Below are 72,089 nucleotides of genomic sequence, written 5' to 3'. Positions count from 1 at the left end.
CACAGCGGGGTGCAAAAGTAATGAATGGTGCAATAATTAACAAGTTCCAGTGCAAATCATACTAGGATTGACAATAGAAGCCAAAGACAATGGAGATTTAACTGTATGTACAACCTGAATCTTAAAAATGTAACAGGATATATATATATATATATATATATATATATACATATATATACAATGGGGGAAATAAGTATTGAACGCATTAACTGTTTTGTCATTACATTTATTTCCAAAGATGCAATTCATGTGACATTTCTTCCAGACACTGGTATTAACTCAAATAATCCACACATGAAAAGAAATCACAACATTCAAATCCATAAATAGTGATTATGTGGAATTAAGTGCAATAACACAGGAAAAAAGTATTGAACACACTATCTGAGACTCGTTTAATACTTTGTGGAGAAGCCTTTGTTTACAATGACTGCTTCCAGACGCTTGTTGTATGTATGAACTAATCGCCCACACTGCTCAGGTGTGATTTTTGCCCATTCCTCCGCACAGATTGTCTTCAAATCCTGAATATTCTTTGGTGCCCTCTGGTGAACCCTTATCTTTAGTTCTTTCCACAAATGTTCGATCGGATTTAAGTCAGGTGATTGACTGGGCCATTCTAACACATTGATTTTCTTTTTTTTAAACCATTCGAGAGTCCACTTTGCCGTGTGCTTCGGATCGTTGTCCTGTTGAAAGGTCCAGCCCCGTCTCATCTTCATCATCCTGGTGGATGGCAGGAGGTTCATCTCAAGAATTTGCCGATAGATGTTTCCATTCATTGCTCCTTCAATTATATGAAGTCTGCCACGAGATGAGAAACAACCCCATGCCATGATGTTTCCACCACCAAACTTCACTGTTGGTATAGTGTTATTTGGGTGATGTGCAGTGCCATTTCTCCTCCAAACATGGTGTGTAGTATGACAGCCAAAAAGTTCAATTTTGGTCTCATCTGACCAGACAACATTCTCCCAGTATTCCACAGGCTTATCCAGATGCTGTTTAGCAAACTTGAGACGAGCTTCAACATGCCTTTTTTTGAGGAACGGAGTCTTGCGGGCTGAGCGTCCATAGAGGCCATGGCGGTGGAGTGCATTGCCTATCGTTTTCTCTGTAACACTTGTACCTGCTGCCTCCATGTCTTGCTGGAGTGCTTTCCGGGTGGTCCTTGGCTCTTTGAGAACTCTTTGAGACCATCTTTCTGACTCCCTGGTCAGAAATCTTGCGAGGAGCTCCTGTGCGCGGCCTGTTGATGATAAGGTGATGCTTCTTCCATTTGCAGATAATGGCCCCAACGGTGCTTAATGGAATACTCAGATTCTTTGAGATAAGTCTGTAACCAGTTCCATTCTGATGCTGAGCAACAATCAGGCTGCGAAGGTCTTGAGAGAGCTCCTTGCTTTTACCCATCATGAGATGTGTCTTGTTTGACTACTTGGTGAAAAAAACAACCTGTTTATAGGGCCATCAATTAGCACTAACCCAGCTGATGTTGGTTTGCACTTATAGGAAGTACAAAGACTAATTACTTTCAGGTGTGAGATGGTATGGTGCCTTTCCTTGACAAACTATACAGCTTTCCCATGGTGTGTTCAATACTTTTTTCCTGTGTTATTGCACTTGATTCCACATAATCACTATTTATGGATTTGAATGTTGTGATTTCTTTTCATGTGTGGATTATTTGAGTTAATACCAGTGTCTGGAAGAAATGTCACATGAATTGCATCTTTGGAAATAAATGTAATGACAAAACAGTTAATGCGTTCAATACTTATTTCCCCCATTGTATATATATATATATATATATATATATATGTAAGAGCCACTGTAACATATTCAGTTCGGTGCTTGTTGCATCGTTTAGGTATTGGATTGATCTTATAGTTTAAATGAACATGCAAGTGTGGAGGCAATATTTTATGTTAATCTGGTGTCCTGCCTCTAGCAATCAGCTTGATTCTCTACAGATTGCTGCTGCCTGCGAGGCCCGCAGAGGGGCAGGCTGAAAGCTTATTTGTTAAGGTGCTGGATTGGAGGAGGAGTTCAGTTGAAAAAAGTTTTTGACCGTGCAGCACAAGCGTGGAAAGAGAGCTTACCTTAAGGTGATTGTGGATTCAGACAAGGGAATATTTTGGATCTGGTAGTGGACCAGAAACATTTTGATTTTTTGTAAAGCCTTAAGTTGTTCGTTTTTGTTCTGAATAAATCTTCTATTAAGCTCAATCTTCTCATCTGGATTTTTGGAAGCACGCGTCTAAAAACACGACCCCCTCCCTCTATGTGGCCGTAAACAAGATTTTGGAAACCTTAGAGAACGGCCACAACATTCGTCAAAAACTTTCAACGTGGAGGAACTACTGGAGAGTAAAGCTGCAACCGGACCTGACTAATTAATGGGATTACCTGACTGCGTGCGTGGGCGTTCAGGTGCCGCTGCAGAAAGGAAGAAACAAGGACTTGGACTGAAGCAACAAAAGTACGTCAGCTGTAAGGTAAAGCCACGCTGCCAACTATTGGAGTAGCTCGGCGGGTTGCTGTTTAAGATCCGGACATTATCCCCGTGCGTTGTTTACAGAAAGTGGTGTCATGGAGGATGATATGGAGAAAGCCGTTGTTACGGTCAAACACAAAGAAGCGTCTGCAGCTGAGAAGCTACAGCAGTTTATCAATGCAAGGAGAGGAAAATTAAGGATGCTGACTGCAAAATCAAATGAGATGGAAAAGTTAATGAACAATGCTTCTAACTTGGAAGGAGTGAAGTCAAGGATGAAAGTTTTCAAGGCAACCTTGGAAGATTTCAAAGAATGTAACACCACAGTTTTGATGTATCTTCATGAAGATGAGCATGCAGCAGACCAAGATGGATGGTTTAAGCCAAAATTGGATGCATTTGAAAGCTTTATGAGGAAAGCTTACACATGGATTAAGGACACTGAAAGTGGTGAAGAAGCTCTACCAGTGTGTGATGATGAGGTAACTCCCATGGACAGCGTGTCAATGGTAACTCAGTCTAGTAAATCTAGTGGATCCAGGAGCAGCAGCAGCCGCAGCAGAACGTCGTCTACATCATCTGCACGCCGTAGACAGGAGGCAAAGCTAGCAGCTCTGGAGGCCAAGGCAGCTGCGCTCGAACAAAAACATGCTTTGGAGTTGAAAGAGGCGCAACTTAAAGCAGAGAAAGAGCAACTGGATGTGAAGACAGCTATGGCAGTGGCAAAGGCTAAAGTAAAAGTCTATGAAGACCAAGTGGCCCAGGAAACAGGCGATGCAATGAATGAGTATGTGGATGCTGCAGCCCGACGGAGACTTATCCAAGGATTTGGTGGAATATAAAATGGTTGTGCATCTTTTCGGTGCCACCTCATCTGCTAGCTGTGCTAACTTCGCGCTCAGGAGAACAGCAGAAGAAAATAGAAGTGGAGCCTCACCTCAAGCAGTTGAAACAGTTCTGAAAAACTTCTACGTGGATGACTGTTTAAAGTCAGTGAACAGCGACACTGATGCCATCGCCTTGAGTAAAGAGCTCGTGACCCTGTGTGCCTCAGGAGGCTTTCGTCTAACAAAATGGACAAGTAACAGCAGAGCCTTCCTGAGTGTTATCCCAGATGGTGAAAAGGCCAAAGACATTAAAGATCTGGACCTGGTCAAAGATGCTCTCCCCATAGAAAGAGCGCTGGGTGTGCTGTGGTGCATAGAATCGGACTGTTTTAAATTCAGAGTGAACGTAAGCAGGAAAGCAGTCACCAGAAGGGGAGTTCTATCGGTGGTGAGCTCCATATATGATCCACTGGGTTTTTTGGCTCCAGTGGTGCTCCCTGCAAAGATCTTTCTGCAGAAAATGTGCAAAGAAAAGCTAACGTGGGACGAGGAAATTCCGAACAGGCTGGTGCAGCATTGGACTAATTGGATCAGTCAACTGCCTCAGCTCTCCAACTTCAAGGTGAAGAGATGTATCAAACCGGAAGGATTTAGAGTCATTGCAACTGCACAGCTTCACCACTTCGCCGATGCTAGTGAGGTTGGTTATGGAACAGTGTCATTCCTGAAACTAACAAACAATGAAGGACAGGTGCACTGTGCTTTCATGATGGGGAAGTCAAGAGTGGCTCCCTTGAAGCAAACCACTATTCCCCGCTTGGAGCTGACAGCGGCAGTTGTAGCTGTCAATATGGACAGAATGCTGAGAGAAGAGCTCCAGCTTGAATTGAAAGACTCAAAGTTTTGGACTGACAGCACCGCTGTATTGAAGTATCTCCGCAATGAGTCTCTACGTCTGAAAACCTTCGTGGCAAACAGAGTTGCAGCGATCAAAGAAGCTACAAGGGTGGAGCAATGGTGTCACATCAACACATCTGAGAACCCAGCTGATTGTGCTTCTCGTGGGCTCACTGTGGATCAGTTCATGGTCAAGCAGTACTGGCTCGAAGGGCCATCAGTTTTGAAGAATCCAGACAGCCACCTGGCAACACAACATAACTATATGAACCTCACCGAGGATGATCAAGAGGTCAAGAAAACAGTTGTCATGAGCTTTACTGTGAACACAGGTGCTGATGCAGTGAGCAAAGTAATGCACTACTATTCCAGCTGGCATCGTTTGAAGAGAGCTGTCGCGTGGTTGCTCAGGCTAAGACAAGTGCTGCTTTTGTTAAGCAGACAGCGGCAAATGTTGAAGGCTGCAACGCCACCCCTGGATGCTGTCACCAGCGAGCGAGTGCCTGATGTGGCAAAGGCACCACTAACGCTTGAGGACTTAAACAGAGCAGAAAAGGAGATCATTCGTTATTGTCAACGCCTACGGTTCCAAGCAGAGATCTCCACGCTGGAAAAGGGGGAACAGTCGGTGAAAAGAAGCAGCTCAATTCAGAAACTGGATCCAATGCTGATAGAAGGTATCCTGAGAGTAGGAGGTCGTCTCACCAAATGCGTCATGCCAGAAGAATCGAAGCACCCCATAATCATGCCATGTGATGTACATCCCACAACTCTGCTTCTGCGGGACATTCATGAGAAGGTTGGACATCTAGGGAGAAACTACACCCTTGCCCGTTTACGCCAAAGATTCTGGGTTCCTGCAGCTAACTCAGCAGTAAGAAAGATCTTGTCAAGATGTGTCACATGTAAAAAGATCCAAGCGAAACCTCATGGACAAAAAATGGCAGACTTGCCAGTGGACAGACTGCAACCAGATAACCCGCCATTTACCAGTGTTGGTGTGGACTATTTCGGGCCCATAGAGGTCAAAAGAGGTCGCAGTATGGTTAAAAGATACGGTGTGCTGTTCACATGCTTGACGACTCGCGCCGTACACATCGAGGTCGCCCACAGTCTCGACACTGACTCCTGCCTCAATGCAATAAGACGGTTCGTGTGCAGAAGAGGCCAAGTTTCCATCATGAGGTCGGATAATAGCACAAACCTGGTTGGTGCAGAAAAGGAGCTGCGGATAGCCATGCAGCAATGGAATCAAGTCAAAATCCATGACATGCTGGCTCAAAAAGACATCCAGTGGATTTTCAGCCCACCTGCTGGACCTCATTTTGGAGGAGTGTGGGAACTACAGGTGAGATCTGTGAAAAAGGTCTTAAAGTCAGTGTTGCAAGAACAAACATTAGACGACGAGGGGCTACAGACTCTGTTATGTGAGGTGGAAGCCATTCTCAGCGGCCGACCATTGACCACATCATCTGATGAGCCCAGTGACCTTGAGGCCTTAACTCCAAATCACCTGCTCCTGCTAAAGAAACAACCAATGCTGCCCCCAGGACTGTTTGGTAAAGACGACTGCTACACACGACGCAGATGGAAGCAAATTCAGTATCTTGCTGACTTGTTCTGGAAGAGGTGGGTGCGTGAGTACCTCCCCAGCTTGCAGGAACGACAAAAATGGACTCAATTCAAGCAAAACCTAGTACCAGGACAAGTCGTGATGGTCGTGGATGACAACACCCCGCAAAGTTCATGGTTGCTGGGAAAGGTCATACAATCCATGTCAGACGCCAAAGGACTGGTCCGTAGAGTGCTGATAAAGACTCCTTTCAGCACCCTGGAAAGGCCCGTGGACAAGCTTTGCCTTGTGTGTGACATGGACGTTTAAAATTCTTTTTTTTGTTGTGCTGAGATTGCATTAGAAAGCACATAGTTCTATTAGAGTTATGCTTAGATTGTTTACGTTTGTTTTGGCTCTTCTTAAGCTATAAGTTTTTTGTTAATTATAAGTCCTCCTGCCTTATAATTAGGGGCCGGAATTGTAAGAGCCACTGTAACATATTCAGTTCGGTGCTTGTTGCATCGTTTAGGTATTGGATTGATCTTATAGTTTAAATGAACATGCAAGTGTGGAGGCAATATTTTATGTTAATCTGGTGTCCTGCCTCTAGCAATCAGCTTGATTCTCCACAGGTTGCTGCTGCCTGCGAGGCCCGCAGAGGGGCAGGCTGAAAGCTTATTTGTTAAGGTGCTGGATTGGAGGAGGAGTTCAGTTGAAAAAGTTTTTGACCGTGCAGCACAAGCGTGGAAAGAGAGCTTACCTTAAGGTGATTGTGGATTCAGACAAGGGAATATTTTGGATCTGGTAGTGGACCAGAAACATTTTGATTTTTTGTAAAGCCTTAAGTTGTTCGTTTTTGTTCTGAATAAATCTTCTATTAAGCTCAATCTTCTCATCTGGATTTTTGGAAGCACGCGTCTAAAAACACGACCCCCTCCCTCTATGTGGCCGTAAACAAGATTTTGGAAACCTTAGAGAACGGCCACAACAATATATATATATATATATATATATATATATATATATATATATATATATATATATATATATATTTATATATATACAATATGCAATATATGATGCAATATATACCTATACAGTACGATATATAATATGTACAATATGCTTTAGCAGAGTGACTGGATGCAGCAGAGTGAATGGATGATAAAGTGTCGCTGAATTTCTTAAAGGGGGGGTGCAGGATATTATAATGTCCAGGATTATTGCTCATATTCTACACAGTAGAACTGTACAGTCTGACAGCGGTGGGGATGAGAGGCCTGTGGTAGCTCCTTCCTGCTCTGAGGGTCTCAGTCTCCTCTGAAGGAGCTGCTGAGCTGCTCTACCGTCCGGTCAGTGGCTGAGAGCTGCTGTCCATCATGATGATACTGGAATGATAACTGTCTCACTGTAGGCCTCAAATACAAACTGATCAAGCTGATCATGAGTTATTGCAATCTTGCCACTGTAGGTGTAATGCAGTAGCCTCATGTGTTTTTATAGTCTGTAATAGGTATAACTGTGGCAAAATGCTGTTATATATGCGTTTTTGACCCCCAAAAAACCAGTTTCTTTCAGCTGCCCGCAAGAGGTGTTCCTTATCTCAATCTCTGGGAGTTGGCAACCCTAGGGGAGCCATCTTCACCGTGTGACGTGAACGTGGGAAAACAGAGCGTCTTCACGGTGGGAGGGGCTGCCTCTCTGAGCAGCACAAACAGAGCATAGCTCAGATACGCAGCACGAAGGAAAATAACGCTTTGGGGTGTTTTTGGTGAGAACATAACTATATAACAAGGTTAAAACATACAAAAAGTGAATTTTGCATGATACAGCCCCTTGAATAGAATATTCTGCAGCCTAACACCTCCGGGGCTCCGTAAAAAACATATGACATGTTTTTATTCATAAATACCCCAAAATTGGGCACTAGCTGTAGTTGACACTTCAGCATGACCACTGTAACAGGTCACCGCTCGCCACTGCCTTATATCGAATTCATCTGTACCTGAGGGTTTTACTTTCATTGATTTTAAGACACTCTCTACAGTAGATACAGTCACTCTGTCAAAAATGAATGTACAAAATTCATTTTCTATAATTTTTTTTTGATAGTTGTATATCCTAAATAAGTTTTTGTCTTTGAATTCTTATTTCTCAAGCGTTGTACTTTGTTTTTATAATAATCACCTGAATAATTAGCAATATCAACTGCTTTAGTCAAAAACAAATTATCCACTTCCAAAAATGATGGAAGTGATTTTCAGTTTCTTTTAGTTAATTCATTCACCGTATTCCATGTTTTACTACCATTTGATTTTACGTCCTTGAATTTGTTCTCTTTCATAGCATTCGTTTCGATGTCTCACTATGGGATACGCCCCCAGCGTATGCCTCAGAAGCATTTATCTCACTACGCCAATCCTGATTGGCTGGTGATCGCGACGCCCACCGAGGGTGGAGCCACCTACCCTTTAAGTAGCCTGCGTCATCTGCGCAGCGTCACTCAAGCACCTCTTCTCGCTTCGTGTAGCATATCTCTATCCTCAGTGACAGCTAGCTTAACTGTTCACAGACGGAGCTATCTCTGCTCCATCGCCGAGCGCTAGCTGCCACACTTCGCGACCCTCCAGCCTTCACCATAGCCTGGAGAGTCCTTACCTGACCACACCACGGGACGGTGGACGCGGTTTAGCACACCAGCTAACTCCGTCCTTCTGAATTAGCACACCAGCTAATTTCGCGGCGCCTCAGGTTAGCTTCCAGCTAACCACGATGGACGCCCACGCTTCTCACACCAGAGGAGATGGAGACTCCGGGGCCCGGGCCTGCGCCTGCGGCAATAAGATATCGAGCCGCGACTCACACCAGGTCTGCTCGTTTTGCCTCGGGCTGCAACACGCCCGGCAGGCTATCGAGGCCCCAGGCTCCTGCGAGCATTGCGCCCGCTTCACCGCCAAGAGTCTCCGACGACGCCTAGCACGCCAAGCTAGCTCGTCCGGTCAGGACCCCTTCATTCCTGCGGGTGACACACCTGTCACCAGCGGGGAGAAGGAAGGTGACGATGCGGTTGTCGGCCCGCGCGCTAGCGGCAGCTGGGGCTCCCAGCTGGACCTAGCCGCCCCGACTCCGCTCGCGGAAGACGTTTTGGAGTTGGACTATGAGGATGACTACGAGACAATCTCGGAGCTCCTCATATCCGAGGAGGAGAGTGAGGACGATGTCCTCATTCCCTCCGCTCAGCTTGCCGCTCAGCCCGCCACACCAGGCGCTGAGGCTGTCCTCGGGGACGAGGAGGGGAGCGCGCCCGCTCCCTCCGCTGTCAGCATGGACATGCAGGCCGTGTGTAAACGCGCTGCATCCCGGCTGAACATCCCCTGGCCTGAAGCGATAACGGAGACCACCAGGTCCCGTTATGAAGGGAAGAAATTCCCTCAGGCTGCGAGGACAGCAAAGCAGCTGCTCCCCGTCTTCCCCGAGCTGCTCGACGAGTTGTCCTCCTCATGGAAGGATCACCCGTTCAGCGGCAGAAGCTCCATCCACGGAGCTTCCTCCCTGGATTGCGAGGGCATGGAGAAGCTCGGTATTCTCCGTATGCCCCCCATGGAGCCGCTAGTCGCTGCACATTTGCACCCGCGGCTAGCCGCTTCATCCAGGGATCCCACGCTGCCCTCCAAAGCGGACCGCGTCCAGTCCGCCATGACTGAGCGGGCTTACAGGGCAGCAGCACTGGCTGTCAGGGCGCTTAATGTCTCCTCCATGCTCTCCGCTTACCAAGCGGAGCTGTTTGAGGACATGGCGACCAAACCTGACCCAGCGGTGTGGGACGAGATTACCGTGATAACGGACATCTGCCTCCGCGTGCAGCGCTGTGCGGTCCAGGCCACGGGTAAGTCTCTGGGGACGATGGTGTTACAGGAGCGAGCCAGATGGCTCAACCTGTCTAACCTATCGGACAGAGAGAAGGAGGACATGTTGGACATGCCGATCACACCAGACGGCATTTTTGGCTCCGCTCTCGCCTCAATGCAGCAGCGCTGCGAGGCGAAGAAGAGGGAGGATGAAGCTCTCCAGCTCTGCCTCCCGCGCAAAGCCGAGCGTCCACCTGCCCCAGCCCCGCGGCAGAGCGCCGCGCAGGCTACGGCACGTCCTTCTTTCCCTCAGTTTAAAATCCCCACACGGCCGAAAGCCCGTCCTGCCCCTGCTGGTCCACCCAGACAGGAGGTGAGGTCCGGCTGGCCCAGAAAGGCCACTGCAGCGACAGCAGCTCTGCCGTCACAGAACGAGCAGTCTGCCGGTCCGCAGGCCAGGAAGAAGAAGAAGCCGACCTGATGGTCTCCTTCCTCAGGCCGGTGCCGGGGCTGCACGTTCAGCAGCCCCACCTGTCTTTCTTCCTCAGCGTGCTTGGTTCGATTTCCGGAGCCCACGAGTCCCCGCTACTGCGTGCGCTCCCCGAAGTCACACAAGCACACTTCACTGTTCTTGTTTAATAAAAAGTGCTCCACTGCCGCATCCAGACCGCAGGTCGAGGGCGCAGTCACAATTAACAAACAAGAACATAAACAGTTCGGTGTCGCTCCCGGTTCCGGAGCGGGTGACGTCCCGTCTCCGGTCCCGGAGCTACACCGGACCTGTCAATGCACTAACACCCGGCGCATGCGCAGTGGCGCACGCCGGTTGCAACCGCATCTTGTCACTAGGGGGCGCCATAACACCGTTTATGGAGTCTCCAGTGACAGGCGGTCTGACAGACGCTGTCACATCACTCTGCCTGAGGACAGAGAGATGGGCCGCGCTCCCCAGCTCAGCCTGGGTCCTGAGAACGATATCGCGGGGTTACAGGCTTCAGTTTGCAGCCGTTCCCCCTCGTTTCTCTGGTATAGTGCATTCTCAGGCGCGCGGAGAGTCAGCTCGTGTTCTCCAGGAGGAAATTCACTCGCTATTGGAAAAGAGAGCAATATGCGTGGTGCCTCCCGGACAATGTCAGAGCGGCTTTTATTCCAGGTATTTCCTGGTCCCCAAACGAGGAGGGACCGGGATTCGCCCAATCCTGGATCTCCGGGCTCTGAACAAATACCTCAGAACATACCAGTTCAGGATGCTTACACACGCATCCCTGCTGCGTATGGTGCGTCGGAACGACTGGTTCACGTCAGTCGACCTCAAAGACGCATATTTCCACATTCCGATATATCCTCCTCACAGGAAATATCTGAGGTTTGCTTTTCAGGGTGTTTGTTACGAGTACAGAGTGCTGCCCTTCGGGTTATCTCTGAGCCCAAGGGTGTTTGTGCGTTGTACGGAAGCGGCCATTGCCCCGCTGCGGCGACAGGGCATCAGACTGGCAACGTACCTGGACGATTGGCTCCTCCTGGCACGGTCCAGAGAGGACGCCATCGCGCAAACGCACATCCTCATAAAACACCTGATCGACCTGGGTTTTATGATAAACTCGGAAAAGAGTGTATTATCTCCAGTGCAGAAAATAATCTTCCTGGGGTTATCACTCAACTCGGTGTCCTTCACGGCCCGTCTGTCAGCGGCGAGGGTGAACGTTTTCAGAGCCTGCCTCTCGCGTTTCACCCTGCGCAATCTGGTCCCCTTCAGATTATGCCTCCGACTACTGGGCCTGATGGCTTCGGCCATCCTTGTAGTCCGGCTCGGCCGTCTGTACATGAGGGATTTTCAGCTGTGGGTGCGTTCCCTCAGGCTGAATCCCGTGCGTCATGGTGCACGGAGGGTGACGGTCAGTGCGCAATGCGTAATGGCACTGCGTCGCTGGCGCCACCCGGCTTGTCTGGTGACAGGGGTGCCTATGGGCCCCGTACTGTCCCGGAAAGTGATCACCACAGACGCGAGCATGTCGGGCTGGGGTGGTATATGCGAGGACCGTTACGTGAGGGGCGTCTGGAGCGAGGATCTCCAGCGCGCTCACATAAACTACCTCGAGCTCTTGGCGGTGTTTCTCACGCTGAGACGCTTTCTCCCGCTTCTCAGGGGACATCATGTCCTGGTGAGAACGGACAATACGACGACGGTGGCATATATCAACCGTCACGGAGGTCTGCGCTCCCGGCAATTACACATGCTGGCACGCAGACTGATCCTGTGGAGCAGCGTCCGCCTCCGGTCTCTGAGAGCCACCCATGTCCCGGGGGCTCTGAACCGGGGGGCGGACCTGTTGTCCAGGGGTGCGCCGCTCTACGGGGAATGGATGTTACATCCAGCCCTCGTGGAGCAGGTGTGGGCCCGCTTTGGCAGAGCCACTGTGGATCTGTTCGCGTCGAGAGAGAACGCGCAATGTCCGCTGTTTTTCTCAATACGCGATCCAGGTGCGCCGCTCGGCGTGGACGCGCTCGCGCACGTCTGGCCGTCGGTCCTCCTATATGCTTTTCCCCCGTTGGCTTTGATTCCCCCGACTCTGGACAGAGTCAGGGAGCATCGCCACACGCTGGTTCTGATAGCTCCGCAGTGGCCGGCCATGCACTGGCTAGCGGAGGTTTATCAGCTCCTGTCGGGGCAGCCGTGGCAGCTTCCCCTCCGCAGGGACATGCTGTCACAGGCAGGGGGAGCAGTTTTTCACCCACATCCGGAGCGCCTGGCTCTTTGGGCCTGGCCCCTGAGTGGTGTAATTTAAATACTGCTGGACTCCCTCAGAATGTGATTAACACTATTCAGAGCGCTAGAGCAGCCTCCACTAGGTCTCTTTATGACTGTAAGTGGAGGGTGTTTGAGGAGTGGTGTCAGAAAAAAGGACACATCTCCTTTCAGTGCACTGTTGGTGTTATTTTGTCATTCTTGCAGGACTTGATTGACAAACGTAAAGCCTTCTCCACAATAAAGGTGTATCTGGCTGCAATTGCCACATGCCATGTGGGGTTTGGTGGAAAAACGGTCAGCCAGCATCCTTTGGTCTGCCGTTTCATGAAAGGGGCACGCAGGCTGCTTCCTGTTTGCAGGCCGCTGGCGCCCCCATGGGACTTGGCGGTGGTTTTAAATGGGCTCTCCAGAGCTCCGTTTGAACCACTGGAGGAGGTGAGCTTGAAGCATCTGTCTCTGAAGACAGCGCTGCTTCTAGCTTTGGCCTCTGCCAAGCGTGTTAGTGACATTCATGCACTCTCAGTGCACTCCTCGTGCACTCAGTTTGCCCCTGGGAATGCCAGGGTGTCACTGAAGCCCCACCTGGCCTTCGTGCCCAAGGTGGTGGGCTCATGCTCTCCTATTGTTCTTACAGCATTTTCTCCACCGCCATTTTCTTCTCCGGAAGAACAGCGGCTGCACATGCTGTGTCCAGTCCGTGCCTTGCGGATTTATATGGACAGGACAATGGGGTTTCGGGAAGGTGACCAGCTCTTTGTGTCCTGGGCTCGCCCCTGCAGGGGCAGACCCATCACGAAGCAGCGACTCTCCCACTGGATTGTGGGAGCGATCGCCCTGGCCTACACGTGTCAAGGTCTTCAGGCCCCTGTGGGCCTGCGGGCCCATTCTACACGTGGCCTGGCTGCATCCTGGGCCCTGTGTAAAGGGGTGTCAATTCAGGAGATTTGTGCAGCAGCGAGCTGGTCTTCACCACTCACCTTCGTCCGCTTTTATAAGCTGGACATCCCTGCTCTGAGCCTGGCTCATGCAGTACTGACTGCGGGGCTCTCTTAGGGCAGGGGGGAGGGCCTTTCCTGAGAGCTGGTGGTCAATCGAGATAAGCATGTCTGGCAATACGGGAGTTTCCATATCCCATAGTGAGACATCGAAACGAATGCTATGAAAGAGAACTTTAGGTTACTTAATGTAACCCCGGTTCTCAGAGTAGCATGAGTGAGATGTCTCACCAGACAGCCCTTCTTGCTGGGCGAAGCGAGAAGAGGTGCTTATTTTGAGTGACGCTGCGCAGATGACGCAGGCTACTTAAAGGGTAGGTGGCTCCACCCTCGGTGGGCGTCGCGATCACCAGCCAATCAGGATTGGCGTAGTGAGATAAATGCTTCTGAGGCATACGCTGGGGGCGTATCCCATAGTGAGACATCTCACTCATGCTACTCTGAGAACCGGGGTTACATTAAGTAACCTAAAGTTTTCATAATAGGCCTTTTTCTTTGTTCAGTTTAATTTTGTCACATAATTCCTTAACTGTTTGTACCTGTCCCATAACACAACATCACCTGTGAGAGACAGCGAGATCCCAAAGTGGCTTGTGGCCGGCCACTAGGCGGCAATGCCATATGGCCGTTCTGTTGTGCCACAAGCCATTCAGGAGTGGCTTATGGCTGACCCAGCACTGGCGTATGGCACGACCACTAGAGGGAGCAGTGTGTAAACACCAGTCGTCTTGACAACCACAAATTCACTTTACGGTACAGGGTATTTGCGACGTGTTTTTGTTTTTTCTTTATTATCAGAACGACTGGAACATTGTAAACATATGAGGAAATGTCATTATGCAATGTGCTTTTAAATTAAGTGGAAGTGCGATTAAGGTTCGTTATATTTTTTATATCTCACACCGACATCTGTAGAGGTATGGTCGCCGATGACTTAACAATTAACGTCAAGTGACCGTCTGTGTTATAGACGCTACGGTGGCTAGGCTAACCGTTGCCGCTGAGGTGTGTGTGTGTGTGTGTGTGTTGCAAGACTTACATATGTTTTTATGATGGACTGTGCATTATTTATAGTCTCATATCGTAACTGTTATAGTTGATTACCTCTTAAAAGGGTCATAAGTCATTATTTTACTTTTGAAAGCATCCGGGTGGCGTTGGCATAAGGCAGCGGACCGGGTGGATAGAGCAGTGCACCGGGGACCGGTGGGGGGGTGTGGTGGGGGGTGTGGCGGCAGCTGCGTGGGGCAGTGCACCGGGGACCGGGAGGGGGGTGGTGGTGGCGGCTGTGTAGGGCAGTGCACCGGGGACCAAGGAGGTCGGGGGGTGTGGCAGCAGCGGCACTGGCGCGACCGGGGTGGTGCATATGGTATTACAGGTTCGCCACATGGCGTGTCACATTTACCATATGGCATCACCGGCTCGCCATATGGCGTGCCATATTTGCCATAGTGCATTTCATTTTTGCTACATGGGATTTCGTGTTTGTTGCATTGCCTTTCAGTTTTACAATGTTCTATTTCTGTGTAATGGCAAGACATGTACTTGTACTTGTATTTTTGTAAATTACTGTATATTATGAATAGTATTATATTAAAACAGTTCTAACACACCTGTTTTTGGGGGGATTTTTATTTATTTTTTTTTAGAGCATAGCTCCAACATGATCTGCCACCAGAGAAAACAGCTGGAGCCTCTCCAACACTGCACTGCCCGTCTTGATCACCATGGAAACCAAGAGGTTCTGCAATCATCTGGAAGTGATTACAACATTATCTCTTAAATGTTGTTTATTTCTGATTAAATAAATGTGTATTTACCCTTACAGTGGTCTGCGTGCTCCTCGTTACTTCCACCTTACCACACGTCCCAATTGAAACAACCACATAGCTCATTAATTTATGATCCAAATATTAATTCATGATCCAAATTATGACCAAGAACTATATTTTAAAATCAAGTGTCTCATATTGGTCATGTAAATATTATCACGGAGAATCACGGACTGAACGAGTGTTTTTTTTTTGTTTGTTTTTTTTTGACAGAGGGCGTTGCTCCTAGAAGTTTGAGCAAAAATACAATTCTCTGCATTGAATAATGACCTCAGGTAGACGTTCAAAACATGACAAAAATCACAAAAATAGTTTCTCAAACAGATCAGAAGCCCCAATATGTAACATTAAAAAAGACTATCGAACGGAAACAAACTTGTTTCAGCAAATGTATGTACTGTATGAAGATGAATACACCTTAAAATTAAACAGAACTTGTTATATAATGCACAGAAGTGTATTTGTAGACAAATATAATTAGTTTAAGAGCAAAAACTTGCTCCGTTAAAAAAAAAATCAGTCCGTGAGGTACTTCCGGGTCAGAGTTCAGAGTCCTTAGGAACAGCCTAACAACCAGCGGAGCGGCATTTTAGAAGACAAAATAGACAGATTGCGCATTTAAACAAAAAACTACAGATCACATCCATAAACCGAGTGGAAAATATGAAGATAAAATGTACATGTATTGCCAGAGAAGCACTGTGTAAATTATAATTTAGAGACTTCTCCGTTCGATAGTCTTTTTTAATGTTACATATTGGGGCTTCTGATCTGTTTGAGAAACTATTTTTGTGATTTTTGTCATGTTTTGAACGTCTACCTGAGGTCATTATTCAATGCAGAGAATTGTATTTTTGCTCAAACTTCTCGGAGCAACGCCCTCTGTCAAAAAACAAAACAAAAAAAAAAAAACACTCGTTCAGTCCGTGATTCTCCGTGATAATATTTACATGACCAATATGAGACACTTGATTTTAAAATATAGTTCTTGGTCATAATTTGGATCATGAATTAATATTTGGATCATAAATTAATGAGCTATGTGGTTGTTTCAATTGGGACGTGTGGTAAGGTGGAAGTAACGAGGAGCACGCAGACCACTGTAAGGGTAAATACACATTTATTTAATCAGAAATAAACAACATTTAAGAGATAATGTTGTAATCACTTCCAGATGACTGCAGAACCGTCTTGGTTTCCATGGTGATCAAGACGCACAGTGCAGTGTTGGAGAGGCTCCAGCTGTTTTCTCTGGTGGCAGATCATGTTGGAGCTATGCTCTAAAAAAAAAAAAAAAAAAAAAATCCCCCCAAAAACAGGTGTGTTAGAACTGTTTTAATATAATACTATTCATAATATACAGTAATTTATAAAAATACAAGTACAAGTACATGTCTTGCCATTACACAGAAATAGGACATTGTAAAACTGAAAGGCAATGCAACAAACACGAAATCCCATGTAGCAAAAATGAAATGCACTATGGCAAATATGGCACGCCATATGGCGAGCCGGTGATGCCATATGGTAAATGTGACACGCCATGTGGCGAACCTGTAATACCATATGCACCACCCCGGTCGCGCCAGTGCCGCTGCTGCCACACCCCCCGACCTCCTTGGTCCCCGGTGCACTGCCCAACACAGCCGCCACCACCACCACCCCCCTCCCGGTCCCCGGTGCACTGCCCCACGCAGCTGCCGCCACACCCCCCACCACACCCCCCCACCGGTCCCCGGTGCACTGCTCTATCCACCCGGTCCGCTGCCTTATGCCAACGCCACCCGGATGCTTTCAAAAGTAAAATAATGACTTATGACCCTTTTAAGAGGTAATCAACTATAATAGTTACGATATGAGACTATAAATAATGCACAGTCCATCATAAAAACATATGTAAGCCTTGCAACACACACACACACACACACACACACACACACACACACACACACACACACACACACCTTAGCGGCAACGGTTAGCCTAGCCACCGTAGCCTCTATAACACAGACGGTCACTTGACGTTAATTGTTAAGTCATCGGCGACCATACGTCTACAGATGTCGGTGTGAGATATAAAAAATATAACGAACCTTAATCGCACTTCCACTTAATTTAAAAGCACATTGCATAATGACATTTCCTCATATGTTTACAATGTTCCAGTCGTTCTGATAATAAAGAAAAAACAAAAACACGTCGCAAATACCCTGTACCGTAAAGTGAATTTGTGGTTGTCAAGACGACTGGTGTTTACACACTGCTCCCTCTAGTGGTCGTGCCATACGCCAGTGCTGGGTCAGCCATAAGCCACTCCTGAATGGCTTGTGGCACAACAGAACGGCCATATGGCATTGCCGCCTAGTGGCCGGCCACAAGCCACTTTGGGATCTCGCTGTCTCTCGAAGTTCACCTCGGTACCGTTCCTCGCAGGGTGGAGCCCTCAGCTCAGCATGTTAAATAACATTAATAAAACCAATAAGTTGTTCTGCATCAGTCCAGATGCTGCCTGGATTCAGGTTTCTCTGTGTTCAACCAGCAGCACCAACATAACACACCTTTATCACCTCAACAGGGTTTCTTTGCTCCCAGCTCTAATTTCCCTGATAATCCATTAAAGTGTCTTGACAAGAAATAAAAACTCAAAAGAAGTTCCAGAACTATTTCCAGCTGGTATCTTCATTTAGAATAAAATCAGCTGTGATTGACTTTCAGGCTTTGCTGTGGTTTCCTCACATGACTGCTGAAACGGAGCAGCAGGTAACCACGCCCCTTTTTTTTTTGGGGGGGGGGGGGGGGGGGGCGGGATAAAATCATTCAACAGTTAATAAACAAATTTTTTATGTCCCAGACTGTGGTCAGGCTCGTTCATGTGAAGAGGGAGTCAAAACAAATAGTTCAACACCTGCCGTCAGAAGAAGGACATATTTGATTTTTACAAACAAAACTAAAGAGAAAACAGAACATGTGAGAACTTGGAGTGGATCAGAATGAAGTCTGCGATGATTTGATGTGAGCTTTTAGATCAGAAATGTGACTGCTGCTGCTTTTGTCCCTTTGCTGTCAGAGGTGGAACCGTTCAGTCAATAAACCTGTTTGGTTATTAAACTGTATTAAATATGCCCACATGACAGCATTCATTCACGTACCCAGTGAGTCACTCAGTCAGCAGGACTGAAGCAGTTCCAGTGTTTCTATCAGAATAAGGTGTTTATGTCTCCAGTCAGCAGCTGAGTTCAGGTTAACCAGGAACAGAAGAAGATCGTTTCTGTCAGGAGGGAAAAGGAAGCGGCACAACATATCAGTGATTAAAATAAACCTGATGAGAACATTGACTGGAGGAACATTTATGTTGTTCAAATGAACCTGCCACTGATCCTGGTCTAGAGTCACTTCAGGTTCCTGTCAGTGGTTCTGGTCCTGGTCTGGAGTAACTCCAGGTTCCTCTCAGTGGTTCTGGTCCTGGTCTGGAGTCACTCCAGGTTCCTCTCAGTGGTTCTGGTCCTGGTCTAGAGTAACTCCAGGTTCCTCTCAGTGGTTCTGGTCCTGGTCTAGAGTCACTCCAGGTTCCTCTCAGTGGTTCTGGTCCTGGTCTGGAGTCACTCCAGGTTCCTCTCAGTGGTTCTGGTCCTGGTCTAGAGTCACTCCAGGTTCCTGTCAGTGGTTCTGGTCCTGGTCTAGAGTAACTCCAGGTTCCTGTCAGTGGTTCTGGTCCTGGTCTGGAGTAACTCCAGGTTCCTCTCAGTGGTTCTGGTCCTGGTCTGGAGTCACTCCAGGTTCCTCTCAGTGGTTCTGGTCCTGGTCTAGAGTCACTCCAGGTTCCTGTCAGTGGTTCTGGTCCTGGTCTAGAGTAACTCCAGGTTCCTGTCAGTGGTTCTGGTCCTGGTCTAGAGTAACTCCAGGTTCCTGTCAGTGGTTCTGGTCCTGGTCTGGAGTCACTCCAGGTTCCTGTCAGTGGTTCTGGTCCTGGTCTGGAGTCACTCCAGGTTCCTCTCAGTGGTTCTGGTCCTGGTCTAGAGTAACTCCAGGTTCCTCTCAGTGGTTCTGGGTTTGTGTGGTTCTGGGTTTCAGTGGTTTGTGTGAAATGTCCTGAATGGAGGGGAGCGGAGACGCGATGATCTTCTCTGCTGTCCTCACCACTCTGCAGAGATTTCCAGTCCGAGGCCTTACAACTCCTGGATCAGACGGAGACGCCGCTGGTGTTGCATCTGGATCTCCACCAGTGGCTTCAAACTCACTCCGTGTTTCTTACTGCTGCTGTTGGGCATCGGTGCAGCTAAAGGTGAGTCTTTAAATGTTGTCGAGAGAGGTAAACCTCAGGAAGCCAAATGTCAAAAGCGAAACTAAAGCCACTAGTAAGCTAGTCAGCCACGATGAAGACGCCTCTGTTCTATCAGGAAAGATGAAACTCCAAGCAGGTGATCAAAGAATCACTCCAGTGTGTGTGTGTGTGTGTGTGTGTCCAACAAAACAACAGAAGTACAAAAATCTCCCAAACACAAAAGCAACAAATGTGGGTGTGTGTGAGTACATCTGTGTGTGTGTGTGTGTGTGTGTGTGTGTGTGTGTGTGTGTGTGTGTGTGTGTGTGTGTGTGTGTGTGTGTGTGTGTTCTCGTATTTCTATCCTTGTCGGGGCCAAATGTCCCCACAAGGATAGGAAAACCTGGAATTTTCTTGACCATGTTGTTACTGAAAAAAGTAAAAGGTCAAAAACATTTCTTTAGGGTTAGGCTTTGTTGTGGTGTGGGTTAGGGTTAGGGTAAGGGTCAGGGTTAGGGGCTAGACATGAATGGGAGTCAATGGAAGGTCCCCACAAGGATAGAAATACAAGACTGAGCGTGTGTGTGTGTGTGTGTGTGTGTGTGTGTGTGTGTGTGTGTGTGTGTGTGTGTGTGTGTGTGTGTGTGGGGGTTGGTTGTTCGGAACACTGAACAGGTCTGAACGGTTTCCAGCATGAATCAGATCAGATCAATCATCTCATCAATCAGTCTTGTGTTCATCTCTTTCTATATGTGAGTCTCTGACCAGGAAGGTCGTTTCAGTTTGTCTAACAACCAAACGGGACCCAAGATGTTTCCCCGATAGGATGCATGAGGAAGATGTTCCAGAGCTCTGGGCCTGTGAGCCTCCACTATATGGAGGCACGGTAGCAGGTGGCGTGCTGCGTCTCGGGCTCTGACTGGTTGGGATGTCCCGATACAGATTTTTGTACTTCCGATACGATACGATTTCTTTAGTGACGTGGTCTGCCGATGCTGATCCAATCCGATACCTACATTCTCAGAGCATTAAAAATAATCCAGCAGTATCAAAATTACAGATAAATTTAATTTTGCTTGATAAAGAACAATTCAACAAATCTCATAAATTAAAAAAAAAAATGTTTTCAAGCCATGTCTGCAGAATACCTCAACTTCAGAAGTCATTACAAAACTAAAAATTTCATTTTACACAAAAATAGATGGTTAGAAATGGAAAAATAAATAACCCAGCAGCTGGCTGATCTTAATATTCAATGCAAAAATTAAATAGTTCCTCTTTTTCCCAGTGCTTCAACCAGAAGGTTTTTCATTCATAAGAAGAACACAGGGAGTAAAAGAAGCGAGAACTCAAATGAGCAGTAACTGTAAACTTCTACACTTTAAAATGTAGTTGTACACATGCACAGATTCATGCATCAAGAAAATGAAAATGAGCCTTTTTTTTCTCTTCAGAAGTGCTGGTGCTCAACTTGCACTCAATACTGAACAGAAAAGAGCAGAATACAAGGAGTAAAACAATACTTTTGAACAAACTGTAACACCCTGTCTTCCATTCTGTTAGGGTGAACAGGGCTCAGTTCAGCTGTCTAACCGTCAATAATGAGGTGAAAGTTTTTCTGAATGAAGACAAGCTTCTCTGTCAAGTCTGCAGATCAACGGTTTCTCTTCTCATCCGGTACATTTGAGGTAGCACTGAAGAGTCTCTCACTGTCCACACTCCTGTAAGGGGCAGAGAGGAACTTGGTGGCAACAGCAGCCAGAGAGGGTTTCTGTGTAGCGCCCTCCAGTGTTCCAGTGGACTGACGGACCTGGGGATGGCTTGTTCAGAGAAATAGCTGTGCACTTCAGTGACAACTGAAGATGAGGTGGCACAACTCGTTTCAACCTCACTTCCTTCTAAAATGTCATGGAAGAGGCTTCCCAGTGTGTTGCTGGCCTCTGCTGGTCTCGCATGTGGGGCTGGACTCGCTGGCTCACTGCTGCAGACCTTCTCCACAGTCTCCAGGACTGAGGCTCTGGCACTTTTCAGGTTGGCTGCACTTGTGAAATACCTAGAAATATTACAAATAATCATTAACTCACAAATTATCCCCTTGGTAATTAAATCATTTTGGCAAAATCAGTGTTAGAAGACTTGTCTGTCTTTGTATCTTGGGTCCTCCAAAGTGGCGATGCAGCGCAGTGGCTCCGTCTCAACATGGGAGAAGCTCCTGTTTACAGCCTGGAGGAGGCGCTCTTCATGGCTTTGAGTCCTGCATCACTTTCGTCTCCTGGAGACAGAACCGGCTTCAGCACTGTGATGGCGGGCATCACATGCTGCTGTCTCTGCACTCACTGACTGTGTAACCTCATCGGATGGGCCCAGGACGGTTAGTCCTCTCTGCAGGCATCCACTGGTCTGCAGTCAGAGTAGAGCAGGGGTGTCCAACCTCTGGGGGGGGGGGGGGGGGGGGGGGGGGGGTGTTAGTAGGGAAACATCCTGATGGGAATGTGAGCACTGTGAATCCTTGCAGTCAGTGAGTCATGTCATAATGAAATGTCCAGTTTACACAGAACAGAGGAAAACATTGTTTATGAATTTTGAAAGGTTGGGACTAAAAACATTTTCACTTGCAACAGGGAGAGACAGGGAGACTGCTCTGGCAGTAGTTCACTTTCTTTTGAGAACGGGTCTGGACAGCGGGATTTAGGCTCAGAAGATGAAGCTGTAAAAGCGCAAATCACCTGTGTGTGGCAGCACAGCGCCGAGTTGTGCCCAGTCTGCGGGAAAAAAAAGAGGGGGGGGGGGGCAGCTGCACGCACTGCTGTTTCTCATGCATGAAGCGCTGCGTGCGCACACACGCTCGCTCCCGCGCACATTACTTTGTTCTTTGTTTTTTTGTTTTTTTTTAACCGCACAAACTTTTCTTTTCCCCTGCACCTCGTGGTTACCTGGTGACACTCCGTGATCGAACGGTCGATCGCTGTTACAAATATGCAAAGAACCCTCGCTGCTTGTGGCATCACGTCACTCCAAGCCCTGGAGGAGGACGGTGACAGGCTGTCCTGGCATGTCAACAAGCGAATTCACTTTAAAAGTTCAATTATTTCAACTCAAGCGGCGAGCGAATTTTCACTGGAAATGTTCCCCGCTCGCCGCTTCATTGCTCGCCGCTGGCTGCTAAAGATTGAGCGCCAATCCCGAAATTACATTGACTTCCTTTGTAATCTCATCGTGCGAAAAATTCGCATCGCATCCGGCGGAAACACACTGTTACTCTGGTCACATCGGTGCTGTACTTTTTTTTTTTAAATCTTTTATTTTCATTTCAGCAAAACATCATATGTTGACTACATTACATTTTTTTGAAATGTATATTTCAACAAACATACAGAAAACACAAATACATAAACATAAGAGAAAAAAGAAACATGCAGTGACATAAATAAAAATAAAGGGTCTGCTGAGGTGTGGTGATAAGTTTGTATTTTTCTAAGATTCTTAAAGTTTTTACCAGTTTTTTGTTCATTTGATTTAATTTTTCAATAGTTTTTAGGTAATTTTGGAAATCTGTAATTTCAAATACATAAAAGGAGGGCAATTTTTTTAGCCAAATCATCTTATGAATAAAGAATTTTGCTAGTATACAAATCAGATTAATGATATATATTTCATCAACAGAGAAGTTAGGATTGCTTAAGTCAAATAAAATATCAGTTTTCTTTTATTATGGTTTCTTTTTTAAGTATTCTTGAGATATATCTTTCCAAATGAAACCAAAAGGAAGTGGAGTGAAAGCAATCAACAAATACATGTTTGACAGTTTCTCCTTCACAATCACAAAAGGTACACTGGTTACTTATGTCTGGTATAAAACGACATACATTTGCTTTAACAGGATAGTATCTATGGACAATCTTATGAAGAAATTCTTTTATTTTATTTGTGAGTGTATACCTATGAGCCATTAAAAAGACTGTGTTCCATTGTTTTTTATTCAGACAAACTGATCAATACTTACAAGTTGGAGTTGAGATATATTCTAGACCATTTCTAATAAAATTATTTGAGCATTTTTTATCCAACAAATCCAAGCCATTTATGGAAATAGAGCTCTCCAAAGCAATGAGTGTAGTGTTCTGAATGCTACAAGCAAGAACTTTAATATTGTAAGGAATCGATCTGATCACTGTTTGAAATTCTTGTTTGGAAACTTCAAAATGGTAAGTGTCTAAGAATGCCTCATAGTCATAAAACTCACCCTTGTCATTTAAAAGTTGTTTTACTTCGTTCACGTTGTTGATAAACCAGTTGTTCAAATACAAAGTCTTATTTCTGAGTGAAATATAAGAGTTGTTCCATAATATACAGTGGTGAGGAGAGAAATTGTGTTTGTAGAGAAGCTGCCAACATAATAAAACTTGTTGATGAAAGTTTGCAAGTTTGATTGGTAGTTTTCCTATTGAAAAGGGACATTTCAAGAGAAAATTAAGGCCACCCACCTTCTGGAAAAGATAATTAGGAACGTAGTTCCATAAGCTGTTAACATTTTTTAAGTATCTTTTGATCCAATTTATTTTTGTTTGATTAAAAACATCAAATGTAAGCACATTTAGTCCTCCTTCGGCCAGGGGATTAGTAAGAACTATTTTCTTCACTTTGAGGTTTGTTTTTCCATATACATTTAAAGAGATTTTTATCTAGTTGTGAACACGGAGATTTGGAAACATGTAATGCGCTGAAGGCATAAGAAGCTCTCGACATTCCTTCTGCTTTACTTAGTAAGACTCTTCCATATATCAATAGATCTCTTACCAGCCAACAGTTAAATTTGTTTTTTATAGCATCTTCAATAGGAGCAAAATTACTGCGTTCTCTCCAGGGGTGAAAGTAAGATAAGATTCTTGCAGGAACTGTGCAAGTCAAAAAAATGTTTTAGTTTGTGCGCAAAGCATAAGAGCATTGTACAAAACAGATATTGATAAAGCCTGCTTTTTTTTGACATCCTTGAAAGCATATTGTTTAATTCAATTGTTTGAATATTTAATTAATTTAATATTTAATTAATTTGAATATTTAATTCAATTGTTTGAATATTGTTTTGAATGTTTAAAGATTAAAATGTTTAAAGATTATGCATATCTGCATAATAAGATTTTTTTGGTAGACAAAATAGTTATTGAGAGGTGGATTGGTTCAGGCGGATCTGTTCTGAAGGCCTTAATGTGACATGCACGGTCCGCCACTGGTATATATATATATATATATATATTGTTGCGGCGGCAGGCACCGCCGGGGGCCGCCATACTGTTTGGTGCCGCAAGGCATCATGGGAGGGGATTGTTCGGGCCGTTTTAAGATGTATGTTGTGTTAAAATGTGTTAAAATGTACTTCGTTTTGTTATAGGTGTATTAAATTATTGTTTTCTATGTGTTGATGCCGTTTTTCCGGTCTTTTTATGTTAAGTTTAATTTATGTTATGTTGGACCAACAGTGAGAAGGGTCGGTGTGAGAGTGACCTGGCCTCTGTGGGAACATTGATGTGAGTGACATGCTCCCAGTTTACACCAGTTGTTACAATGAAAGCTTTGGTTGAGCTAAAGGGCAGCAGTCCTCGTCAATCATTGCCTCCATCGTGAAGAGACCGCAATTACAGTATGTATTATCTTTAAACATTCAAAACAATGTTCGAACAATTGAATAAAACAATATGCTTTCAAGGATGTCAAAAAAAGCAGGCTTTATCAATATCTGTTTTGTACAATGCTCGTATGCTTTGCGCACAAACTAAAACATTTTTTTGACTTGCACAGTTCCTGCAAGAATCTTATCTTACTTTCACCCCTGACACAGAGGTTTTCCAGGCTAAAATGTAAAAGATAAAGTATGTAGTGTAATAAAAAATGAAGTCAATTTAATTAGAAGAGGTTCATCGATACAATGGACACTCATTTCTAGAATAATTAAAACTGACTGAGTGAAACAGCCAAAGGAAGACAAGAAATGGAAAAAATGAAAGCATGAAACACAGCAATTGCAATAAAAAATAGAAAAGTTTATTTACAGGACATGACAGAAGTGCACACTGCTATATTGAATTGAATTGAAAGTCCTTTATTTGTCCCTCATGGGGAAACTGCAGGGTTGCAGCAGCAAAAAGAACGTGGAAAGAAGAATAGAAAAATACAAAGCCAACTATACAAGAAAAAGTTAAATACAATTTGTATGTAAAATTAGGATAGATATAATTAAACAAGTAACAGGAATATACTGACTGACACAACTAAGTATTAAATATAAATTAAATATAATGGAAATACAAATTAAGACATATATAATTAAGTAATAGATATAAACTGACAGATATAAATTAAATATAATTTACATTAAGATCTAAGACAGATATAATGAAATAAATAACAGATATAAGATAACAGACGTGCTACGCAGTAACGTATGTACTTTTCAGTGTCAGATATGATCATGCCGTGCTGTTGACCGTCTCAAACAGATTTCTAGTTCATTCACTCACTTTCTGATGACAGAAACAACCTTGTCCCCCGTCACCAGGTCAGGAGCTCCTGAGGAGAATCTGCTCAGCTGCAGAAAAACCCTCCAGTGCTGGTCTGGGTCTCCTGGCTGCTGTTCTCAATGTATCTCAAGCATTGTGACTTGATTCCAACACAGAAGTTTACTGCACTTGGTAAATCACGAAACACAAAGTCACACACCGTGCTGGAGTCCCACTCTGAATCCGCTTTTTGCCACTACCGGAAGTCAGCTGCGATTTGCCGTCTCTCAGGGGGCAGTGAGCGGTCTAGTAATTCTATACGTCATTGGTCACGCTAACCCCCCCCCACCCTCCGCCGATCTGCGGTGGGCTTCTCTAGTAGTCCAACCACCAGGCTTAGCAAGTTTCCTGGGGGAAACCCTGAAGGTGGCTTGTGAAAACAATTTGACTTTTTTTTTTTTTTTAAATTGATTTTTCCATATTAACATTATCGTGAATGGAGATGATGTAATATTTCCATGAATTTTTATTAAATATTGGTACAGTAAAATCTCTCAGAAATATTAATTCAGGCAGAGGGCCTCATGCAGAATATTTCAGTTTAAGTGGTTTGTGAAAACAATTTGATTTTTTTTTCATATTAACATTGTAGTGAAGAGAGATGATGTAATATTTCCATGAATTTTTATTAAATATTTGTACAGTAAAATCTCTTGGGAATGTTGATGACGGTCGAGGGCCTTATAAAGAATATTTCTATTTAGGTGGTTTGTGAAAACAATTAGAAATTTGTTTTAATTGATTTTTCCATATTAAAGGTGTAATACAACATTTTGATTTCCGGGTGGATCACCGAAATAATTGGTGGGTCTGTTTGTCAATCATTCTGACGAGCTGCTTTCGTAAGGGGGTTCTCCGTGCTTGCGCCCAATCAGCTTCTCCCTTTTGCGCATTCAGAGTGTTTATGTAGCCGTGAGCTTCTGAGCTAGTACTGACCGATGGCGAGTCTGACATAATGAAACTGTAACTGTTTCGGAAAAAAAGCTTTATTTATGAGCGAGGCGGATCGCAGAAACTGTAACCAGAGCCGTGCACGTCCGGAGAGGAGATCGCGCTCGTACACTTCTGCGTTTCCTGGGAGAAGCAGGAGAGCCGGGCGGATGGTCTGGAGCATGGCGTTGTTCAAAAAGTGAGTAACAGACGTGGGGCTTCGTCTTTTCGAGAAAATCGTGTATTAGACCTTTAATATTATATTGAATGGAGATGATGTAATATGTGCAACAATTTTTATTGGGTATTGGGTTTTGTTTACATTTTTGAGTGAAAGCGAACAAACGAGTGTTTAGTATTTCGATTATGTCTGTTTTTTATTAATAGCATGACTGCATACACTTAAACAACTTGTAAATGCTATTTTACAATAGAGACTACAATTGCAATTTCCCAACTCACTTGAACGCTCCATCCAAAAGCTACCGTAGGGCTCAGTACAAAAGCGCAGCAGATTTTTAAGAGCAGCTTGCGCGACTGGCTCTCAGAGAAGTGCGGATAGCGCGAGCGTTTATTAAGACTGTCTAACTATCTAACTCACCCAGAATGCCCCCACCTGGCGTGTTTTATCTGATTGTGTCTTTCAGCTCTCCTCAGTCTAATGTTCCTGTGTTGTTTGTTTCGACTCTCCTTCACGTGAACGCGCCTGACTTTAGTTTCTCTCTCTGTCCATTTTAACGCTTTTCTGTCGTTTCATTTCCTGAAGTTTCTGCAGTTTCCAGGCTGAATGTGATCAAGTGTTGAACTGTAGAGATGTTTTTTATGTTATGTGTGATTCAGTAGAGATAAACACTCAGATTTCAGGGAGTAATTCCTGGAAGGGGAAATGACAACCCGCTTCCTCTCTCCTGCTCCGCTGTAACATTCCTCCAGGGTGGAGCCCTCAGCTCAGCATGTTAAATAATATTAATAAAACTAATAAGTTGTTCTGCATCAGTCCAGATACGACCTGGATTCAGGTTTCTCTATGTTCAACCAGCAACACCAACATAACACACCTTTATCACCTCATCTAACAGGGTTTGTGAGTTTTTAGATGGAAGTGTTCCCACTTACAGCTGCTGTTGTCCCAGCATTAAATCACGTGCCCGACAGCAGCCAATGGCAGAAACACAGTGGCCCTCATTTATCAAACGGTAGTACGACGGTATATGGGCGTACGCCCGTCGTACGTCCATATGAAAGACGGGTTGGTTATTTATCAATCTGGTCGTGATCGTTCGGAAAGATGAAATCTCACGACAGGTCGGACATCGTGTACGCAAGTTTCAGTCAGTGCGGACTTGCGGTGCAGTGCAGAAGAACGTGGCGGAGCGTGAAAATAACTATAAAGCACATCTCAAACACGCCATAAAGCAGGAGCAGCACACATTCAGTACAGATTAAAAAATAAATAAATAAAAAATAAAATTTTGTCCTTACGGAATATCTAATAAAATTCTTCCTCGAGGGATTAATAAAGGATTTTTAACTTTCACTAAGTCCGCTGGTCCATTCTGCCACAGAGAGGAGCAGTTTTAACAGTGCGCAAAGACGCACAGCTGCTGCTGCGGAGCAGCTTCAGACTCTCAGATCCAGCGGGGGAAACGCTGCTGTTCCTGTTCATCCCCGAAAAGGTGTGTGACTTTATTTAGGTAGTTTACACAATATTGCACTGGCAATAGAGTTACTTTGATGTGCTTGTGCCACAAGAGGATGTGGGAACCAGCAGAGCCTCCACTGGGTCTGGACAGAGGAGACAGGACCTGAAGAACCGCGACTGAAATGCAAAATAAACTCTAAAGTATAGAAAATTATTTATTTAATCAGTGATGTGATGCCAGCAGCCTGGAAAATAACATATGAACTAAAGGGAGATTAAATACAGACAGAGGACGTTTAGTCAAACATTTTATGAAAACCTCTACAAATTGTCTTTAATTGAAGCAGCACCAGCAGCGGGGGGCACGCGCCGCCCTCGGTGGCCTCAGTCCCGGGTCCTGTTCGGTCCTGTGCTGTGTCCCGTTTGGTCCGAGGTGTGTCTCGGTGGGACCGTCCCGCTGTGGGGAGGAGACCGGGCCGCGGTGCCGCTGTCTGACTCTGAGACATCATAAAACAAAACAATAAAACTCTGAGCTGTACAACATGAGTCGGCTTCATCATTTGTAATTAACGGATCTATGATCTGCTCAGACCTCAGCCGGTGTCCGTTCATCCAGGTGACGCTGCTCACCGCTGCCGTGAACAGCGTCCTCCAGACGGCGTTTTTCTTTTCTCCTTTAATTTCAGTTTTTTTTCTTCCAAAGAGCTCCTCCTGATTTCTCTCCCCCTCAGACCTGAGAGGATCCATTTCCAGCTCCCAAAAGTTTCTTTTTTCGCCAAAATCGCTCCTTTTCCGTGTTTGACCTCACTGGGCGCGGCTTGGGAACTATGAATATTTCAGGGCGGAACATTGTTAATGACGATCAAATTCAGCCGCCGCATTTATCAACACCCGATCACTCAAACGCTGAGATCGGCGAGGTACGGAAGTTTCTGTAATGCCGTGCGAGCCCCGTCGTACGATGAGCTCACCGCTCAGATATACACCTGTTTGAAAGATCGTTTGATAAATGAGGGCCAGTGTGTCTGAACAGCAGGACTGAAGCAGTTCCAGTGTTTCTATCAGAATAAGGTGTTTATGTCTCCAGTCAGCAGCTGAGTTCAGGTTAACCAGGAACACTTTCTGTCAGGAGGGGAAAGGAAGCAGCACAACATATCAGTGATTAAAATAACAAACCTGCTGAGAACATTGACTGGAGGAACCTTTATCCCACTGGCTGTGTGTATCTTGTATAACAGCCGCTCCGTGACCTTAATAAGCTTCTGGTTGAGCCTCTCTTTTGACTGCCTTGACGGCACTTTTTCTCCACCTCACACAAATCCCCCTTTTAAAGCTGGTGTCCGGAGTTTCCGTTCGTTTCCAATGTATGTATCATTTTTCAACAGAGCTTAAATGTGTCAGTCTGGTTTGATACTACAATATAATATCAGCATAAAGCAATATAAAAATTTATTTATGAGCCCCGCCTTCATCTCATAGACCCCCATGTTATCTGAAAAAGCGCCGGTCAGCTTCAGCCAATAGACTTCGAGCTTCCGCATTCTCCTGCTGTCAGTCATCCTGTGCTCGCAGCGGCCGCTCGCCCAGGCAGAGGAGAGTTAGCTCTGCAGCAGCCGCCGCGCTCACCTCGGATATATCCACTGTCTGCTGAACATCCACCGTAAACAGCTGAACATGTAGGATGCTGTAGGACTCAGAGGCTCTCATTTTCACCCGACAGATAATTCGCGTGCAAAATTAAAGGGGCGTGGCTTGGTCGCTCATGAAAGCAGAGGGAGGGCGGAGCCTCGAGACGTTGGATTAAAAAAAAAAACTCTCTCTTTCAAAACTCCGGACACGAGCTTTAAGTCGCATAAAACAAATAACATTTTGTCACTTACCAAACAGGTAAATAACGTTAACCCCCTCTAAAAGTTTCCTGAGTTTCCTCACCAACGGCCTGGCCTCATTCTGTTTCATGCAATTGATAAATCTTACTTGCTACAACTATAAATAAATAAAATAAGCTGACACTTACAGTCCGCATACAGTCCGCCATTTTTCTTTTTTTACTTCACTTCTGCTTTGAGGGGTGTCAGGTAGCGCGGTGTAGTGGGCGTGTCGTGTAGTGACGTCACTACTCGACACGCCTACTATACGACACGCCTCCGTCTTGCTCACAGCGGCTCCTCTGTGACAGATCTCGTTTGGGTCTCGCGAGTTTTCGATGCCCTACGTAGGTCCTATGTATCAGTGATGCCGAGCCAAATCTGGGCGGGGCGGCTCAAAAGTCTTAAAGGTCTGAATCTGGCTTTCTCATGTCGAACGCACCTACTGATACAGGAAGTTCTTTTCGCAAGACGCAACGCTATTAAGCATTAGTTAGTCATTAGTTAAGCATAAGTTACACATTAGTTAATACTCAATTCCTCATGAACTCATGAATTCACCATTAGTAATGCATTACAATGCATTTGTAAAGACAGTTTTAAATGTTCAACTAACACATTATTAAGCATTAGTTAAACATTAGTGAAGTGCTAACTTCATCGTTAACTCATCATTTGTAAATAATTACTTATACATTACTAAGCATTAGTAGACACAGTTATAAACATTTTAAATGCAACCCATTCATAAGTACTTCAGCACTAATTGAGGATTAGTAAATGCTTAATTAATCATGAATTCATGATCTGTATGGCATGTATTATGCATTACTGAGCACTTAATAAACACGGTTAAAAATGCTTTGTTGCTCATTGATAACCTCAGATGTTAAGAGTTAGCAACTGTGTTGGTATATGTTTTACAAACACTCATTCTTGCTCAATGAATAACTTATTAATGCTGTTACTACTCATTAGTTACCCATTATTTAAGTATATTCTGTGAGCCCATCTAAAGTGAGGACTATCTATGCTTTATAAAGCATTTGTTAAGCATTTAAAAATGACACAGAAGCAAAGATATACAAAATGTCAGTTGTATTGGTCCCAAACAATACAATACACGTTTTAAACAAATGCAACCTTTAAATTTTCAAGTAAACTTGACAAACATCTTGAAAATCTTCAAATTAACAACTCTTCACACACACACACACACACACACACGCACACACACACACACACACACACACACACACACACACACACACACACACACACACACACACACACACACACACAATCACTATGTGGTCTGAATGGCTTGCCAAAAAACAACACACTACCTGTATTTTCTTGAAACGTCATGAATCAACCGACCAAACGCACCATGACGGTGCTTTCTGGCAAGCCATTCAGTCCACTCAATGACTGCAAGGTGGTCCTGAAGCAAGGATTCTGTTCGGTTTCCCCTGAGCCTCCAAATCTTCTCTTCTCTTCTCTTCACGGTTTACCGTGTGGTGCACATACCCCAATGCAGGGAGAACACGGTAAGCGCGCCACTGATCGCTGATGATGTTGGACCCAACCCGCACATGTTGGGTGATCAGAGGCACCAGATGTGCTCGGTTTCTCCGCTCTACCAGGCATAGAATTGGCCTTCGAGAGTTCTCTTTTACACCAAGCATCCCAAAAACCCATTTTTTCCGGTTCCAGGCACCAGCCATTCTTCCTCTCCCATACTGATGCAGAAACAAAACAAATATGCAAACAGATTAGGTACAGTATGAACAAATACAAAACATTGGTTGACTGTATTTCATAATCATGGGAAGTAAATAGTAATACACACCTTTCGTTTGTGCCGAAAATGGCTCTCATCGATGACAACAAACTCCCGTCTGCCGCCGATCCTCTGACCTGTACGTCTTCTCATTTTTTAATGCCGTTACACACACTTCCCTTAATCGTTTGGCCATTTTGCTCTGGGTTGCTGAGCTACTCGCAATGGTGTCATCTAGCATGTCAATCTGCCGTAGCCGCAGCCCCTGAGCAAATCTATAAAGACAAAAAATAAATAATGTTTATTGTTAACATCTATTCACATACAATTCACAAATTAATAAGATAATCTCCGAACAGATCCCTGTGCGCCACACACAAGGATCTGTGTGTATCCTTGTGCGCACAACGTTTCATGTCGAGACCCCCCAAAGTCATCATATTTGAACTTAGGACCCTCCCATGCCATCTGGATACATATCGTGAAGTGCAGCAATACCCAAAAATGGAGTCTGTTCTCTAACCTCAATGTGTATTACCATGGCATGCATCAGGTGCAAACATATCAGTTGTCTCCATATATGGCCACGAATGAGACATGCCCAAACATGGGTATACGGTACTGTATTATTATGACATCAGCAATCTCCATACACACACAAGGGACAAGCTAGGACTGACAGCGATCCAATTGTCCTGAGCCACAGAGCAGCCACTATGCCCATACTGTACACTGTATGGTTATTTCGTCAACCATGGTAACGCCACCAGGAGCACAGGCCTGTGGACTCGCTTTGGATGCACACCAGGCTGGAGCGTGAAAACCAGCAGGCCTGAGTTAAAGGGACTTAAGGCAAGATTTGTGAAAAACTACACATGCATTTCCAGTTTATTCAGTGCTAATGGGCCATGAAGCATTAAAAACCTAACATAACAGGCCAATCCACGTATCTGTCTGTTGCCTTATACAGGCTGTGTGCCACAGAATTTGTTGCTGTTCGGGGTCCGAATTTCCCACGCAATCGTGGGGATGTGACGTAAATTGACGCTGTATGCGCGTTGCCAAACAGGAAGAACATGGACACGGACTCAGACACTGCTGGGATCAGGGGCGGGCAGTGTTGCCAACTTGGTGACTTTCTCGCTAAATCTGGCGACTTTCCAAAGCCTCTTGGTGACTTTTTTTTGTCAAAAGCGACTAGTGACAAATTCAGCAACTTTTCTGGTGCTCTGGAGACGTGACAGGACGTCTCCGCTGTCCTCAGCAAGCAGCGGGTGCTGCGTGAGCCCCTCCCCCGTCCCAAAGCACTCACAGGCGGCCAGTCTCAGCAGCGCCCCCTGCTGCAGTCAGAGCAGAGAGGAGACCCACACCACTCCTCCACACTTCAAATGAATCGCGCGTGCGCAAATATGCCGCTGCTCACTTGCTGACAAACCAAGAATCAAGAGAAGAAAGTTCATCTGTAGTTCTATTTGTAGTTTCATTTGTCCGCTCTCCTGCTCAAAAAAAAAAAGACCGAAGCCGGGCAGGCACCCGAATATTTGATATGCGTATGATTCATGGAGGGAACTTCAGCTGCATTTGGGAGTGAAAACGGATGCTGACAAAAATCACATGATATGCACTGTAAACACTAGGGATGAGCCGAATACTCGTTTTAAACGAGTACTCGTTACGGATAATGCATTTTTTCCGAATCCGAGTACAGTCCGAGCATTGTCCGTCATTATTCGTACTCGTGCTGATGGGAGATCCTCATTGGTCCTTCATTCTGCTCCGTGCTCCACCGAGACGACAGGATCCTTGTGAGAGAAGCCAATCGGAGCTGATAAATTAAAAATGCGGTATTTTATTTCTTTGTAGCGTGCATTGTGCCTGAGGAAAACCTTGCAAGGTAGAAACGTCGGGCGATTGTGCACGCTCGGGGTTTTTTTTCGGGGGTTTTTAAGTTTCGTTTTCCCTGCGTTTTTTTTTTTTTTTCCTTTTTTCTCTTCTTTTTCATAATAATTTGGGCTTGTGCTCCACTGGGAGGCTGTGATCTGTGGGAGAGAGATGATAACTGGACCGAGGTCCACGTCCTGGTCATGTCCTGGCACTGCAGCCGCGGACAGGACCAGGAAGCTCAGAGAGGTTTCCCTATGAGAGGTTTCCCTGGACGCTGGGGAGATTCCAGTGGGGATCATGGGGGGAGGCATTCATACAATTAAAATATTCATGTTCTGACTAAAATTAAAAAAACCCAAAAATCTGTACATTGTATCATTGAGACTGTTTTGTAAATAGTTTTCAAATGAATAATCAATATTGCAACTTCTGAGCAATCCATATCAATTTCAGACTTAAAATAGTGCATCAATTTCTGCCCCAGCCCGTTTCCAGTTAAACCACGCCCACTTCCGGTTTAGACCACGCCCCCTCCGAGTACAGATACGGATACAGATAATTTGGATGGGTAAACAGATACAGATACAGATAGTGGTGTACTCGCTCATCCCTAGTAAACAGCATTAGCATCCCTGGTGCAGTGCTGTGAAGACCGACGGTCTGTTTGTGCGTGCTCCCGTACCACCTTGGCTGGTGGATGCAGTTACCCGCAGCGCCTATCGCGGCAGCACTGAGGTAAATTTTGTAAAGTTGCCTTAAGTCCCTTTAATTGCGTCTGTCAAAACAGATTGTGCATTTCGTGCTCCATAAATGGACATGACTGGATTACAACCTATGTCCCTATGGACCTGACCTCTAATAGAATCCCCATGACTGGGTAATCTGTGACCTGGGATCATGCACATTTGTGCATTCCCGCCCTCAGGTGTTTTATTAGTAGTATAGTTTGTTACTTTTGATGAGATGATGTGCCTCTTTCATGTCTTTTTTCTAGATGTCTTAAGATTTCTGTGTCAGCTGGAGATCCCCCTAAAACCATGTGGGTGCTCTTTAGAACCACTAATATTGAGGGAGAGTGAAGAACACTGACTGAAGGACACTGAAACCAAACCTGACATGCTATGTGCACAGATTTCAGTAACTCAGCCTAATCCAAATAACTGATAAAACATTCCATGCATGATTTTTCATATTGTATATTTCACGGATACTACAAAGACACTGGCAATGTAGTGAGGTGTGAGCCTATGACACATGTTTAATGACACTGCTGTTACTTGCTTACCTGTAGATGAATTCCATCCAATTACAGATGGGTATTTTTGAGTGGCTGAAGATGGATTTGTGCCTGACCGAAATTTGTTTCACTCCATGCTCTGGTCGTTGACAGACCCTAGAAGAACAGTAACATGCAAAAAAAGAATGACAAGAAGAATGATAACAAGGAATTTAATTATTCATTCAGTCATTAATTCATTCATTCATTTAATTGTTCTAAATCACATGTTCTCAAAGTCTTTATAACTCCTAAACTGACAACCATTAGACAAGGTTTCCCACATAGCAAAATTAGTCTGGCCCAGTAGTGGCCCACACTTCTCACTTACACTTGGCCCACATACCGCAATGAATTACGGCACTTGGGAGGGCCACCTCTGGTTGCCACATATTGCCCATGATTGTGCCATGTCTCAGCCACCTATTTAGCCATATGTGGCCCTGTCCTGGCCCAGTGTTGGGCGAGGTAAGTTTTAGTTTTTCTCCCAGACGTCAACCACCTGTATGACCACAGCTGGCCCGAAGGAGGACCAGACAAGTTTCAGAACTGGTTCCAGATGTCAGCCTCAACTAAACCGTAACCGGGCCACTTCTTTAATACACTCACTTGCCGTATTTGGCCCAGAAAACAAAATGCTCCAACAATGACAGTTTCAAATATTTATTTATTGATACAATTACAATATCATCTTAAAACAGTATATAAAATTAACAAGTTTAATACTATACATTTTTAAAAGCAAAGCAAAAGTTTTATACAACATACATCCCACACTGAATACAAATGCCCCCCAAAAGTGAGATATGTAGTTGAAAACAGTAATGAAGCAGCAGAAATAAAGTTTGGGGTAAGTGGAAAACTTGTGAAGGACTGGACAAAGCGGAAGTTACTCTTACTGAAATGAATACAACAGAACAATTCGATGTAGTATAGTGTATAGTGGTAGTATAGAGTATAGTGGATGTTGAGCACATACAGAAGTCCAAACAGCATAGCAGTGTGAGTAGTCCTTGATGCCATGCAGGATGATCTGATCCTCCTGCACCACAGCCAGCTCCGTCAGATCCTCCCCTTCTGGTATTCTGAGGATTCCCACGTTCAGTCCCCTCGTCATGTCGTCCTCCATATCTGTGGGCTCCTCAAATATAAAAAGAAAAACAAAAAAAGCACTGTAATGCTGCATTCACACCGGACGCGTCGCAAGCGTCGTGAGCGGCGCTTTTCTATGCAAAGTCTATGGTGGACGAGCGTCGTGGAGCGGCGGGCGGCGGGGCGGCGCATCAGGACCGTCATGAGCGTCGCTTTTCCAGCGTTTCGAGCGTCGACGCCCACGACGCTCATCCCCGGCGTCAGGAGCGTCGTGAGCGTCGCTTTTTGAGAGTTGGGAAAACTGAACTTTCGACGCGCTGCCGCTGGGCGTCAACCAATCAGAGACGATCCCTCCGGTACTACGTCACTACGAGTGATCCGAGCACCGATGCGGGCCGGCCAGTGTTGCTAACTTGATGACTTTCTCGCTAAATCTGGCGACTTTCCAAAGCCTCTTGGTGACGTTTTTTTTGTCAAAAGCAACTAGCGACAAATCTAGCAACCTTCTCCGGTGCTCTGGAGACGTGACAGGACGTCTCGTTGCTGTCGTCAATGAGCAGCGGGTGCTGCGTGAGCCCCTCCCCCGTCCCAAAGCGCTCACAAGCGGTCAGTCTCAGCAGCGCTCCCCGCTGCAGTCAGAGCAGAGAGGAGCAGAGCAGCCAATAGCGACTTTTCCGACAACGACGCGGCCTAGCTTTATTTAACAAATAAAGCCAAGCCGCTCTCCTGATGCGATCCGCCATAGCTGGAAACAGAAATCAGCCTCCAGCGCGCCAATTAACTGACGTGCATCAAGAGCGTCGCGAGCGTCGCGAGCTTTGTGACCACCCGGTGTCAAGCGTCGTGTTTAAAGCGTCACAAGCGTCAGCTTCGAGGCGTCCCGAGCGTCGACGACGCCCGCGACGCGTCCAGTGTGAATGCCCCATTAGAGTTTTTACTTGTCTGCAAGTTCCAAAAAAGACATTTAACTCTAAAGTCCACTGGTTTGCTCCTGCTAGATCCATGTTGTCTCACATGGGTTTGGAGAGACTTTTGAGACTTGAAAAAACACACAATCACTGTAAATGCAAAGGAGAGCTAAACTTCTTCCATCATGACCATGGCTGGTTCTCTAGTGTTCAAGTGTTCTTCTGGGTTTCCCGTGACAGAAGTGCAAAACTTACCTGTCCATCTCATCCAAAACGCAGCCAGGTGGAGCAAATACGATGACCTACAACAGAAAATCTCATATTAGTACAGTGACAATGGTTACAATACACTCAACAATCATAACTGTTTTGATTTTCTAGAGGCGTGCACATACACTTGCCTACTAATGCACTGATAATATAGTTTTTGTGTCAAATTCAACAATTTGCAAGATTTAAAAGCTGAAAAATATTTTAGGTGGGCTGAGGGCAGCAGCATTGTGCTGTATATTCCTCAACTAAATTGAAGACTTGGACCTTTAATTTAATAAAAATAGTGAACACCATTTTTACTTAAAACTGAAAAATGCTTGTTTTTGAATTAGCCTTTTAATGTCAGAAACATGCATGGAATCTGTTCTGACAGATTTACAAGATTGACAGATTTAATCCTCCCGCCCGGACGCACTCTGCTCCGTGCACCCCCACCCGCGTGCCCCACGTGACCCCCCCATCCGCGCACTCCTCTCCGTGCACACCCCAAGCACACAAACCGACCGTCTGCCACGCCATCTCCCCCCGCACCCACAAACGTCGTCAAACGTTGTCTGCTTTAATTCAACTGGCGTTTTCATGGTGCGGTCTGCACAGAGCAGGCTGGATTCATGTCATTCACTGGGACAAGTTGTGAATTGACATGTTTAAAAACGTAAAGAGTGTCCCGCTCGTTGTCTTGAGAAGCTCCAGTTAGCATAGCTAAAAGTTAGCTAAAAGTCTCACGTTTAGCCTTCTAATAACTTAACAATTTAAAGGCAAGAAAAAACCTCTGGGTAGTATTCATATCACTCGGTGACTTACCTTTTCTGAATATGTGAGCGTGACTGAAGCCAGACTGAAGAAATACGTCGCGTGCAGCTGCAGAAACTGGCGGACGAACCGCCGGGGCTGTTTGAATGCACGTTCAACGTGCTGACGTCATCAGAAATGTCCAATGAGGAAAAGTATCATCGGTTCAAATTCCTAATTCCACTGGAATCGTTTTAATAAGTTTGGAAAGTTTTCTTTAGTGAACACAACATAAACATAACATCTTGAGTTATCACAACTGTTTCAATAATTTGAAGTCCTGCTGACTAAAATTCTTAATTTATCATGACTAATTGGTAGAATTATTTTTAACGGTGTACAATTTTAAAAGAAGAAATTTATATAAGGACCAAGCAAGTAAAACTTGTTTATGGAAGTTTGAAAGATGAACAGGATTTTTTTCAATGTTATAGTTACACTCTTGAGGAAATTTTAGGCCTCCAACCAGATAGCATGGCTAGAAATAAAAATCCACATTTTTTCACAACACTTTGAAACATTTAATCTTAAATTTTTTGTTTAGAGTATCGAAGTCTATGAAGTTGAGTCCTTCATTCTCATATGTATTCACGACAACAGGTTTTTTCCAAAAATATTTAAAAAGCATCTTATCCATGCACTAGATGGTTTTATGATCAACATATAAAAAAGGGCTGCGTAGGTGAGTCTAGAGACTCCCTCTGCTTTTGATTTAAGTATTCTTGATTTTCAATGATGCTGTGGCTAATGCTTCACTTTATAAAATAGTCATGAATGTTGTACTTTTTTCGGATTTAAGTTTGAATAGCAAAAAATATATTATAATCAAATAGTAGGCTACAGCAGTAACAAATCTGTAATTTTGAAGTTATATGTATTATGTATGCTATATGCTAGAATGAAAATAAGTGGTTTTAATGATAGTAAATGGGCCCAAAATCTTCTCCAGGAAAAAGTGTGATTTTGATTTGTCTATGATGTTATTGAAATGTCAACATACATTAAAAACAATTAAAATCTTTGTCAGATTTCACAGAATGAACGACATGAATGAGAGCACAAATAAACTGATCAGCCTCTAGAAGTAGGCCAAAAATATTGTGCATTAAGAGAGGCCAATCAAAGTTAATGGTATTTCACACCTGAAATTTAAGTTTTATTGCATTTGGTACAAACAATATCAGTCATTGCGAGCTTATCTTTACATGAAGAACAGACCCGGGCCGCATGTGGCCCACAGTTCAAATTTGATATGTGGGCCACAGACTAAACTTAACATCTGGCCCACATCTTTTTTTCCACCTTAAAGTGATGCCAACTGAATGCCACCTGTGGCCCACCGCTCTTTTTTGACACGTGGGCCACATATTAAACTCAACATCTGGCCCACATTCGGTTTGCCACCTTAAATACGGCACCACCTCCGCCACATCTGGGCCATGTTTGGTTCACATGCTGCATGCCAGTGCCGACCGAATGCCACCTGTGCCAGCTTCCAGCCAGATGTGGCCCAAGTGTCTCTGCTATGTGGGTTTATTCTGCAGTTACCCATCTGTTGTGATCTATCTTTTACTACATGGAGTGTAACACAAACTAAATGTCATAGACCCCCCTTTGGGTAATGACCCACAGGTTGAGAACCACTTGGTTAACAGAGTAACAGAGGTAATCTGGGGATAGACATAACCTTCCTGCATAAACCCTGCAGCTTCATATCAAGCTTCCCCAATAAATTCAAATTTAAGTATGCAATTCCATCCAAATGCATGACAATTAGACAGACAGACAGAAGACAGACAGACACATTTAAGATATATGATGATATAATAGGGCTTCTTACCAGGCATACTGATCTTGACTGTTCGTCCTCCTCTTCAGTTTCATCTTGTGATGGCATGTTGCGCATCTATTTTTCTTTTAAGAAGCTTCCTTTTTTGAAGCCACTTTATTAGCTTCAGGGCTTTTCTTTTTGTCCTGTCCCCACAAATAAGATTCTTAAACTTTCTGAACCTGCTCATTGTTTGAACCGTGCAGTCTGAAGTGGCTGTGTTATCAATATGAGAAAAATAAAAAACCCCGCGGTCCCGCTCTTCAGAACCGCGGAGGAGGCTGGGACTTGTAGGACGCGGGGACGTGTAGGATGCTACTGCGCATGCTTACCATCAAAAACGCTGCAGCGCATGCCCAGAAATGCGGAAGTCGGAGGGAGAGTGCAATCCTGTTCTGAACTGTTGGGGGCAGTAATACACAAATAGCGGCTACACTGCCGGAAACTTCATAGAAGAAGAAGAAGGAGAGCCGCACGCTGGAGAGAGAAGCTGATGCAGGTTGCAGAAATGGATTTGTCCTCAGTGTCAAGTGGGCGCGTCATTGGTACACGGAGACGTACCAAAAAAACACTACTGAGGAGAGCGACGTATTGACGATGGAAGACAGAGATGCCGTCGATAGTGGTGAGTATATTTCATATTCACGTTTCCCTTCCCACATGGTTGTATTACGTGTGCGCGCACGTGGTCGAGTCGGGGCGCCTCGAGGAGGAGGTCTGAGGTTTGCCCCGGCTTGATCTAGATGCGGTGAGAACACGGTCGCTCCCTGGGTCGAGCCAGCTTTCTCGCTTTCCTCGTTTGCCGTACTTTTGTCCGTGTGAGGCTTCCGTATCGCACAACACGAGCTTATTCTGAGTGCGCACATCGAGCACGGTGGAGAGCCTGTGCTTCCTTCTGAAAGTCAGTGATTTGTATGGCCATTTGTATGGTCATGTATAATAGAACAACTGTTCTGGCTGCGTTCCGTCTACGAACTTAAAGCGATACTTCAACATTTTGGCAAATTGGCCCGTTTAGCGCAATTCACTAGTCATTTCGAACAGTATACTTACTTTTTTTGTGAGGGCGAGCTGTTGTTTATTCAGAGTTGAGTCGGGGAAGGTTTTCAGGACGGACACAATGGAAGTGGATGGTATTTTGGTTCCCCCTCATCAAACTCATCAAATACACAATATAACAACCCCAAAACACTTTGGTGGGCAAATTATAATCCGCACATTCACTACGCTGTGAAGTATTAATGCAAAATTACGAGACTGAGTTGTTTATGCGAAGATTGCTAAGACAGAACTACTTGTCTGGGCGTAGTGATTTCAAAAGAAAAAGTAGTTCCCAGTATTTGCTTCGGTGTCGTAACGCTAAAATATTATTTGTTGGTGTTCCACAGCGTAGTGACTGTGCAGATTATAATTTGCCCACCAATTTGCCAAAATGTTGAAGTATCGCTTTAATCACCGCAGCACTGTCTGCGGTGCCTCTGCAGCCTCTGGAGGAGGTTGCCAGATCTGTCGCTATCCCCCGAAACCATTTGAAACCCGTTTAACTCGATATAAAACAGCCCAAACCGCCATCTTGGTTGAAAATGCACGTCAAAAACATATTTGTATAATTAAAAAAGCACGTCATAAACACATAATCATTTCATCCACCTGTCAGACGTGTTCAAAAGAGAAGCTTGATTTGGCCCAAACCCGCCCAATTTGGCAACACAGACTCCGGTCATAGAGCTGTTTTGACTTTCCTGCAGTGACAAAGTACAAAACCGTTCATTCTTCTAATGTGTATAATGACTACATCACGTTGTTTGTTCTGTATTCTACCGGAAGAAGTGAAAAAACGCAACCCACTGCGTCATTTGAGTCAGAGCGCATCCTGCTCCTCCCATTTGGTTCGAGGGTGAGAACACGATGCAGTTATTTATGAGGAGGCTGATTTAACTTCCAAAAAGGGGTCCTGGCTCGACCCAAGTCGATATGAACATGCCAGCATGGCATGCATGGCAGCCTGCAAGTAAGGAGCGGGAGGTGAATACGACTGGAGCGTTAATACAACAATTTTATCTGTATTAGGTATGCGGGGAGGACGTCCCAAAAAGAAGACAGCAGCAGTGGAGAATGTGGAGATGGATTCTATGGAAGAGGAGCTCATTGCAGATGCTAGTGGTGTGTACTGTGCCCTTTGATTGACTTGTATCCCTTTGATGTTTACTATACTGTGTGCTAGAGCTGTAGTAGTATGACTTGACCTAACTTTACTTTCCATTAGGTGTGTCCATTGCCCCAACTAAACTCCTGGCAAACAAAAAAAATGCAGACGAGTTGGAGCTCTATAAGCTGAAGACAGCCTGGCAACAGGAGAGGATTGATGAACTGACCGGGAGAGAGATTTTCTGAGAGAACAGTTGGCAGCAGGTAAGTCAAAAGACACTCTACAGTCATAACTCTGGGCAAAACTTAAGGCCACTATAATTGTATTAGATATTGTTGAATTATATTTTAGTAAGTTTTGTTTTTAATTAATTTCAATTTGTGTTTTTCTTCTTTTCAGTTAAGTTGTTTGTTTTTTTGATTTGTACAAAATGAGTCTGTATGCAGAGCTTAGAACAGGGTGGGCTGGCAAATCAGGGGGCGGACAGATAAGGGAAGGATTGACGGCTCATCGTATCTATGCCAGCCTCAGTCACAAAGCGAAGACGTGATGTTCCTTCACAGATGTTTATTGGCATTACCAACACCACACCAAACACTGTAGAACAGTAGTAGGGCGACGGTAGCTCAGTTGGTAGAGCAGGTCGTCTTATAACCAGAAGGTTGGCGGTTCGATCCCTGCTCCTGCAGGTGTAAAGCTGTCGTTGTGTCCTTGGGCAAGACACTTCACCCACCTTGCCTAGTGTGAAAGGTGTGAGAGTGAATGGTTGGTGGTGGTTGGAGGGGCCGATGGAGCAGATTGGCAGCCTCGCTTCAGTCAGTCTGCCCCAGGGCAGCTGTGGCTACAGCAGTAGCTTACCACCACCCAGTATGGTGAGAATGAATAATGCAATGTAAAGCGTCTTTGAGTGTCCTGAAAAGCGCTATATAAAACCAATGCATTATTATTATAATCACAAAACATAAAACACAAAACATAACAAAGTGAATACCAGTACCACATATTTACAAAGGAAAAACGAACATACCGCTTTGGCCTGCTTGGTCTTCTTTTCGTTCACATCTTGACTTTACAAACAGCTTTATACACAGTGAGGTGATCTTCTGCCATCAGCTGTTCAGATGCGTACCTTTTGCTGACATGACGCCACCCGGAAGTGAAACTTGTACTGTTAGAGCTATTTACTAGTCTTTGAGTATTTTTTGAATATTTTCTTGTTTACTTTTTGTTTGTGTTATTTCATATAGTGTTTATTTTGTTTGGATTTATTGTTTGTTTATTTTGCATGTTTGGTTTGGGTAATCGGCACATTATTTTCTGTTAGGCTTGCTTTTGTAGAGTTAATTGATATCACCTGCACTTGGAGGTTATTTAGGGAGGTTGCAGGTAGAGGATCAGGGTGCACCTGGGTGGGGCTATGGTTTTTTACCAGCGCGAGAGAAGCAGCAGGAAGTGATCGCTCCAATTGTTTGCTTGCCTTGGAGAATAAACCATGACAAACCTCACTGGAATTCTGTTGGATTATGATTTCTTTTGCCTGCGTAAACCACAACCCGGTGCACCAGTGGCAGTTTGAAGTTTGAGTTTTGATTTTTGATTTTTGTTGCATTTTAGACAAATAGCCACTACACGTACAGTTAAATACAAATTTCCCCTTTCGTATAAATAAATAAATACAAGTATAAATTTAAATGGACTGGTAAATGGACTACACTCGCATAGCGCTGTTTACCCTGCATGACAGAGCCCAAAGCGCTTCACACTGCAATATCAGATTAACCCATTCACTCCATACTGGGTGGTGGTAAGCTACTACTGTAGCCACAGCTGTCCTGGGGCAGAGGGATGGAAGTGAGGCTGCCAATCTGCTCCATCGGCCCCTCCGACCACCACCAACCATTCACTCTCACACTACATTCACACATTAGGCACGGTGGGTGAAGTGTCTTGTCCAAGGACACAACAACAGTTTCACACCTGCGGGAGCGGGGATCAAACCACCAACCTTCCAGTTATAAGACGACCCGCTCTACCAACTGAGCTACTGTCACCCTAATGAAAATACTTCAGTTAATATGCAGAACAAACAATATTTACCGTGACCTTTTATAAATACAGCATACAAATAAACGCAGTATAAAATCCCATACAGTGCAACACCGCCACCTATTGGATTTTCAATGACATTTCATGCACTCATAACACCATCAGTTATAGTATCTAATAAAATCAGTTGTTACTAGGTAGAACTTTCAGACTTAGAAGAAAACGAAACGTTTTTTTTTTGTTTTGTTTTTTTCCCTTGTCCTGTTGGGCAGCTGGGGCGTGAAATATTGTATGATTGTAGCCTTTTACTATCTGAACAGATTTTAATCGCAGCAGGATGAGACTGAGTCTCCTCCTGCTGCTGCCTTTATTTAAAACTGGCATCCAGCATGGCTGAGGACAGGACCGGGACGGAAACGCTCAGAGAGCGAGAGACAGAAAGAGAGAGAGATAAAGAGGGGGAGAACGGGGGGGGGGGCACAACCTATGTACAAATTCACAACAAATGCAAAACAGTGTTGTCAACGCACCACACGCAACCAAGGACAATCCCATACCCCAATCTAGACAACACCAAAACAGAGCCGACAACCAATAAAACGAACCAACGTTGACCCTTAGCGGCCAGCAGACCCTTCATAATTTTGACCCTGCGATGTAGCGCTGTGGATAATTGCACTGACAAGGACATCTCCCAGCCACGGAGGTAGGCTCCTATGAGGAGGGGAGAAGCCAGCTCTGTTGTGTGGCAGCAAAATGTGTTCCCTTAACAACAATAAGATTTCCAGTGGCTGAACTCTTAAAAGACCCGTCCACACTGTCATATCATACCCATAATGTTTTCAGAGGCAGTGTGTTTATTTGAAAGGCAACTGGAAAGAAATTTCCTAATTCTTAATGCTGCTGACAGAAACAACAAACCAGCACAGTACTGGATAGTATGGGCCCTCAATCCATCCTTTATTTGTCCGCTCCCTGCCAGGCCACTGTTCTTGGTCTCCGCAACCGTTCTATGCACTGCATACAGACCTGTCTTGTTTGTACATAGTTCTGAAGCCCTCAAAAGTGTTCATTTAACTGGTAAAGGAAAGGGTCCGGGGGCTTGCTTTTCTGGTTACAGGAACACAGCCCACCAGTTTTGCAATGTTATTCATTTGGGAATCATTGAGGTTGTTGATTTGAGTTGTGCATCACTGGCCCACTACTCAGATAAACTCAATAACTGTCAAACAATATGAATGCATACAAAACAAGCTTTAAACTCGTTCATGTTAGATGATGCTGCATGTTTGATTTCTTTCTGTTTTAAATAGCTCTTAAGAAAGATGGTGCAGCATCCACCTCCACCCTGAACGAGGCACCCAACTCCTCCCAGAAACGCAAGACTTCACGTTCCTCTTCTGATGATTCAGTGGAATCGTCCTCCAGCAGTGAGAGTGAGTCTGAGTCGGAGTCTGACTCTGTCTCTCCCGACTCGTCTCCGGACAAAAGAAGAACAAGAAGAAGACAGGGAAAGGGAAAAAGAAAGTGAAGAAGTCGAAGGAAAAGGAGATGAGCCCAAAGGCACGCCAGAGAGGTAAAAATAAATAAATACATAAAAAAACACTTATAAATAAATGCAGACATTGATTCACTATGAGTGTCCCTGCCCATTACAAGCTAAAAATCTCCTCCCATTGACATTATGAAAAACTATGTAAACATTGCCAGATCGCTCACGATGGGAGGAGGGGCAAAATTCAAAGTCAACAAAGCAAAACAAAGATATTAAAGGGACAGTTCAAACACAATTACATTTTCCCCTATGGTCACCCCATGGAAATATGTATTTATTTATTGTCAGCCAATATCTTGATGATAGTCGTATCTGGTTATAGTGGGTAACTGTGGGGACACAAAGGACACTGTGTGCATAATATAGTGTGTGTGTGTGTGTGCGTGTGCGTGCGTGCGTGCGTGCATGTGTGCATGTGTATACACCTTTTAATGTGGGTACAACTAATTTTATGCTCTCTGTATTGCAGCCCTGAATCCGAAGCAGGCAGTGCTCAGGTATCAAAAAATACTAAAGGTATTCCGTAAAGGAGGGACCGTGGGTGCTGCGTTCTCAACCGTTGGTGTAGATCGTAACACAGTGGTGGCCACTGCACCCATTGCTGAGCTTTTTATCGCTGCACCAAACAGGTACAAGGAGATCTTAGATGGGCACAAAACTGATCGTGTAAAACTAGCAGTGTTGGCTTCTGAGTGAGAGGATTCTGCTATAAAGGAGAATGTGAAAACACTTAAAAACAACAACAAGCTGCTGCCCCTCACCAAGAAGTGAGTTTGGGTCAAACAGAATCAGACAGCCACCTACTTCTGATGTGTGTCTGCCCTAAAGAGAGAGTTCACCAGTTTACTTGAAATGTTAAGATTGTGTATTTGAAAGAGCTTGTATTTTATTATATTTTCTATTTTATACTATCACAGACTGTTATTACTTGAAAATGTTTGTCAAGTGTACTTGAAAATTTAAAGGTTGCATTTGTTTAAAACGTGTATTGTATTGTTTGGGACCAATAAAACTGACATTTTGTATATCTTTGCTTCTGTGTCATTTTTAAATGCTTAACAAATGCTTTATAAAGCATAGATAGTCCTCACTTTAGATGGGCTCACAGAATATACTTAAATAATGGGTAACTAATGAGTAGTAACAGCATTAATAAGTTATTCATTGAGCAAGAATGAGTGTTTGTAAAACATATACCAACACAGTTGCTAACTCTTTACAAAGTATTAACATCTGAGGTTATCAATGAGCAACAAAGCATTTTTAACCGTGTTTATTAAGTGCTCAGTAATGCATAATACATGCCATACAGATCATGAATTCATGATTAATTAAGCATTTACTAATGCTCAATTAGTGCTGAAGTACTCATGAATGGGTTGCATTTAAAACGTTTATAACTGTGTCTACTAATGCTTAGTAATGTATAAGTAATTATTTACAAATGATGAGTTAACGATGAATTTAGCACCTCACTAATGTTTAACTAATGCTTAATGTATTTCCTCCAGGTACCGACAGACACAGTGGCTTTCTCTACTGATGAATTTATTGAATCCATCTTGTCACAGATACATAAATCACACCGTGAAAACTATAAAAAACAAAAAGACATCAATTAGCTTCGAGAAAATAAAGACAATTGGCAAAATAAATCTATTACAAAATAAACTGAAAACATACCTCGTTGGCTGAGTACCGAAAGAGGAAATAACCTTGGTTCTTCTTTCTTCTTAGTATTTCTTAAACCTTCTTAAACTTTCAGCTCTTTCTCTTAACTTTTCTCATGCTTCTTTTCTCTCTCTCTGAGATCGCTTCTTCTAGTACAATAAAACTCTTATCAAGCATACAAAGGCTTACTCTAGCACCACAGCGCCCCTTATTGGCACAAAACCACAATGACATCAAAATACAAAGAAAAATACAGCAAAATTATAAAGTGGCAGTTACACTCCCACCAAATCTCACAAATCTAATAGTGGGATTTCCATGCATTGAACTCTACTGGCACATAGTTTGAGCAGAGAAAAATGACCATAACACTTAGTCAGCTTCAAGCAAAACAACAACCTTATGTATAGGTCTTTCTAATGAAACGGTTTTAGAGGTAAGTTTACCATGTTTATCAAATGTCTTTTCACTAACCAGAAGTCGAATCTTTCTCACTTTGTCATCTAAACCTGGATAGACCTCTGTGACTTTGGCTAGCTTCCATTCATTGCGTGGTGCAAGATCTTCTTGTACAAGCACTACATCGTTTATCTTCAGATCTCTTCTGTGTGCATTCCATTTCTGTCTTTGTTGCAAATTGAGCAAATATTCTTTTCTCCAACGAATCCAAAACTCATTGGCCAAATATTGTACTCTTCTCCATCTCTTTTGAAGATACACATCCTCTTTCATGAACTCTCCAGGAGGAGGCTGAATGATGGTTGCCTTCATTGTTAGAATGTGGTTGGGCGTTAACGGTTCAGGGCCTGTAGGATCATTCAAATGTTCTACTGAGAGTGGCCTGCTGTTAATAATCGCCATTACTTCATACAACAAGGTCCTCAACGATGTACTGTCAAGTCTCTTTGCTGACTGGTCGAGGATAGCTGATAGAACGCTTCGGATGGTCCTTATCTGCCTTTCCCACACTCCACCCATGTGGCTTGCTGATGGGGGATTCATGAGAAATTCACATCCAAGTGCTTTCACTTTTTCCTGATCCATATCTTTCATAAGATTTGCAAATTCTCTTTGGGCACCTACGGAATTCGTTCCTTTGTCGCATCTTAGTTGACGAACGTTACCTCTGATTGCAATAAACGCTCGTAAAGCATTAAGGAATGAATCTGTACTTAGGTCGTCTACCACTTCGATATGTATGGCTCTCGAACATAAACAGGTTAGAATGAGTCCATATCTCTTCAGCTCTTTGCGTCCATCTTTGACGTAAATTGGACCAAAACAATCCATTCCGACATAAGTGAAGGGTGGCGTAGGTTCTGTACGGTCTACTGGTAGATCTCCCATATGTTGGTTCTCGGTTTTCCTTCTGTACCTGCGACACTTGACACATTTGAAAATGTACGAAGAAACAGCACGGCTGCACCCAAGTATCCACCAACCATTGGCTCGCAGTTCATTCATGGTCATTCCACGACCTTGATGCTGAACTTTGGAGTTGAAAATGTCTAATAAGCAAGGTTGAAATATGACTGTCCTTGGGGAGTATTGCTGGATGCTTCACGTGTTTGTGTAGCACAGCTTGACTCAGACGTCCGCCGACTCTGAGGACTCCTTCTTCGTCCAAAAACGGACTTAGTTTGTACAGTTTACTGTCCTTGGTCTTAGAGACTGTTTTCTTTGATTTCAGACTCTTTATCTCCTTTGCAAAAGCGTTTTCTTGAACAAGTTTAATGACAAACAGCTCTGTTTCCTTCCTTTCTTCCAAGCTTGTACGTTCTTTGCTCTTTCGTATTTCACCTTTGAGTTCTTTGACTTTCCTTCTCAAGCTTGTGAGTGCTCTTATCAATCCAGACCATTCGGAGAACTTCTCAAATTTGTTGAGAATAGTTCGATCTTCCTTTGTATTGGTGGTACACACAAAGGATTTGCGAAGTTCTGGGTCATTTTCTTTTATCTCTCCCACCTTGACATCTCTATCAGGTAGTTCTCTTTTCCAGAGGAATGCTGGTCCTTTGAACCAATCTGAAGACTTGAGTTGTTCTGCTGTTAGGCCTCGAGAAGCGTAGTCTGCAGGATTATGCTCTGACGCGACATATGACCATTGTTCTGGTTTTGTACTTGACTTGATTTTTTGTATGCGATTGGCTACAAACACTTGAAATCTTCTGGCGTCATTATGTATGTAGCCGAGGACAACGGTAGAGTCTGTCCAGAAAAACTCTTGAATGTTTGAAATTTCAAGCTCTGTTTTGAGTAGATCACTGACTCTAACTGCAACAACTGCTGCTGAGAGCTCGAGTCGAGGGATAGTAATGACACTAGTTGGTGTGACTCTTGATTTTGCCATCACTAAGCAACAATGGACTTGATCTGATTGGTTAATGGCACGCAGGTAAGTACATGCACCATATCCATTGACACTGGCGTCTGCAAAGTGATGAAGTTCGTAGCTTTTCACTTGTCCAAACTCCGTGGGAACGAAACATCTTTGAATCTGAACTTCAGATAAACTTGGAAGATCTCTGATCCAGGACTCCCACTGGGGTTTTAAGTGCTCTGGAAGCTCTTGATCCCAATCAACTTTGTCTCTGCACATTTGCTGTAGAATCTGTTTACCGAGAAGAACAAACGGTGCAATAAAGCCTAAGGGATCGTAAACGGAGGCTACGGTGGAAAGCACACCTCTTCTTGTCAGTGGGTTTGACTTGACTTGAACTCTGAACTTGAAAGTGTCTGATGTGATGCACCATTCAACACCAAGAGCTCGTTCGATACGTGGTAAACTCAGAGACATGTCCTGATCTTTGACTGTGGCACGTTCTTTTTCAGGAATAGTGGACATAACATGATCACTATTGGACACAAACTTGTGAAGTCTTAACTTGCCTGTAGAGCACAGCTCTCTTGAGTCTTTGATCAGCTGAATGGCTTCAGATTCAGTAGGTACACTTGCTAAGCCGTCGTCGACATAAAAGTTTCTTTGAATGAAGTGTATGGCATTCTCTTTAAATTGACTTTGTCCTTGAGCTGCGAGGTGTTTCAAGCCAAAATTGGCGCAGCCTGGAGAGGAAGCTGCTCCAAAAAGATGGACCTTCATACGATAGACTGCTGGGGTTGCTTCCAGATCTCCCTTCTCCCACCAAAGAAACCTCAGATAATCCTGGTCTTCTTTAGTGACGTGAAATTGGTGAAACATTCGCTCTATATCACACATGAATGCGACCGAACTTCTGCGAAAACGACAAAGAACGCCCACCAACGTATTCGTCAGGTCAGGACCGGTTAACAGATGGTCATTGAGGGAAGTATCTTGGTACTTGGCAGAGGCATCAAATACAACTCTGATCTTTCCTGGTTTTGTGCGGGTGATAGACCCCATGGTGAGGGATATACCATGCCGGACTGTTCTCTAACTCTTCATCGGGGACCTTTTCAGCATCGCCTCTTGAGATTACATCAGCCATGAAATCTGTGTAATCATCATAGTATGTTTTGTCTTTCCTTAATTTCTTTTCCAAACATTTAAGACGATGCATTGCACATATTTTGTTGTCTGGTAACTTGGGTCTTTCGTTACGAAACGGTAATGGCATCTCATAGTGTCCACTTTGGTTTTGTTTGATATTCTCCTTGAGCTTTGTGAGAAACTTCAAGTCTTCTTGAGACACGGGAGTGTTATCAATGGCCTTTTCAGAAAAGTCTGCTTCGAGTGCTTTGACAATGTCCGAGGGAGTGGCGTCTCTTACCTTTGTCCTGTTGACAAAATGGACTTCGTTTTGAAGTTTGACAGAGGGTTCGAGCTCTGGAATGACTTCCTTGACAATAATGCGATGACTAATTCCAATTGCATCTCCGTAGTTCAAACAAGGATTACTTTGACCAATGATGCTCCAACCAAGATCTGTACGCTGAGTATATGGCTCGTCATCTTTACCAGAAACAACTTCTCTTGGAAGAAGAGCTTGTGAGCAGTTGTATCCAATCAACAACCCTACTTCACAATCTTGGAGAGGTGCTATTTCAGATTGTAGGTGTTCCAAATGTGGCCAAACTTTAGCTGTCTCACTTGTTGGAATGTGCGCTCTATTGGCTGGGATAAACTCTCGTGTGTATGTTGGAGGTAGAGCGATGCTTTTGCTCGAGTTAAAGCCGCGAACTTGAAGATCTTGAAGTCTGTGAGACTGAACAACTGTAGTCTGGGAGGAAATAGTTGAAAGTTCTAACTTGACAGGTTCTTGATTTGTCTCCAGCATGTCAGCAACTTCACTAAGAACAAAAGTTGTATCGCTTTGCGAGTCAAGTAAGGCATATACGAGGACTTCTTTGGATTTTGTTGTAGATGAAATCCACACAGGAATGACTGCAGCTGTTTGTGTGTTACTTTCTTGACTGACAACTCTGTTTGTTGTAGCTGTGGTTGTGGCTTGTTCTCGAACTTGTTCGTTTTGACCTGGTCTCATATTGCTTGAGTTTGGTTTATCTGATGGTGAGTTTTGTTCTTCTTTGTTTCTAAATCTATCTTCGTGAAGACAGGTAGGATGCTTTCTGCTGCATTTTTCACAAACATTGCGGTTGGTACAATCTTTTGAGTGGTGACCTGGTTTGAGACAACCGAAACATAGCTTTTCTGATTGAATGAACTTGATCTTGTCTGACACAGCTTTGTCCAGAAAACTTCTGCATTTGTGTAGACTGTGCTTGGGTTTCTTACAGAATATACATGTCTGTTGTGTCTTTTCTTGTGTCTTCTCCTGTGTCTTCTCTTGTGAAGTTGTAGTCAGTGTTTTAGCTCCAACTTGTCTCTGTCTTGATGGTTTCAGCCTTTCTGACTTGTCAGGATCACTTTGTTTTAGTGATTGCAGCGATGTAACAGGGTTGCAAGCAATCTTTGCTTCTCTGGTTAGAAATGCAACAAACTGGCTGAATGAGGGAAATTGACTCGTTTGCTCTTCGATTTCCATAACTTTGCGGTTCCAGCTAGCAGCTAGCCAGTCTGGTAACTTGGAAATAATCTTTCTGTTCTCATTACAGTCATTAAGAATCTCCAAAGACTTAATGTGAATCATTGCAGCTTCACAACTGCGCAAGAAATCTGCAAAGTCCCTTAGCTCAAAACTGTCTTTTGAGTTAATTCTGGGCCACGCTTGTAGCTTGTCTCTGTAAGCCTTTGCGATTGTAAATGGATTTCCATACCTTTCATCCAGAATCTTCCACGCAGCAGCATATGCAGACTCAGTTCCAAGCAGAAAGTAACCTTCAAGTGCATTCTTAGCTTGTCCACCTACATATCTCCGAAGGTAGAATAACTTCTCATTGTCCGGTATGTTCTTTTGTTCTATCAATGTTTGAAATGACAGTTTCCAGTCGCTGTATCTTAAAGGATCCCCACTAAACACTGCCGGTTCAGGAACTGGAATACGACTGGCACTTAGTGCGCTTGTGAGAACTTTAACAAGATCTGATGTTCCTTCACTTGTAGGGGAGGATAAAACTTGGGGTAAGACTTGTTCTAACAGAGATGGGAAACTTACATGTTTATCATCTTTAACTTCTGTTTTGATCTTTGTTACATCAACTTTATGCTCATCTGCTACACTCATTTGGTCATACACCTGCATCCTTGCTTGTGCTGCCTTGAGATCTTTAACCTTTTCCAGGTGTTGTACTTTTCTTTTCTTCTCTTGAAGTGTTTTTTTTGTAACGCTATAAACTCTTCTTCTTGTTGAGCCTTTAACTTCGCTTCATCAGCTTCCCTTTGCATTCTCAATCTGATTTCTTCCACTTCCCTTTCCAAGCATCTCTGTCTCGCCATCGCTTCCTGCTCAGCAGCCTTTTTCCTGACTTCAGCTTCAAGTCTTTGAATCTCTTGCTGTTCTTTTTCTTGTTCTTGTAACACTTTGAGAACAGCTTGACTTGCGGCTGCTTCTGCTGCAGCTTCTTGATGCTTAACAGAAGATCTACCTGAATGCTCAGACACATTCTTAGTTGTGTTAAACGAACCTGATTTACTACTCGTTCGAAAGAGGGAACCAGCTTCTGGCCAGTCTTCTTCCTCTCCCACTTTTCCATCCAATTGGTTGGCTGCCTTTTTCACAATAAAGCTTGAGATCTCCACACATCGATCTACTTTGCGACGTGTCTCTTGATCTGGTGGGGTGAGCTGTCGTAACTCATCATACACCTTTGTAACATCTGCACTTAAACCTGTAACATCTCCAATAATGTCTTAAGTAGGTCTTCACTCAAGGGATCTGATAGAGAGAGAAGTTTCTTAGATGATTTAGCTCGTGTTCTCCACTTTTCATAGTTATAGTTGAGTCTTTGCAGGAGTGCTTTAATTCTTTCATCTTGCATTTCTTTTCCTTTCTTTGTGAGTGTTTTCACTCTCTGACTTCTTCTTGGTTGCAGTTCTTGCTGCTCACTGAGATCAGTCACTTCTTCTTCTGACTGTTTAGGTTGGTCAGCACTAACCTCTATGTCAACTGCAGACTCACTTGGCTCAGTCATCATTAACTTGTCACAAAATTGTGAAAACGTAATGTAAAATGTAAACTGAAACTTAGCTTTGAAATATAATGCAACCTTTAACCTTGTTAAGAAAACATGAATTCAACTTGAATTGCGCTTAAATCAACAGAAATGTTCTCAGAATGTATTCAAAATATCAACTGTGCACCTTTTAAACCTTTCAAATAAAATACAGAATTCATTTGACTGTTACAAATATCCCAAGATGAAACGAAATATATCTTCTTCTTCAACTTATGTATCTTTAAACTTAGCTGTCACTTATAAACAGAAACCCCTGGGCTAACAGGACTTTACTTTTATTCAAGTTTGACTGAATGAGAGATTTCACTAAGTCAACTTTTAAATTTGCGCTTAAACTTAGACAAACTCTTCACTTGCGAGTGTCCAAGAACCTTATGGCCTTATCTTAAAGTGTTGATCTTCAAACTGCATCCTTATTGGTCGCGTGCGCGCTCCCGGCTCCACTGTCCCTTCAGTGCACCGCTCCATGCACGCGCTGATCACGCTCCGACGAGACTGCTGCTCTTTTGATGATGCCGCCCCACCGTGGGTTCTCCAATCAGTCCGAGTTTTCACTGTATTTCCTCCAGGTAGGACAGACACAGTGGCTTTCTCTACTGATGAATTTATTGAATCCATCTTGTCACAGATACATAAATCACACCGTGAAAACTATAAAAAACAAAAAGACATCAATTAGCTTCGAGAAAATAAAGACAATTGGCAAAATAAATCTATTACAAAATAAACTGAAAACATACCTCGTTGGCTGAGTACCGAAAGAGGAAATAACCTTGGTTCTTCTTTCTTCTTAGTATTTCTTAAACCTTCTTAAACTTTCAGCTCTTTCTCTTAACTTTTCTCATGCTTCTTTTCTCTCTCTCTGAGATCGCTTCTTCTAGTACAATAAAACTCTTATCAAGCATACAAAGGCTTACTCTAGCACCACAGCGCCCCTTATTGGCACAAAACCACAATGACATCAAAATACAAAGAAAAATACAGCAAAATTATAAAGTGGCAGTTACACTTAATAATGTGTTAGTTGAACATTTAAAACTGTCTTTACAAATGCATTGTAATTCATTACTAATGGTGAATTCGTGAGTTCATGAGGAATTGAGTATTAACTAATGTGTAAATTATGCTTAACTAATGATTAACTAATGCTTAATAGCGTGTAGTTACTATAAAGAGTTACCGACGCAACACTCAAACTCGCTCTGGTGTGTTTCTCACTTCTGCTTTTGGCCATCGGTGGAGCTAAAGGTGAGTCTCTAAATGTTATCTGGAGAGTTAAAAAGGTTTGATCACCTGAGGTTGAAAGTGAAACTTAGCCATTTAGCTTGAGGCTACGTTCAGACTGCAGGCTGAAGTGACCCAAATCCGATTTTTTTTTTTTTTTTTGCCCCTGTGCGACCTGTATCTGATCTTTTCATGACAGTCTGAACAACACAGAACCCATTTTTTCAAACGTGACCCAGGCCACTTGGATATGTAGTCCTAAATCGATACATATCCTCTCTGGAGAGGAGAAAAAAATAAGAACAAGAATAATAAATGCTGCGCTCAGTGTCCCAACAGTCTATTCTTCGCAGACTTCACATGTGAAGTATTAGAATAAAACGCAATGTTATTTCGAGCTCCCGTAGGCTATGTCTCTCTCTCTCTCTCTCTCTCTCTCTCTCTCTCTCTCGGTGCATGCTGGGAGTGGGCGGCGGCTGGAGTGTGTGAGAGCGTGGTGTGTGTTGTGTGGCGTTTTGCTTGTTTTGTTCTGTTTGTTTAAGTTGTTAATGTTCACTTTCACCGTAGTTTATTAATCACAGAGCACATTTATTAGTTTATATCGTTTATTTGGGTTCTTGGTGGGTTTTGGTCTGTTTGGGGGTCTGGCTGCAGCCATGACCAACCTCAGGCAGCTCACCCGCAAACACGGGGTCCGGGTGGTGGCCCCGCCCCCTGCAGCGTGGAGGACGTGGCCCTGGCTGTGGGGGAGAAAGTGGGCTACGACAATGTTAGGTCGGTCGCGAGGATGAACAGTGCTGTGGTGGTCTTCCTGGACCAGGTGGAGCAGGCTAACGCTGTGGTGGAGTCGGGCATTACCGTCGCGGACAGGTTCGTCCCGGTCCAGCCGCTGTCTCAGCCTGCTGTCCGGGTCGTCCTGTCCAACGTCCCTCCCTTCGTGCCAGATGAGCTTCTGATCCGCGAGCTGTCCAGATTTGGAAAGGTGGTGTCCTCAGTGAAGGACATCCTGTCTGGATGTGAGTCTCAGCTGCTGAAGAACGCCGTGTGCCACCGAAGACACGTATTTATGATACTCAACAACCGGAGCGAGGAGCTGAACCTCAGGTTCCGCGTGAGAGTAAATGATTATGATTACGTTGTTTTCGCGAGCTCAGCTGGCATGAAGTGCTTCGGCTGTGGACAGGAGGGACACACCATCAGGGCCTGTCCAGCTGTGGACAGGAGGGACACCATCAGGGCCTGCCCGGCCGCGTCTGCTCCATCTGGTTCAGCAGGATCCAGCTCTGCGGAGTCCGGCTCTGCTCAGTCCGGCTCGGTGGAGGCGGGCCTGGCGGGACCGGATTCCGCGGAGCCCGGCGCGGCGCCGCGGGCCAACGCCTGGGGGGTCCCCCCCCCCAGCGGCGGCTCCTTCCTCCGGGCTCCCGGGGGACGCGGCGGCCCCGGCTCAGTCCGAGCGGCCGACTGCGGCTCCTCGGACCTTCCCGAGGAGGAGATCTGTCGTGGCCCCACAGGAGAGCACCGAGCACGGGGTGAGTAGTGTAAATACACCGGGTGAAGCTGCGGGTGGCGGCAGGGGAGAGGAGAGCGAGTCTGCCGGGTGGAGGGACACCGACACTACTGTAAATAACACTGCGGAGGTGGAGGGGAAAAAAGATAAAAAACAAGAAAAAAAAGTGGGTGAGGGAGGGGAGGAGAAGCAAGGTGAGGTGGAGGGACAGGTGGAGGATCAGGGTGAGACAGTGGTGGAGGAGGAGCAGGGGGAGACAGTGGTGGAGGAGCAGGTGGAAAAGGAGCAGGGAGGGAAAGTGGTGGAGGAGGAAGGAGAGGCAGGCAGGAGCGCCTCTTGGGCTGAACAGGTGGAGGAGGAGGAGATGGAGGCAGATAGAATGGACAGAATTAAACCAGGTAAAAGAAAGAAAGAGGGTAAGAATGCAGATGCAAAGAAAAGCTGTGTGGAGGGGCGAGTGTCAGACAGTGACAGTGAGTGTGTGTCAGACAGCAGCGATATTTCTTTTAGCAGCTCACAGAAAAACAGGTCACCATACAGCGCAGACAAAATCAAGACATTTTTACACCAGACCAAAAACCAGCACAGGGTGAAGGTGGGGGATCATTTCCCGGATCTAAATGGTTTTATTTTCTCAGCCAGGGTACACATGAGGAATAAACATGAGTCCGGCCTCACTGACCAGGAATGTTATAGGCTGAAAAAACTGGTGCCAAAAGCAAAAAAACAACTAAATGATGAAGGTGGCAGCCAAGTGTTTTTTAATTAATTTATTTGTTCTTATCCTGGTTTTAGACATCTCATTTACCATGGATGTTTTTAAGCTGGTGTTTTAAACATAAATGGAGCCAGAGATCTGAGAAAGAGACAGTCAGTTTATGAGACAGCCACACTGAAGAAGATCGACGTCCTGTTCCTTCAGGAAACTCATAGTGATTTTAACATTGAGGCTGAATGGAGGAGGGAATGGAGGGGGGAGGCCATCTTAAGCCACCTCACTCCTCTCAGTGGAGGAGGGGCCTCCTCTTCTCCAGGGCTTTTAACCCCGACTCCCTGGAGGTCCAGCACTGTGTACAGGGGAGGCTGCTTTTAGTCAAAGCTCAGTTCCACCATTTTAAACTTGTATTTATTAACATTTATGCTCCAACAGCCGGTGCAGAGAGGAAGCAGTTTTTCCTCAAACTGTCTGAGGTGGTAAGTGGGTGTGGGTCGGAGGACTATTTGTTTGTGGGGGGGGATTTTAACTGCACGGAAGACGCGACTTTAGATCGCAACCATGCAGAACCTCATCCAGCCTCTCAGCACGTCTTAAAGCAGCTGGTCCACTCTCAGGGCGTTGTGGACGTTTGGAGAAGGATGCATCCTGGCTGTCGGCAGTACACCTGGTCCCACTGTAGAGAGAGCAGGGTCTCCTCAGCCAGGCTGGATCGTATTTATTGTCTTAAGCATCATTTTAATGTTTTTAGAAGGTGTGATATTTTACCGGTTGGTTTTACTGATCATTGTCTACTTTTAAGCAGTATTTTTATCAGGGATGTGAGGCCAGGGAGCGCTTACTGGCATTTTAACTCTGTTTTAACCCTTGATAGAAGTTTTAGGGAGGCTTTAGTGTTTTTTTGGCAGGGTTTTAGACAGAGGAAGGGAGATTTTAGCAGTCTTAGGCAGTGGTGGGACCACGGTAAGACGCAGATCAAACTCCTGTGTCAACAGCACACCCTCAATGTCACAAGTGATATCACCAGATCTATGAAGGATCTAGAGACCGAGATAGTGGAACTGGAACATTTAAGTGAGTCCACAGGAAATCGAGGTGATTTTGAAAACCTCAAAAGGAAAAAAATGGCTTTAGCCGACCTGCTGAACGTTAAAGTGCAGGGCGCACTGGTTCGGTCCCGGTACCAGACCATCACAGGGATGGATGCTCCCTCTAGCTTCTTCTTTGGCCTGGAGAAAAAGGCCGGACAGGGGAGAGTGATCCACACACTGCTCTCAGACACGGGGGAGGAGATCACCGAACCATGCCAGATACGGAGGACGGCGGTGGCCTTCTACTCCTCCCTGTACGGGAGTGAGTTCACGGAGGAGCAGGAGCTCCTGGAGGGGTTCCTGAGGGGACTGGAGCTCCTGGAGGGGTTCCTGAGGGGACTGCCTCGTGTCTCCGAGGAGACCAACACTGAACTGGAGGCCTGCCTGGACATGCAGGAGCTGCGGGCAGCACTGCAGGCGATGCCAACGGGCAGGTCTCCTGGGATCGACGGGCTCACCGCCGAGTTCTACAAGGCGTTCTGGGACATCCTGGGTAGGGATGTCCTGGACGTCCACAACGAGTGTCTGGCCTCTGGTTCCTTGCCAGTGTCCTGCAGGAGAGCAGTTCTCACGCTGCTCCCCAAGAAGGGAAACCTGCAGGACATCAAGAACTGGCGCCCCGTGTCCTTGCTCTGTGTGGATTACAAACTCCTGTCCAAGGTCTTGGCCTCCAGGCTGGGGAGGGCTATGGAGCAGGTCATCCACCGGGATCAGACCTACTGTGTCCCCGGCAGGTCCATGGTGGACAACGTCCACCTGATTCGGGACGTTTTGGAAGTGCTGGTCTGATTTCAGTAGACCAGGAAAAGGCTTTTGACCGAGTTGAACACAGCTTCCTTTGGAGGGTCATGGAAAGTTTTGGGTTCAGCGCTGGTTTCATAGCTAAGATCCAGGTGCTGTACAGGGACATTGAGAGTGTGCTGAAGATCAACGGCAGTCTGTGTGCTCCTTTTAGGGTGTGTAGAGGTGTCAGGCAGGGCTGTGCTCTGTCTGGGATGCTCTATGCGCTCTCCCTGGAGAACCTCCTCTCTAAGCTACGTTCCAGTCTGCAGGGTCTGTTTTTACCGGGTCTTAGTGAAAGCATGATTTTATCGGCCTATGCAGATGATCTTATTGTTTTTATACGGAATCAGGGGGACGTAGACATTTTAGTTAATATTATTAAAGATTTTAATTTGGCATCCGCAGCAAGGGTCAACTGGGGGAAGAGCGAGGCCCTTGCTGTCGGCAGGTGGCATGGCGGTCTTCCAGTTCTTCCCCAAAATCTAACATGGAGGAGGGAGGGCCTCAAATATCTGGGAATATATGTTGGTAAGGAACATTTTGTTCAGAAGAACTGGGAGACCGTCCTGGAAAAGGTGGAGGCTAAGCTCTCCAAGTGGAGGTGGCTCCTCCCCAAAATGTCCCTTCGGGGCAGAATCTTGGTTTTAAATAATCTGGTTGCATCCCAGCTGTGGCATCGGCTCACCAGTGCAGACCCTCCTCCAGGTCTCCTGGCTCAAATTCAAAGGAAAATGATCGATTTCTTCTGGGATGGTCTGCACTGGGTGCCACAGGGGGTGCTGTTTTTAGACAGAGAGGAGGGGGGCCAGGGCCTGGTCCACTTGGCCAGCCGGACCGCCACTTTTAGACTCCAGTTCCTGCAGAGGTACCTCGCAGGACCGGCGGATCTGGTGTGGAGAGGCGTGGCCAGCTGCATCCTGAGGCGTGCCAATAAGTTGGGGTTGGATAATGTTCTGTTTTTGACTGATCCCAAATTTCTAAATCTCAAGCGGCTGCCTCCGTTTTACCAGAGTTTATTTAAATGCTGGGCCTTGTTTTCACGCAGAAGGTGCCTGAAAGCCGACTCTCTGCACTGGCTGTTGAAAGAACCCCTGATCCACGGATCCAGACTGGACATCAGCGGAGCCTCGACCCCCGGCCTGACCGGAAGGCTGATCCAGTCTGGGACCCTCACCGTGGGTCAGCTTGTGGATGCTGTGGGGCCGGACCTGAGCGACGCCCAGGCTCTGGGCTCGCTGCTGGGGATGCAGTCCATCCGGGTGTCCCAGGGGCTCCTGGTAAAGTGGAGGAGTGCACTGACGCCCAGAGACAGGAGCCTGCTGAGGAGATACAGCCAAGGAGAACTCTCCCCGGATGCTGACGACCCCTTCCCCGAGGTCCTGCTGAGCCTGGAGCTGGGGGATCTGTCCGGCTCCCTCCTGAAGACCACACAGCCTGAGAGACTATCCTTACACAAGGCAGACAAAAAAATATTTTACAGGAACTGTGTGAAGAGCATCCACAAGGGTGGACTGAGCAACAGGCCCCCCACTGTGTGGTCACAGAGACTGGGACAGGCTGGTCCTGGTCCCGGCCCACAGTGGAGGATTTTATACAAGCCCCCCTTAAGAAAACGGACTGGAGACCTCCAGTGGAGGATTTTACACGGTGCCATCGCCTCCAATGCTTTTATCTCTGTCCTCAACCCTGCTGTTTTAAACACATGCCCCTTCTGCCATCAGCGAGAGACTGTTTATCACGTTTTTACCGAGTGTAAGAGGCTCACAAGCTTCTTCACTCTTTTAACGGCGGTTTTTAGTCTTTTTAGTGTTGCTTTTACTGAGAGAACTTTTATCATGTGAGCTGGCTACAGACAAAAAGAAAAAAACAAGTGGCAGCTAATCAATTTTATCTCAGGAGAAGCCAAGATGGCAATTTACATCAGCAGGAGGAACAAGGTTGAGGGCAGAGAAGGACAGGACGTCAAAGAAGTGTGGCAGGTCAACGTCAAATCCAGACTCTGGCTTGAATATCGGTTTTTTAAACAAAACAAAGATTTAAATGCTTTTAAAGAGGTCTGGTGTTTTAAGGACATTCTGTGCTGTATGGACAACAATCAACTTCATTTTGCACATTTTTTAATTTGAAAGCATGAATGGTTTTAATAGTCTGACACACACTGGATCACTGTAAACTGTGCAATTAAAAGTGTTTTAAAAATCAAAAAATCTCTCTCTCTCAATTCCAAAAACCTTTATTGGTATGACACATACGAGGGTGTACCCAAAAAAAAACCGGAATTTGATTATAACTTTTTATTTATGACATTTCAAAATAAAACACCACCGTCGCCTTCAAAATAATCTCCATCTGCATTAATGCAGCGCTCCAGCCGTGTCTCCCACTTCACCAATGCGTCGTCAGACCCGCGCGTAAAAGTGCCGTTTTTTTGCCGGCTGCGATTTTTCTGTCCCCTCCTCCACATCTGCAAACCGCTGTCCCTTCAGCTGCTTCTTCAACTTGGGGAACAAGAAAAAGTCACAGGAGGCTTCATCTGGAGAATCAGGCGGATGGGAGAGGAGATTCACCTCATTCTTCTCCAGAAACTGCGTGCCGCGCAGCGCCGTGTCCGCTGGCGCTCTGTGGTGGTGGATCAACCGGCTCCACTCCGCCACGACGCTCTGCTTCCTCCTCACATCCTCACGGAGCGTCTGAGGACTTCCTGTAGTAGTCCTGGTTTACAGTCTGACCTGGAGGGACAGACTCGCTGTGGACGAGACCCTGGACAGCCAAGAAGCAGCTCAGCATTGTTTTCATGCTGAGCGGACCTGACGCGCGGACATCTGGCCCTTCTCAAACCCCCGGACCACTCATGGACCTCAGTCTTCCCCAGAGCAGCATCCTGTAGGCTTGCTGTAACAAGGTGAGTGTTTCTGCTGCTGTTTTCCAGCAAAAAGCAGAATTTAATGTTTGCGCTGCTCTGGCTTCACAGTCAATGTCGCCATTTTGGAAAAAATCGCAGACCGCCTCTGCACTCTGTTGCTATAAATAGCTCCTGACAGGCGTCAGTGTAACTCTGGGAGCTACATCTGACGGCCAGAAGTCGGAACTCATTATTATTATTGTTTTCTGACCAAATTCCAGTTTTTTTTTGGTACCCCCTCGTACATTCACATTGCCAAAGCGCGAAATAAAAAAAGCACACAGTACAGTTTATCATTATTTGTATTTTTATTATTATTATATTTTATTATTTATATTATATTATTATATATAGTTTATCACACTTCACTGCTTCACTGGAATGCAAAACAGTGCAAGACAGTGCAAATACTATAAAATAAGAATAAAAGTTAAATAGAATAAAAACATGTTCTCTCTTTTGCACTTCCTACATGCTGAAAGTACCAGTGTGACACATGGCTGTAAAGTTCACAGTTATTATTTTTATATCCAGATGCAGGACCAGTTCTCTGTGCTGGGACACAGCCTCATTCACAGGATGAGATGGTCCTGGTTCTGGTCCTGGTCCTGGTCCTGGTCCTGGTTCTGGTCCTGGTTCTGGTCCTGGTTCTGGTCCTGGTTCAGGTTCCGGTCTGTCCTCCTCCTCGGGTTCATGGAGGTTTCAGTTTTTCAGCTCTTCTCCTGTCGCAGCCGTGCACAAACCTGCTGCTGTGTTTCACTCTGCTGTTCTCCCCAGCAGGTCTGCAGTCTGAGCATGGCAGGCTGATCTGAGTGTGTGTGTGTGTGTGTGTGTGTGTGTGTGTTTCTTCTCAGATTCAGTCCAGAAAATCATCGCAGCTGTTGGAGAATCTGTCACTCTACAGTGTCAGGTTCCAAACTACAACAGAACCATCGATGCTGTATTTTGGATGAAACCAGACCTGGAGAAGAGCCACTATGTTCTTTTACTCAGTGATGGACACATCGATCCAGAAGACCACCATGATATTTACAAGAACCGAGTGGAGCTGAAGGACAGAACGATGAAGGACGGAGACGTGAGTCTGATAGTGAAGGAAGTGACCTTCAATGACAGTGGGATATTTCAGTGTTTCATCCAGAGAGAAACCAATAATGAGGACGGAGACAACAAGGAGCTGATCACCTCCATCTCTCTCTCAGTGGTTCCAGGTCAGTAGTTTCAGCTGCAGGTTGTTTCTTCACGTTGTTGCTGAGAGTTTAGAGAAAAGACAGCAGCTCTTCATCATCCTCTACCTCACTCTGTTTCTGTCTGCAGGAGACCCAGAAGAACAAGGAGGGAGAGGACGTGTTGGTCTGATTGCTGGTCTGACTGTAGCTGCTCTGGTTGTTGGTATTTTTGTTGTTCTGATGTTGCTAAGACACCAGAAGAAGAAGAAGAACTCTCCTCCTCCTCCTGCTGCTGCTGCTCCAGAACAAGATACAATGTTGCATCAGGTTAACACTTAGAGACACACGAGAGTCTCTCCTGACTCTCCTCTCCTCCACGTTAGAAAATATTCTCATGTTGGATTAGGGTTGCCAACTCCCAGAGATTGAAATAAGGAACGCCTCTCAAGGTGTGGGAGCCAAGTGATGTAAATTCATGTTTAATTAATAAGTAAGCACAATTCACATTTTGTTTGAGAGTTAAGTTCATTGAATAAATAATTTAAGAAAATATTGTTAAAATGCTGTTTAAGATTGATTTGGTTTAATTCATGTTTATTTGAAAGATAATTACATCTAAAGACAGTGTTTTGTAATTGTATTTGGTTGTAGTAAAATAGGTTACTGTCGCTTTAAGAAGGATGAAAAAACGGCATGCAGGGAGCAGGCGTCGAAGAGAATTGAGGAAGTTGGAACTGAAGTAATTAAGGACTGAGCCACATGGTTTTCTTACCGTAGAATTGTTTATTGTTTAGGAAGACTTAGATTGGAATACTCCTGTAAGAAGAAATAACGAACTGTGGATTAAAGACTTTGTTTTTTCATTTTTACACCGGAGTACTGTGGAAGTTTTTTCCTACTCATATAGACATTCACGAGTAAGCCAAGGCTATTGGATTCTGAACCCAACATATTTGTAAGAAAACCCAGCTCATTTCACGTGTATGGATGTTCACGGATGGACTTTTACGCCACAAGGAAAGGATTTCATCTGATTCACGTGGAAGTGGTCGTGAGTACAATGGAAATTCATCACTCTTTGCATCAATCAGCTGGATGTCCATGGCGTTTTTGTTAAACAAGCTGCTTTGTGGATGAAAATGATAAAGCTTTGGAATACAGTGCTTGTTATCACATAAAATCATGGAGGCTGAAGAGGAAGAAACAGCTACAATTGTCGATGCTAGAGAGGTTAAAGTCACACCTAAGGCAATGGAAGAAAAGTTAAAGCGTGCTGTAAGCATACGCAAGGCCAAACTTGGAAAGTTAACAGGCAAAATGAATCAGATATGTCAATTAATGGACAGTGGAGATGATAATAATGTCACAGAAGTTCAGACTGTGTTAATGGTGGATTTCAACAAGCTGTTTGGAGAGTTCTGTGAATTGCACACCAAAGTTAAAGAGCTTTTCCAAGTTATTTCTGAAGAGGAAATGAACAGAGACCAAGTGAGCTGGTTTGAACCTAAGGCCGATGCTTTTAAGGATTTTGCTGAGAGAGCTAAGACTTGGATTGAAGAGGCCAGTGTACGTGTTGCAGAAGCCGCAAAATGTAATGAGGAGGTGCAGCCATCAGACAGTGTATCGAATGCATCTGTTTCATTATCAAAGCGTGGTTCCAAAGCACTTTCTGGACGATCCTCTCACAGGTCATCCTCTGCTTCATCTACTCGGCTCAAAACAGAATTGGAACGAGCTGCATTGTTGGTTAAAGCATCTGCTCTAAAACAGAAACAAATATTGGAAGAAAAGGAAGCTAAACTCAAAAGAGAAAAGGAAGAGCTTGAGATGCAAACTGCTTTAGCAGAAACTGATGCTAAGATTAAGATCTTGAACGAGTTTGAAGAGCTTGCATCCAAAACATCACCTTGTGACGGAATGAACTCCTATTTGGCTTCGAACAAGACCAGAGATGTACTGGCACCCAAGCAAACAAAGACTCCTGTGCTCACCACAAATGGACAAAAGGCTCTGCACATCAGTGACATGACACAAATTAACCAGACATCGCCTGATGCACCCAGACAGCAGAAGCTACAGTCACCTGAGACCTTACAGGGTGTCGCTGAAATGTTAACTAAGCAACAGAAATTGGCAACCCTTCCACCTCAGAGCATTCCAGTGTTCAAGGGAGATCCCCTGGAATATCGACTGTTCATCAGAGCATTTGAACATGGAGTAGAAGACAAGACAGAGAGCAGCAAAGACAGATTGTACTATATGGAACAGTACACTAGTGGACAGCCAAGGGAACTGATCAGGAGTTGTCTTCATATGGAACCTGAGCGTGGATATTATGAAGCCAAAAGACTTCTGGAGGAACATTTCGGAAATACCTACAAGATTTCAGTGGCGTATATCAACAAGGCTCTGAACTGGCCAACAATCAAATCTGATGATGGGGAGGCTCTCCATTCATTTGGGCTCTATCTAACAGGATGCCGCAATGCTATGACTGATATGGAGTACATGGACGAGCTAGACAATACAGCCAACATGCGTGCTATTATTGCTAAGCTGCCATACAAACTGAGGGAAAGGTGGAGGACTTTTGTCTGTGGAATCCAGGACAGAGAAGATCGTAGAGCCAAGTTTAATGACCTCGTGGACTTCATCAACAAGCAAGCGAAGGAAGCCTTGCACCCACTGTTTGGTGACATAAAGGATGTTGCTTACAAGGGTCAGACTAAAGGTCAGCCAGATGAAAAGTCGCACAGAAGAAGTGTCAGCAGCAGAGGCTTCACCACAGCTGCAATTATCACTAGTCACCAGCAGGTGTCTCCAAAGCCCAGGTCAGAAATGACAATCAATGGTAATCAACTATGTGCATTTTCAAAACCCTGTCTTTTCTGTTATGGGAGTGAACACACAATGGAACAATGCAAGAAGATGAAGAAATGTCTTCACAAGGAGAAAATTGACTTCTTGCGGGCAAAGGGTCTGTGTTTCAGTTGTCTAAAACAGGGTCACATGAGTAATTCATGTAAGGAGAAACTGAGTTGCCAAGTTTGTGCACAATTACATCCTACAGTTTTACACATAAAGTCAAAGAACAATGCTGCAAACAAAGAAGTAAAATCTGAAATACAACCATGTGATGATGAAGAAAAACTGCCTGAATCCATTGTGAGTGGTTTCATAGGTATGACTACGCCAACTCGCAGTACAAAGAATTCAGAGAGCATCTTGGCAATAGTTCCAGTTCAAGTCAAGACCAAAAAGGGCCAAGCAGTCACAACCACCTATGCCTTTCTCGACCCTGGAAGCACTGCATGCTTCTGCACTGAGGCCTTAATGAGAGAGCTTAATGTCACAGGCAGAAAAACAAACATCTTACTGAAGACCATGGGAGAGAAAAAGATTGTTAGTAGTCACATAGTGGCCGGTCTGGAAGTAAGCAGCTTAGGTTGTAATGATTTTCTGACCCTCCCAAATACATACAGCCAAAAGGCCATCCCAGCATGTGCTGACAACATTCCCTTACAACAAGACGTTGACAAGTGGTCCCACCTTCAACAGGTTCAAATCCCAAAAATTGATGCAGAAATTGGGCTGCTTATTGGTACTAATGCACCCAAAGCTATTGAACCATGGCAGGTCATCTCCAGCGTAAATGAGGGCCCATATGCTGTAAAAACACGTCTTGGCTGGACCATCAATGGACTTCTCCGTGAAGATGCTCCCCACAGCACAAGTGGACTGACCCAAGTATCAGCAAATCGCATTTCGGTCAGCAGACTGGATGAACTCTGGAGTCAGCAGTTTAAGAGTGACTTTCCGGAGTACGAACAAGACGAGAGATTGGAGATGTCCAGGGAAGATCTTCAATTCATGGACATGGCTTCAAAATCAGCAAAGCTTGTGGATGGACATTACAGCATTGCCTTGCCTCTCAGAAATGGTGATGTGAAGATGCCCAACAATCGTGAAGTGGCTGAACAACGTGTTTTGAACTTGAGGCGGAAGTTTCTGAAAAACCCAAACTTCCACACAGAGTATTCTTCATTTATGGATGGCATCATTGAAAGGGGCTATGCCGTGAAAGTACCAGTGAAAGACCTCAACCATGAGGATGGTAAAGTTTGGTACCTGCCACACCATGGGGTTTATCATCCCAAGAAGCACAAGCTCCGAGTGGTTTTTGACTGTGGCGCGTCATACCAGGGCATCACACTGAACAATCAGCTGCTACAGGGACCGAATCTCACCAGCACCCTCCTTGGTGTAATCAACCGGTTCAGGCAAGAGGAAGTAGCTGTCATGTCAGACGTCGAAGCTATGTTCCACCAGGTTAAGGTGCCTGACGAAGACTCTGACCTTCTACGGTTCCTCTGGTGGACATCAGGCGACATCAGTCAGGAGTTAGTGGAGTACAAAATGGTGGTGCATCTGTTCGGAGCGACCTCATCTCCAAGCTGTGCCAGCTTTGCGTTGCGCAAGTGTGCTGAAGACAACAGAGATGAATGCAACAACGAAGCAGTAGAAACGGTGCTCAACAATTTCTACGTGGATGACTGCTTGAAGTCAGTACACACAGAAAAAGAAGCTGTTCAGTTGTACCACACATTGCGAGCTGTATGTGAAAAAGGCGGATTCAGACTTACCAAATGGATAAGCAATAGCAGAGCACTGCTGTCAATGATTCCAGAAGAAGAGAGGGCAACAGAGGTTAAAGACCTTGACTTGGATCGGGATGTCCTTCCAACAGAGAGAGCCCTGGGAGTTTGCTGGTGTATCCAGTCTGACAGTTTCAGGTTCAAAATCATCATGCCAAATAAGACTCCAACCAGGAGAAACATCCTATCCATTGTAAGCTCTGTTTATGACCCATTGGGTATTTTGGCCCCAGTCACACTCACAGCAAAGAAAATCCTGCAAGAGCTTTGCAGAATGAAGTTAAGCTGGGATACCCTCATACCTGATGAACTCGCTCGTGAGTGGTCCATGTGGAAAACTCAACTGTGCCAGCTGGAGAACATCAGTGTCCCAAGATGCTTCAAGCCTAAAGGCTTTGGTGAGTCCGTTTTTAACCAACTCCACCACTTTGCAGATGCGAGCGAAGAAGGTTATGGGACGGTTAGTTACCTGGTACAAAGGAACAGCAACAATGAAACCCATTGTGCCTTTGTCATGGGAAAATCAAGAGTGGCTCCTCTCAAGCACATGACAGTCCCTCGACTGGAGCTCACTGCAGCTACCATGGCTGCTCGCATGGATAAGACATTGAGAACGGAACTGCAACTTGAACTACAGGAATCAGTGTTTTGGTCAGACAGTGCAACTGTGCTGAAATACATTCAAAACAAAACAAGCAGATTTCGCACTTTTGTTGCTAATCGTGTGGACACCATCTTGAAAATCTCTGAGCCACATCAGTGGAGGTACGTTAATACTTCACAGAACCCAGCTGACTGTGCGTCAAGGGGACTCGATGCGAAGAAATTCGTCCAAAGCCACACTTGGTTACAGGGGCCGGACTTTCTCTCTAAACCCACGGAAGAGTGGCCTGAAAACCTGGAACACCCTGGGGATCTAACCATGGAGGACCCAGAGGTAAGGAACGCCATGGTTTGTGCAACTGCTACCGAAGAACAACGAGATGCTGTACGAGAGCTCATGCAGTACTTCTCATCTTGGATGTGCCTCAAGAAAGCGGTTGCCTGGCTGATGAAAGTAAAGAGCATTTTGCTGAGACTGAGTCGAAAGAGGAAAGAATTAAGTGCAATCAAAGGTACACCAGAAGTTGAGATGGAGATGAGGACCTTCAAGTCAGATGTCATGAGCGCTGACACTCAGAGACTCACTGTGGAGGATCTTACAGAAGCTGAACAAGAGATCATTCGATACTGCCAGAGAAAAACATTTTCCAAGGAGATCTCTGCACTTCAAAGATGTGAAGGCATAAAGAGAAGCAGTAGCCTGTTCAAGCTGAATCCTGTTCTTCATGATGGCATTCTCAGAGTTGGTGGGAGACTAAACAGGTCTGCTTTGCCTGAAGAGTCCAAGCAACCAGCAATTCTGGACAAGAATCTTCACGTCACAAACCTGATCCTAAAAGAGATCCATGAAAACTTAGGTCACAGCGGCCGCAATCACGTGCTATCCAAACTACGGACCAAGTACTGGATCCCAGGTGCAAATTCAGCAATAAGGAGGATCCTATCCAAGTGCATCATCTGTCGACGCTCACATGGTGCTGCAGGACAACAGCAAATGGCTGACTTACCTCGAGACAGAGTCATGCCAGATGACCCTCCATTTACCAACACTGGAGTGGACTACTTTGGCCCATTTGAAGTAAAACGTGGAAGAAGCACAGTCAAGAGATATGGTGTTATTTTTACGTGTCTGGCAGTTCGTGCTGTGCACTTAGAGGTTGCATCATCACTCGACACGGATTCCTTTATAAACGCTCTGCGTCGCTTTGTGGCAAGAAGAGGTCAGGTCAAAATCCTGCGCTCTGACAATGGAACCAATTTTGTTGGAGCCGAACGTGAGCTAAAAAAAGCCATTGAGGAATGGAATGTCTCCAAGATTGAAAGCACCTTGCATCAAAATGGCATCCAGTGGATATTTAATCCTCCCACTGGTTCCCACCATGGAGGTGTTTGGGAGAGACTGATCAAGTCAGTAAAAAAGATTCTGAGTACCACACTGAAGGAACAGGTGCTTGATGAGGAGAGCTTACACACCCTGCTATGTGAGGCAGAAGCGATTCTGAATAGCAGGCCGATAACTAAAGCTACCAGCGATCCAAATGACCTAGAAGCGCTGACGCCCAATCACCTGTTGCTGCTCAAGCCCAAGCCATCTCTGCCCCCCGGTCTTTTTGACAAACAAGATCTGTATGCACGAAAAAGATGGAAACAGATCCAGTATATGGCAGACCTATTCTGGAAGCGATGGGCAAGAGAATATCTTCCAGAGCTGCAAGAGCGCCAAAAATGGAACTATCCATCCCGCAACTTCACCACTGGAGACATTGTGGTAATCGTTGATGACTCAGCTCCACGCAACTCATGGGTTACCGGAAGGGTCATCCACACAGTGCCAGACAAATTTGGGCTGGTACGCCAGGTCCGGATTAAAACAAAGACCAACACTTTGGACAGACCCATCACAAAAATTTGCCTCTTACAAGAAGCTGAGTGAGGCATGAAGCCCACTACCTAAAAGACTGTGAACAGGGACTGTTTTCACCTGAGGATTTTAAGATCTTGGCTCCGTTTAATTTGTTGTTTGGTAATTGTGTCTAGTTAAGAGCACAATTAGGGGCCGGTATGTGGGAGCCAAGTGATGTAAATTCATGTTTAATTAATAAGTAAGCACAATTCACATTTTGTTTGAGAGTTAAGTTCATTGAATAAATAATTTAAGAAAATATTGTTAAAATGCTGTTTAAGATTGATTTGGTTTAATTCATGTTTATTTGAAAGATAATTATATCTAAAGACAGTGTTTTGTAATTGTATTTGGTTGTAGTAAAATAGGTTACTGTCGCTTTAAGAAGGATGAAAAAACGGCATGCAGGGAGCAGGCGTCGAAGAGAATTGAGGAAGTTGGAACTGAAGTAATTAAGGACTGAGCCACATGGTTTTCTTACCGTAGAATTGTTTATTGTTTAGGAAGACTTAGATTGGAATACTCCTGTAAGAAGAAATAACGAACTGTGGATTAAAGACTTTGTTTTTTCATTTTTACACCGGAGTACTGTGGAAGTTTTTTCCTACTCATATAGACATTCACGAGTAAGCCAAGGCTATTGGATTCTGAACCCAACACAAGGTTTTTTGGGGGTGAAAAACGCACATATAACAGCATGTGGCCACAGTTATACCTATTGCAGACTATAAAAACCAACCCTGTCTCCACAAAATTACGTTCTGAGAAAACTAAACTGCATTCTCAAATACGTTTTAGACGAACCTATTCTGTCCCTTATTATGTTCGTCTTCAACATATCTTTTTTTTATTTTTTCATTACCCTTGGTCTGAGACGGATTTTTTTTCCTGCTTTTTCTTCATCATGTTGGTGGGTAAAAATGAGCCTGTATATTCATCTGGGATGCATTTCACTCTTCTGAAAAGACATTATGTTTATTTACTCCTTTTTTAGTGATGTTTGAAGGTTCCATGCAGTCTTTTTCAACTTATTCTTGCCGTTAATCACATGCACGCACACCTAGCTCTCACATTGTGTAGTGACGAGGGCTGTTTTGGAGCTAATAATTACCTCCTGATGTATTTCTAACATACCTGTTTTGGGGTTGTTGTTTTTTAAGAGCAGCTCCAACAAGATCTGCCACCAGAGAAGACAGCTGGAGCTTCTCCGACGCTGCACTGCGCGTCCTGATCACCATGGAAACCAAGACGCGGTTCTGCGGTCATCTGA

The 72,089-nt window shown here is 44.8% G+C and overlaps 1 protein-coding gene and 2 long non-coding RNA genes across 3 annotated transcripts in view; 2 read left to right on the top strand and 1 right to left on the bottom strand.

Annotated features, from left to right (window-relative positions):
- Window positions 1–32,105: 32,105 nt before the first annotated feature.
- Window positions 32,106–33,997, bottom strand: LOC115409612 (uncharacterized). Its single transcript, XR_003934001.1, has 3 exons — window positions 33,975–33,997; window positions 32,308–32,513; window positions 32,106–32,197 (listed from the first exon to the last, which is right to left on the bottom strand). It is a non-coding gene; the product is annotated as an uncharacterized LOC115409612 (long non-coding RNA).
- Window positions 33,998–41,843: 7,846 nt separating this feature from the next.
- On the top strand, window positions 41,844–47,060 carry LOC115409594 (uncharacterized). The gene is made up of 4 exons (XR_003933995.1): window positions 41,844–42,454; window positions 42,558–42,703; window positions 45,800–46,062; window positions 46,511–47,060. It is a non-coding gene; the product is annotated as an uncharacterized LOC115409594 (long non-coding RNA).
- Window positions 47,061–69,462: 22,402 nt separating this feature from the next.
- LOC115408915 (uncharacterized) overlaps window positions 69,463–72,089 on the top strand; it is a 13,635-nt gene continuing 11,008 nt past the window's right edge. Inside the window, exon 1 of the mRNA XM_030119886.1 lies at window positions 69,463–70,990. Coding sequence (XP_029975746.1) covers window positions 69,476–70,849 — 1,374 coding nt within the window. The 5' untranslated portion in view covers window positions 69,463–69,475 and the 3' untranslated portion in view covers window positions 70,850–70,990. The remainder of the gene's footprint in view (window positions 70,991–72,089) is intronic.

This window comes from Salarias fasciatus, chromosome 3 (assembly GCF_902148845.1).
Source record: "Salarias fasciatus chromosome 3, fSalaFa1.1, whole genome shotgun sequence".
Classification (NCBI taxonomy): Eukaryota; Metazoa; Chordata; class Actinopteri; order Blenniiformes; family Blenniidae; genus Salarias; species Salarias fasciatus.
The sequence above is the reverse complement of the archived record's forward strand: the minus strand, read 5'-3'. Positions and strand labels throughout refer to the sequence as shown.